The 72,089-nt window shown below is 33.7% G+C and overlaps 3 protein-coding genes across 5 annotated transcripts; 1 reads left to right on the top strand and 2 right to left on the bottom strand.

The window, feature by feature from the left end:
• Positions 1-10,030: 10,030 nt before the first annotated feature.
• Positions 10,031-12,844, bottom strand: LOC115991850 (protein indeterminate-domain 7). Its single transcript, XM_031115796.1, has 3 exons — positions 12,253-12,844; positions 11,759-12,155; positions 10,031-11,228 (listed from the first exon to the last, which is right to left on the bottom strand). The coding sequence occupies exons 1-3, from the start codon at positions 12,476-12,478 to the stop codon at positions 10,181-10,183; spliced, it is 1,671 nt and encodes a 556-aa protein (XP_030971656.1). The 5' UTR covers positions 12,479-12,844; the 3' UTR covers positions 10,031-10,180.
• An 11,206-nt stretch (positions 12,845-24,050) lies between these two features.
• On the bottom strand, positions 24,051-30,645 carry LOC115992923 (putative hydrolase C777.06c). Its single transcript, XM_031117173.1, has 12 exons — positions 30,322-30,645; positions 28,386-28,513; positions 28,140-28,252; positions 27,369-27,410; positions 26,277-26,332; positions 26,046-26,122; positions 25,820-25,939; positions 25,162-25,238; positions 25,024-25,087; positions 24,809-24,859; positions 24,688-24,736; positions 24,051-24,422 (listed from the first exon to the last, which is right to left on the bottom strand). The coding sequence occupies exons 1-12, from the start codon at positions 30,473-30,475 to the stop codon at positions 24,304-24,306; spliced, it is 1,050 nt and encodes a 349-aa protein (XP_030973033.1). The 5' UTR covers positions 30,476-30,645; the 3' UTR covers positions 24,051-24,303.
• Positions 30,646-47,334: 16,689 nt separating this feature from the next.
• On the top strand, positions 47,335-53,811 carry LOC115992660 (beta-fructofuranosidase, insoluble isoenzyme CWINV1-like). 3 transcript variants are annotated; one of them, XM_031116886.1, is made up of 7 exons: positions 47,335-47,579; positions 47,732-47,740; positions 49,550-50,415; positions 50,927-51,085; positions 51,223-51,446; positions 51,527-51,617; positions 53,627-53,811. In XM_031116886.1, the coding sequence occupies exons 1-7, from the start codon at positions 47,441-47,443 to the stop codon at positions 53,804-53,806; spliced, it is 1,668 nt and encodes a 555-aa protein (XP_030972746.1). In that variant the 5' UTR covers positions 47,335-47,440; the 3' UTR covers positions 53,807-53,811. The 3 variants fall into 3 exon arrangements, with proteins under 3 accessions (XP_030972746.1, XP_030972748.1, XP_030972747.1); XM_031116888.1 differs by lacking the exon at positions 47,732-47,740; XM_031116887.1 differs by lacking the exon at positions 47,732-47,740 and having other exon boundaries at positions 47,335-47,588.
• The last annotated feature ends 18,278 nt before the right edge of the window (positions 53,812-72,089 follow it).

Here is a 72,089-nt window from a genome sequence, read left to right as displayed (position 1 = left end):
ATCATTTCCCTTGACATTATTCTTGGAAGTGGGATTCTTCCTTTTTGTGCTTTTGGAAGTACCTTCAGCCTTGTTTGTTTCAGTTTCTTTGGTAGTGGTTTTAGGAATAGGGTTATGGCTATGGCTTTCGCACAAGCACCAGTTGCAAAGAGAGCAATGAGGGGCAGAGCATGAAGATTCGCAAAGTACGATAGTGACATAACGCTGGCAAGAGGGGCAATAAAGGCTCTTATTTTCAGCTGAAGACATTTTTGCTAGCTTCAAAGAGAGATGTAACTTGTAAGAGAGAGAGAGAGAGAGAGAGAGAGAGAGAGGGAATTAAATTTGTGTGACAAGTTGTTTTGGTTTTGTGTGTGTATCTTTCTTGGTGCCTATGCCCATATATATACACACACCAAGTAGAGAGGGATTAAGGCATTTTTCAATATTGTAATGATTAAACTAGCCATACACCTGCAAAGAAAATGTGAGTATTGTAGTTAATGTGGGTATTGTGTGTGAGAGACGAGTGAGTACAAGATAGAGTTAATGATCTCTAAAAATGGTATGCCTTCCATGTTAAGGAAAATGAATGCACATGGACAATGTTATTGATTTTTTTTTTTTAATAAATATGGATTGTATTATTTACATTTTTTTTAGAAGGAATTGTATTATTTACATAGTCATGGATTTTGAATGAATCATATGCGTAAAGTTAGGACAATTTTTTAAAAGTATTTTTACTACAACAATTCCATACCACCATTACTCAACTGATAGAACTTACAGTACGCCCTACTATATAAATGAGAGTAGAGTGAAAGTAACCTTATATGACAAGTACTATATATATATATATATATATATATGATCTTTTGAAAAACTTCCTGTGGAATTATGATTTTTGACATGAACGTCTTGCCCTTTTTTTTTTTTGGTGAAAATTACAGTTCTAGAGTGTGCCAAAGGCTTTGCTTTATGTGTAATTAGTGTTTTTCCTTTTGCTGTGGCAATCACATAACAGTAAATTCGTCCAATGAGGTCTAGCAGTGAGTACATGTTCATTTTTAGATGGTAAGTTTCCCCCAAGTCCTAAATTAATTTGTATATATCTTTTCTTTGAATGGGGCAATGGATATTTGTTTAGAAAATAAAGAACTATTTTTATAAATTGTACTGTTTATTCAATTTATTGCTTGGAGATAAAGTTTCATTCACAGAAGCATGTTGTAAATATGAGTCCAAAACAAATTGAAATGCAAGAATACTATAAATCAATCCATCACTCTCTCTCTCTCTCTCTCACAAAAAGAATCCTACACTTAGTTGACCACGTTTCTTTTATTTTTTGATCCTAAGAGAGAAAAGAGAAGGGAAGAAATGCATTGCAATTGCAAATCTAAATGGTGGGGGAAGAAGGGATGCTTACATTACAATTTTTTTTAGGTGTTACACCCTATGTTCTTCTCAATTAAATTTGAACATATAGTTGCATTGAGCAATATAATATAAACACAATTTTTTATAGAAAAATTTAATTCAATTCAGTCATATATATAAAGTTAATTGGAAACTTATACAATATATAAGTAACTTTAAGTAAGTTTTATCCATATAAATAATGTTACAAATATACCCTGTACGTGTACGTACCATTAATGCATTTAAACAATTCATGCATGCCAAGAAGCTAATCAATCATTATATTCTCAACTTCACATGCACCATTTTAATTTAATAGTACTTTTGTTATGGAGCTTGTTAAATATATATATATTTTTTTTGTGTAATTGTATTTTTAACTTAATAAATACTTCCCTAAATATAATTTCAACAATACTACATACAACAAATTTTACAATTTTTTTAGAACTTATTAAGATAATAAATTGTAATTAGTGCAAATAACCTTCATTTTGGAACACCACTAAAATCACCTTTTTTTTTTTTCTTTCTAAAGACTACTAACATCACTTTCTTGTACAACAAGAACACATTATTATGTCAATAATTAAATATAATATAAAAAACAGTACTACTACAAATACAAAATATTTCTAAACAATTTTACAATTACAAAAGTGATCGACACAACTAACACTAATAGATCTATCACTATTTCTCCACCATGCCTTATGAGGTTGTGAAAATTTGAGGGTGGCTTGGGGTACTAACTTTGATGAGTTGCGTAATTGACAAATCTTTTTTTCTCCTCTGTTGATCTTTTCAGGTTGGCGATGCAGAATCCACGAGGAGCTGATGTGTTTACCACGATTTGTTGGTTCATATGGAATCAACGCAACAAAATTAGAGTAAAGGATATAGTGGCACCTCTGGAGAAGACCTCAGACCTAGCTCAGCAGTATCTTATGGAGTTTCAACAGCTACGTAGCAAACCTGTCACCAAGAAGTTGCCAAAAAAAGTCATTTGGAAGCCACCTGATGCAGGCCTTTTAAAAACTAATTTTGATGGTGCTGCATTTGAAGACTTGGGAGCAGCGGGTATCGGTGTTGTGGATCGTAATTCCTCCAGTAAAGTTCTAGCGGCCCTATTCGAGATCATTCCTCTGCCCTCATCTATAGTTGCCTTGGAAACTATCGCAGCTCGAAGGGCAATCCTTTTTCTTCATGAACTTGATCTCCACGGCTCAATTTTGGAAGGAGATTCAGAATCATCAATGTTGGCAATTAAAAATTAGTGCTTTCATCATCCTTTGGTGGGTCATTTAATTAAAGACATCATGTCTTCGGTTAATTTTTTTTAGTATTTCTCTTTTTCTCATACACGCCGGCAAGACAATACTCTAGCACACTCTATAGCCTGAAGAGCGAGGCTTCTTTTTCCTATTTTAGTTTGGATGAAGTCTGTTCCTCCTAATATTCATAAGCTCATGTTTCGGACTTTTCACCAATAAAATAATTTGGCCTGTTTCATCTGTTTCTCAAAAAAAAAAAAAAAAACTGTTTTCCCACCTCTCACAGTTGACCAGTCCAACAATAGTAAAATTTCTTATAAAAAATTAAAAAAAAAAAAAGAAGAAGAAATAGTATAATTTTGTTGTTTCATTAAACTTATTCGAGACCATTTTGTTCCAATAGCCCCATTCCTGGCCATAAATATCAAGACCAGCCATTCATACGGATTCCCAACTACACAATCTCACATTTGAACGGGCCTGTACTAACTCACTCCAGAATATTATTGGGCTATAAAGCCCACTGAAATTCAGGCACCATTTCTTTCATAATTATTGGGCTTTCTCTCTTTAAGTTTAATATTTGCTACTAGTTTTTAACAAATATGGACTATATTTTCAGCTATGCCCTGTCCTAGTTACAAACAAGCCCAAAATTATCTACGGTCCATATAACTTGGGAGCAAGTCTACTTGTCACTACTGGGGTACTACTCTTTTAGAGGCCCACATATTGGGCCGTAAATTATTTCAAGTGTTTTATATTATTTTAACATAGAAGTCTCTTTCTCAAAAAGATAATAGGCTTTTTATTATTATCATAGAAATGATGAAATTTCAACTTATATCGTCTTCTTCATAATGATTTTTCTTTATCACATGCCAAGACATCAATCTATTTTAATGAGACAGAATTTAAACCTCAAATTTCTAATTTAATAATAAGAAATTTTACCAATTAATTTAATTGAAACTCACAAAAATAAGGAGTTTTAATTCCATGTTAATAATTTATTGGGCCATAATATATGAGAGGAAATCCCCATCTTATCTCACTCCTCAATTGCTAGGTAAGAGGCCCATTGCAAATAAAAGGTCCCATCATCCCATGCATGCAATATAGCAATGTGATCTGCAGTCCACGTCACGTATGATGGGCCTAAGCAATACATGCAAATTCATTCCTACTTGGATCAAGGTGCACGGAAGTGGGGATAGCCAATTTTTTTAGAAGAGGGATAGTCAATTAATTAATTCCAAGTTTCTGCTAGTAAAATCGTTTGTTGTTATAATTATGGTTTAAAAGCCAACCATTGGAAAAAAAAATAATAATAATAAGGAAGGATGTTCAAGGTTTTAAGGTCAACCTGAAGTTCATCTAGAAGTTTAACTTTGATGGCATAATAAATAATAGGGTATAATTTATTAAAAAATGTACAAGTCTCACAATGAAGAAGGTTAGACATTTCCTTCAACTCATTATGTGACGATTCATAAAAGGACAGTTTTCATACAAAGCCAATCGAAGAAATTTCCTCCAACTCATTAGGTGATGGTTCATAAAACAATAAACAATTATTAAATCACATCCCATTAAATTATTTAAACAAGCGCATGCCTTATTAAATAAGTCATATGATTAAAAATATAGGTGAATAATTTATTAATCACCATGTTGTGAGTTAAAGGAATTTTCTTCCAAACCAATTCGGAAGTAAACTCTTTCATTCATAAAGCTATCCATGTGTGCAAAATTACATGACTCATTAAATTATGTTTTTTAAAATAAGTAAGGGTCCGGTTAATGTGTGCCCTAAGGGCACACATTAAGCCACCTATATTTGGAACTATTTTATGGGGAATTGAAAAAATATTGACAACTTTTTCAATTCTCGAGAAAATATTTCCAAAATTGGATGACTTAATGTGTGCCCTTAGGGCACACATTAGTAAAATCCAATAAGTAATGCAAGTACCACGTAGTAGATTGAAAGAAGATGCTATTATTCTTGCTCTATATGAGTACTCACAGCAGTAGAGCTAAATAGCTATATAAATATTTTAACTCCACCAAAACACAAAAAACCACCATCCAGTAGTAGAGCTATAACTATTTTTTTTAGCTTCATTGCTACAGTGCACATCTATAGATAGATGTGCATTGTAGCTGAGAGCTAAAAAAAAAAAAAATTATTAAATTTCTCTCCTCTTTCATTTAAAAAATATTTTCTCTTTCTTTCTTTTTTTCTCTCCGGCTTCTCTTCTTTCTTCCTTTTTCCTTCTCATTTTTTTTTCTCTCCCTCATCTACTCTCTGCATCCCCAATCTTCATCTTCATCGCCGTCCCACGCCGCCGACCCATCTCGCCCAGTCCTCCATCTCACCATCGATCCAAGCTCCACCGACACCGCCTTCATCGAACTCAAGAGCGTTGCAGATTTCATGGTTGGATTTCATGGTGGCTGTGGGTGGTTGTTCTTGGTTGGCCGTGGTGGTGGATCGGTTTGTGGTGTTTTTATTGTAGTGAGATGAATTATTTTATTGTAGTAGATATATTATTTTATTGTAATGTTTGTATTTTTTTTTTTTTTGTGTTGAAAACTAAAATAGATCCACTACTGCAGCATGTGTGTAGGTAAAATAGATAAAGTAACTTTTGGTGGAGCTAAATATAGTTAAATTTTTAGCTCCACTGTTGTGGATGCTCTAAATAAGGGAGAGGTTTTTGCAAGAAGTATCACAGGTTCCTCTGTAAATAGCATATTCCTTGAACTATTGAATGCACTGGCTAACTTTTATTGGGTGTAATATTCTTAACTTAAATTTCAGTCAAAAAAATATTCTTAACTTAAATGAATAATTTACTCCGTTTGCTAAGTTTTTTTTTTATTATAGAAATAGTAAAAAAAAAATATTAATAAAATGACTGGTCAAAGTTGGTTATGGTTTACCAATCTGACCTATTTCACTGGTTTTGATTGATTCTTTACAAAAGTTTAATTTCCTTGTTTTTGTTCTTGGATTGGATCAGTCTAGGCATCGGTTCTCAGATAACTGGTTGGTTTGGTTTGGATTTGAAGCTATTGTTATAATAGGGTTTTGGAATAGAACCCATTTTAAAAGGGTTTGGATGACCAATGTGTGGAAGGTCTTGTTTAGATATGACCATAATAGTACCTACTCTTTGAAGAACAATCTACTTATGATTTTGTTGCTAATAGCCCTACTGGTGCATCCAGGAAAAAAAGAAAAGAAAAAAAAGGTAGTAGCTAGGGGTGTATCTAACCCCAAAATAGTAAGTTAATTCTTCCTTAAGAGGGAGTAATTTCATTCGGGTAGGTCCTTCAATATATATTTCTGAATCTCTGAATAACAACAAACAAAAGATTGACACATTTACAAATGAAAATCATTATCCAAAAATATTTTTCATAATAAATTTATCAAAAAAATATTTAATCATTTAATTTAACATTGATCTTCATGGGTCTAAACTACCTTTTTTAAGCAGAGCTTAAACACATGAAAATTTTATTAAATGGAAAGTGAGGTAGAGGTAGGGTTTGAATTTAGAACTTTCTGCTTTGATACCATGATAAGTTAATGATTTTTCTTAAAATTTAAACTATTAGGAAATAGTGAATTTGATCCATTAATCTCAAACTTAGTAACAACATACAAATAAAAGAGTATAAACTTATGTCACCAATTTATTAGTCAGGAAAGTAGAATCCACACAAAAGACGACATGCTCAAAGGACCTTAGTTTTAATTCAAATGACATGGATAAGCAATGGTGCTCTCATGCTTTATTTTTCTTTAAGTGGACCTTTTTTATGCCTTAAACCTCATAAACCCATTACCTTGGTCATTATTGTCATAAAGTTAATTATATAAAAAACACCACTGTCAAATCCATTTAAACTATAAGACATGCATATGGATTGTGACTTTCATGAGCACTGTTATTTTACCTTTGAAACCATATGTGATAGATGCAACCCTCATGAAAACCTAAAAACATAGGGGATGGGTTGGAAAGCTAAGTCAAATACAAAAGGTGGCATTATTAACACAAAGGAGGGGAGCATCTTTAGCATGACAAGTCAACTCGTCTTTAGCCATGCCTTGCATAGAAATTCACAAAGAACAAACAAACCCATTCATTCATTCTGTGAACATATTCAGCTTTGATCACCAGCTTTTGGGGGATACCACCACAAAAAAAATATATATATATATATATATATGTGTGTGTGTATATTTGCCAGACAAAAAGAACCCTACAAAGGCTTCAAATATCAAAAAACTTACATGGCTTTAGGCAGTGTGCTAAAGCCTACATAGCCCACCACCTTACACTTTTCTGTAATCACCTTCCTGTCTAGACAGTGAAAGAGAGAAAGTGAGTTGTGTGTGTGTGTTTGTTAGCTTTTATTAAGCAATGGCAAACTTCAATGTTTATATATTCTTCCCAGATCATGAGAAAGCGTGAGAGTACATGAATATAATGACAAACATGGCATTCTTTCCAAGGTCATAGAGAGAAAAATTTGACCATATTAAATATCAAACATCCTCCCTTAAATTGTTTGAGAAAGAGAGAGAGAGAGGATCAATAATGATATTATGATAAACATATATTCTCTCAAATCCCATGAATTAATGAATATGCTTTCTCTCTCTTTTTGATTCTCTATCTCTCTCTTTATATAACTAAAAGCTTTTCTTTTTGGTCGGGAACTAAAAAACTTAAAAGCATGAGATCAAGAGAAGTGGAAATTCAGAGGAATCTCTCTAATTTTTATTTTACTAATCTTTTTGCCTTTTAAAGGCAGTGATTGACAGGTGCCCTCACTACTTTCAAAGCTATTCCACAAATCTAACCCCATTGACCTAACAGTAGTGTGCAATCTTAGGGATAATAAGCATATCTTTATTGCACATCTGATTTTATAAAGTTCTCACTGAACCCACTTTCCCTGATGATAGGCTAATCATACATATATGATACCTTACGTGATAACACTCACATTTGGTTACTTAATCTCTCTTTCTCTCTCTCTCTCTCTCTCTTCCACACATATGCACGAGCACATGCACTTCCATAGACACATTCTTCACATTGACCAAAACATGAAGAAAGAAAAATGTAAACCTATTAATAATCTAACAATTTGACTCCAACTATGATGTAAAATTAATCTTCATATCCTTATAGAAATCATGAAAAAAAATTAATTTGTATATTTCTATTTACTAGAATAATTCCATAAGAATTATAACACCATAATAAAGGTTTAAAGCTTACATTCTAAGTAAAGTTCAAAAGAGGCATTTTGGTGAAAAATCTGTTGAGAAGTCACTTCCATACATGTGAACTTTTTCACCTTACCTTTTCTATAAAAATAGTATTCTACACAGGCTATTAGAAACAATCTAAATCCCTGCCATTATTTTGACTCTAACTTGCAGCTTCCATATGTTGTCTTTGTCAGTTTTTACTTTATTTTTTAAGCTCAAGATATTCAATTTATTTATTTATTCAATAAGTCTAGCTATAGTGTAAAAATTTTCATTTTTTTTCTTATTTTTTATATTAAATTTTATAACAAGTAGAGGTAGCGCAACATCTTGTATTTTAGTGTGTACAATAAAAATAGTATTATTATGAAATCAAATGACAGTGATATTGTACCAATTATAACTGCTCACTTTAATAAATTGTGAACAAATTGTAAATATTTTTTACGGGTAGCATTTTTTCCACCATATATGAGCTCTAAAAAAAAGATACAACTTTAAAAGAAAAGTGAAAAGGAAATATAAAGATCCATCACATATCTTACAGTAAATTTTGTAATAATAGTCTAAATGTATAGAGGCCAATGAGGTTGAGTGATCCTCCCTCGGGATTGAATCCCACTTGCACCCACATAAGGGGTCAAACAGCATCTCTTTTTGTTTTGTGAATAAACAGCCATATCTAAAACAAGCTAACTTGCATATCTAGGCACATTTCACGAATCTTTCCAATAGAGAATCCAATGCTTTTTGGTACCCATCATTCGTATATCCCTTAAACTTTATGCAAATTACAAACATGTACATGTATTGGCCTATTCCAAAAACCTAGAGAGAGAGAGAGAGAGAGAGAGAGAGGTGATGGGGTGTTTTGGTTCATGAATTTGGCTACTTGTAATATTTTGTTTTCCTCATTTCTTTTTTGGTACCAAAATAAAAGGTTGAAAGATATAGGATGCCATCTCCTACGACGCTTTGTTGGCATCACTACACACGGGTTAAACACAAGGGAATTTTAAACTCGGGTTTAAGCCTGCCCACCCCATCCTATCCATTGGTGAGACTTGAACCAAAGCATTTATGGCGAAGAATCTGAGCTCATACCACTCCACTAATGAGATTCGGTGGTAATATTTTATTCATGTCATGCATTTTGTAATTCTAATGTTGGATCCAATAATTGTGTAGATAGATCTGAAATTTCCATTGTTAAGAGTGGCCCGCCAATAGGACCTCCGTGATCAGCTAGTAATAGTGGGAGCATTGAGCACAGCACTATTTCCTATAATGGAAAATTCGCCTTTGCAATAGAAGACATTTTATTCAACGTTTTATATCGTAGAAGGAAGACAATGAAGGAAAAGGATATCCATTACCACCACTCAATCACAAATATTATGAATTTGGAAATAACATTGGCAATGAAAATTCTTGTAATAAGAAGATAACGACTGCCAACATTTTTGTATTATACAACCCTTTGTGGTAGAGTGTTTTTTTTTCATATATGTTTTTTTTAACATTTTTTAGCGAAGCATGTATTTGTTAAATTGGAACCTTCATTACATCAATTACAACTTGCGTAATTGCATGAACCATTTCGATGTTGAAATATCTTTTTTTTTTTTTTTTTTTTTTTTTTTTTTTTTTTTTTAATTTTAAAGAAGAAAAAAACATTCTTTGGCATTGTAGATCACAAACGTATATCCAACTCTTGGTTTCACTTGTGTCAAAAAGTAATCAATCTTGTGTTTCACATTGGATCACATGATGCACAAAATATGGGTCCACATAAGAAAACATCAATCTGAAATAGAGTTTCAGAAGTACAAGGAACCCATTTCATATTTTATATAAGAAAAACAATGTAGTTTCTTTCTTGAAGTGTCTTCCATTAAAAAGTCATTTCTCCTTCAAGTTGCTTAGCATCACTGTTTTTAATATAAAACACATAAACTAGGGATTCTCTTCCAGAATTTGTTTATTATATTAAAAGCATACATGAAGAATTACAAACTTTAGAGTTTAAAAACAAAAGGACCAAAAATCGTAAAATAGCTAACATATGGCATTGTAATATTAAGATTTTTGATATGTCTTTCCCTTTGGGAAGATTGATAGCTCAAAAAAAGTGGGGACATAAGAAATTCAAAATTATAGAAGAAAAAAAAAGGTTTTTTATCTAGCCAGAACATAGGAGCTAACCTTGCCATGGTTTTTGGGGTTGATTTTGAGGCTCATTAGAAGTGTTCATACAATGACCAAGACCAGCAATACTGAGAATGTCACCATGAGAGAGAGCTCTAAGACCCAAAAAGTCTCTAGTCAAACCTTCACCACCACCTGTACCACTTTCATCATTCCTAGTAAAATGGCTAGTGTTGTTGTTGGTGGTGGTGGTTGTTTTCTTTGAATTCAGAATCCCACCAAATGCATCCTCAAAAGAAGTTCCTTCAAACCCAGTTGCAGAAGAGAGAGAACTCACCATGTCATGAAGAAAAGAAGGAGTATGAACAACACCTGAGGCCACACCAGTAGTACTACTTGCTCCAGCAGAGGCAGCAGAAGAGCATGCAGCTTTATTCCCAAAGGGAACTGCCAAGCTATGGGTAAAGCCAGTACCAGTAGTGCCCATCTCTTCATGTGAAGACAAATTCAATCCAAACTTATTACCAGTTGTGTTGTTGCTAGAATCAGAAGCTGCAGACATGTGAGACTGGTGTGTGGGCCTCAACAGCATGCCTTGTGATGAGCTGCCAGTCTTGTTGCTCATAGTTGCACCCATCTGAGCTGCCTTCTGAAGCAATGCAGTGGCTGACATGTGTGGGGATGGTACAGACTGATAAGGAGGGAGAGTGGGTCCAAGACTAGGGTTAGGGTTTGGTGTTTCATGGAGGGAAAAGTCTTGGTGGGACTGTGTGAATTCTTGATGATGATTATGATGGTCTAATCTTGTGGAGAAGATTGATGAGGAGGAGGATGAAAGGTCAAGAGGTTGAGGTGGCGGTGGGCCAGGAAAAGAAAGCCATGGTGGTATCTCTGGCCTTAAATTGAAACTTTGCTGCTCTTTTTTCAAAGTAAATGCATGGAGGTCTTGGGGATTATATTGGTGTTGTGGGAGGTTCAAAATGTGAGGCGTTGAAGAGCCAGGTTGAGAAGAGAGAAGTGGGTTATTTGTTGTGATAGCTCTTGCACTCTCTTCAGCTAATGCATCACAGAATGCTCGGTGGGTTATGAAACTGTCCCTCCTGAAAATTAACAAAAGTAACAAACACACACACAAGAAAACAAAAGCAAAATGTCAATATGAGCTAAGACAATGCAGAAGTATGTATGAATATGACTTTCTCACTAGCTCTTTTACAGCTCTCTCTCTCTCTCTCTCTCTCTCTCTCTTTCTTGCTGCTGCTGCTCTTCTTTTTTGGTTTCTGGTAGCTAAGGACAGATAGTCCACATTAGCTGGTGCATTAAATATTTTCTAAACTAAGTACCCTCTTCTGTCTCTATCTCCGTCCCTCTCTCTCTCTCTCTCTCTAGGGTGTAAAAGTAGGACTCTGCTAGATGCATAGTAATGAATTCTTCAGTGTATCAGATAAAAGAATGTAAATTTATTATCTAGGAACCAAAAAAATAATGTATATTTATTATTTACAATCTGGGATATTGAAATCCCATCCTCCATTAATGAGGAGAGATCTCATCTGACCGTTGTTGCTTTTAAATGGAACTCTTGCAATTCATATATTCTTCCTAAAATGATTTGGGAATTAGTTATTACCTTGAGAAAAGGGTTCCACAGTCACATCTGTACTCCCTAGTGCCACAAGTTTTGGAGTGAGCTTTCCAATCTGATTGAACTGCATACCTCTTTGAGCACTTGTCACATTTCCACTTCTTCTCACCATGCTTTCTGCAAAAGTGCTTTTTGATTCCAGTCAAGTCTCCAAGAGCCCTTGATGGGTCATGGTGCACACAACTAGGTTCTGGGCATACATACACCTTCTTCCTTATCTCTTTGCTTGTTCTCTGCTTTAGCTTCCAAGGCAAATTATGCCCTCTTCTATGAAGTTGAAGATTCTGATCTCTTTGAAACCCTTTGTTACAGATCTCACAGATAAATCTATTTGTTGCCATAAGAGTCTTTGGAGACAAAGCTATCACTTCTGCTTCTGGGTCTAATTCCACACCAAGAAAAATCAAACCCCAGATAATAAAAATGAAAATTAACCAAAGAACAATGATCAAAATAACATGTGTGGATTTGGACTAAACCTGGGTTGCCTGGGAGGTTTCTCTTCTTTTTCACTACTGGTTGAGTTTGGGTTGGTGGAGGAGCAAAATACTGTTGAGAATAGTTGGTACCTATTTCAGTTCTGTTGCCTGAAGAAACACTTGCTTCACCAGAAGCAGACGTCAAATTAGACATGTTCTCCTCCACAACTTGCTGCTGTAGTTGCTGTTGTTGTTGTTGGACTTGGAACATCAAACCCTTCATCATCTTCTCACTTAGGCATTAAATTTTTGATATTTTAAGGTTCCATCATGGGCCATAGATCTTGGTTTTTCATGTGTGACAAAAGCTTTTAAAGATTTTAAAGACAAAAACTAAACAACAAGAAGCTAAACTAAGTGAAAACTGAAAACTGGTGAGAGAGAGACACACAGAGAAAAAGAAAGAATCCAATAAAGAGGCAAAAAAAATTGATTTCTTAAGTGCAGTGTTTGAACCCCATAATTCCCACTATACTACTTGACAGTTTCTGCCTTGTTTGGCACCAACCCAAGAGACAATTTTTGTTTTTTTTTTTTTTAATATAAAAAAGAAGAAGCTATAACTAAACAGACTATATGTGTGTCTGAAGAGAGAGAGAGAGAAGTAGTAGAGCTGAACCAGATCCTCTAGCCACTTTTTTCTTTCATGGTTCAAAATCCAAGCTTGATAACACCAAGAAAAATCCAACAATAGTCACACAAATATGAACAAAAACTAAAGACCCCTACTTCTTAAAACTTTTAGAGAGAGAGAGAGAGAGAGAGAGAGAAGAGAGATGTGGATGAGAAGGGATTTCCCTCTGTATATCCTGAGTGCTGTACAAACAAAAAATAACACACACACACACACCCCCCCAGAACCACAACCCAAGGGAACCCTACGGCTAACTCTGACGTTGCACTTTCTGTCTTTTCCTCTGTTCTCTTTCCCAGTACCCCCAGAAAGAAAAAAAAAAATAATCTGTCTTTTTCTTTATTGTATATTTGCCTTTAACAAAGTTTTTAATTTTCTGCTAAAACCTTTTGTTTAAGCGCTCTCTCTCTCCCACCTTTCCCATCATCTCTCACAAAAGCAAGCAGTAAACTCAAAAAAAAATGAAAGAAAAATAAAAGCAACCACGTAAAAAGAAAGTGCCATTGTATATATATATATATATATATATAGAGAGAGAGAGAGAGAGAGAGAGAGATTGATTTGTATAATTTACACCATGGGTAGTAGACCCTTCCCAGCTTTCTACATTTACAGTGACATGATTGATTCATTGATTAATATCTAACCAGCATGGCTAAAAGCTTTTTTATCCTTTTTTTTTTTTTTTTTTTCATATGTATGTATAATTTATCACTTGCTGCAACTCATATGGAAAGCTGAAAATTCTGACACTTTTGCATGGCTCATCAAATTAAAAACCTAGTAAAAAGAACATTAATTGATTTGATTATGAATCCCCAAGGCGACAAGGCTCTTTCTTAACTTCCTCATAATCAACGTATCTTCAGCAAACAATGAAGTTTAAACAAAATAAATTTACTTTTTACTTTGTTGTCCTTATTATTTTTTGTTGTCTTTATTATTGTCAGAGGATCGGAACTAAAAATTAAGTTATTTGACATCACAAAAAGTTAATTTATCTATTTTACCTACACACAGTAAATTTATTTTAGCTTTCAACACAATAAAATAATATAAATATCACAATAAAATAATATATTCACTATAATAAAATAATATATCCACTACATACAACTATCACAACCACAACCACAACCACCACCACCACAGCTCACAACAAAGAAAAAAAAATCAATCAAGCCCACACCCACTCGAGCCACCACTACAGCACACCAACGCCAATGAACCCAACCGACGCCGACTATTCAACTACATCACAGCACACCGGCGGTGTGGGTCTAAGGCGGATGGTGGCGTGGGTTTAAGGCTGATCGGTGGCTTGGGACGGTTTGTGGGGGTCGGTGACGTCGAGCTTCGGTGGCGGCGACGTTGACGATGAGTCAGGCTAGCGGCGATAAACAGAAAGGTGAGAGTTTGAGAGAGTGAGCTTGATGAGAGAGTTTTGAGAGATGAGAGCTTGAGCTTGAGCTTTAGATGAGATGAGATTGACACACAAAGAGAGCACGGTGAGAATAAAAGAAAGTAAAAAAAATGAACCAAGCTATATTATTTTAATCCGGGCTGGAATAAAAAAATTATTATTATTATTTTTTAGCTCTCAGCTATAGTGCACATCCATAGATAGATGTGCATTGTAGCAATGAAGCTAAAAAAAATATATTTAACTCTACTGCTGTATAGTCATTTTTGTGTTTTGGTGGAGCTAAAATAGCTATATAGCTTTTTAGCTCCACTGCTACAAGTGCTCTTACTATAGTAGAATAAGACTAAAATTTATATATAAAAAAAATAATAATAATAATAGTAATAATTAGGGTCCAAGACTAAAATTCCAGCACAGACTTGAAAGAGTCATCACGTTAAGAGAAGAAGATAAACATATTCGACTCCAATGTCAAGCAAGCTAACTACAGATTGTATTAATTGACTCTTTATTTTATTTTATTTTTTTTCTGTTGATTGACTCAGCTGATTGACTCAGCTATTGTAATATATTGTTTCCTTGTTAGCATTGAAAATGAAACGTATTAAAAATAATAAGTCTTGAAATATAAAAGTTTTCACAATGATATGTTATAATTGGTGTTAATAAAAGTAATGTTACTCTTAAACCCATATGATAGTGATCCAATCAAGTAATTATTAAGTACTATTGGAATATAGTGATATAATTCTCATTTATCTTATATTCATAGCAGATCTCACTAATTAAATTCATAATAGGATTTTATTATGAATATGAAAGAAAAGAGCATCATGTCATTGTACTTCGGGAGTATTTAATAATTTTTTGCTCTAATCACTTGTTATGCTAATTGTTTGTGAAAAAAATTTGTATAACATACGATACTATGTTGAAAAATAGATATCAAAGATGCGAATTGCATGTGAGCAGGAGCTAAACTATTACATATAGTTACTGCGCTGTTTGATTAAAAAACATACAAAGAAAATATTGTTAAAATATTAGTGTGGCACAATGCACTTATTTTTAGTGTAGCACTTGGAATTTTTTTTTGTTTATACACAAACATAGAACTGATAGAAGTATATATATGTCTAATAGGAGATTGCGGATAGTTTATTACATGAATGAACTTGTGCATGATATAAATAATGTGGATACAATGGAGCTACACTGCCTTTCTGTTTGTTCATGTTTTCGAGAAGTTTGTGTTCCCACACAAAAGAGAAGGTTTAAAAAATGGGAATATGAAAAATAAATCCTTTCTCTCTTGTCATTTTCTTGTTTTATTCTTCAATGATTTAGTTTTTGAAATGGGATCTTGCTCGACAGTAGTCTCAATGTGCTCTCCCAGCTCATCTTTGCCTTAAAATAATATTAAAATAATTAAGTTTCAACAAAATAATAATTAAAAAAATTAAATTTTAAACTAATGAGAAACAGTATGCGTGAGAGGAAAATAAATTAATATATCATATCTTTGTGATATATGTGACATTTTCATTGTTATGCCATTAGGCAACATTTGGCATAAATTTAGAACCATTGATTTATCTATGTGATTGAACCAACATATATCAACATTACATTAATTAGTGTGATCAACAAATGAATTTTATCCTGGTGAGCTTTGTAATAAGGCCTGCATGGTAAACCCAGAACAAAAGCTCATCTCAATTATTGGAAGAGAAAAATTTACTGAAAGGATGCTATCATATATTATTCTCTCTCTCTCTCTCTCTCTCTCTCTCTCTCTCTCTCTCTCTCTATATATATATATATATATATGTGTGTGTGTGGCACTGATAAATAGGTAAAACTTTTGAAGTTTAGCCAGGTGGGTTTACAGAATGCATAGGAGTTCTTGTGATTGTGAAAAAACAATCCATTTTATTTAGTACATTTGATGATACCACACGTGACATGCCTCTTCATTCTGTACTCCAATGTCGATGTTCTAATTATATCCTTGAATAAGACATGGGCGCTAAAAGATTCATTGGTCAATGTAGAGTGGTGAAAAATCAACCGAATATAATAACTTTGATTATACAATATGTTATATTCTATTAGGTAACAGTTACATTAAAATATAAACATACATTAATATCAAATACAGGTCGGCCGATCTAGACTCATAATTTTACTTGGTGGTAGGTATGCAAAAAAAAGCTTTCTTAATAAGCCCTCAGGGTTTGTTATTCTTAAATTACAGTCATGAAGAAATGTTTCAATAAGATTGATGGAGCTGAAAGCACCTATCTTTTCTGTTATATTGCTATTATTATCTTTAGCTTCCATACCCATGCATCCATTTTTGTTTTCTTCCTTCAGTTTCACTCCTATACTTTTCATTACTTTTATTTTTAAAATTTTTTTTTTTAACTTTTTTCTTTTTGTCCTCATCTACCACCTGGCCCCATTTCCATGCCATTAACTAATGGACTTGTTTATTCAATGCACATACTTTAGGTTACAAGGCATGTTGAGTCTTCTAGTTCTAGCAATGTGCAGATATGCAAGCTTTTCTAGCTAGTTATGTGATATAAGATTTAAACCTTTTATATGATAAGGATACAATGTATAGCAAGCTTAGTTAATCATAAAAATTCTTTTACTTTTCCTACAAGAACCCGTGGATCAATTATATATGCTTTTTGGGTTTGCACATATATGCAAAAAAATTTCAGGGAAGGACTTGGAGTTTTTGAAGATGTGTTCTTCACAGGAGAGGCAAGATGCATGGAAGTTTGTTTGCTTCTGTGTGTGTGGGAATCTGTCGGTGTGAGGACCCCTACAATTTTGCCGACCTATTTATATTCAAACAACAAAGCATCTCAAAATGATTGTCATTGTTAAATCTCTTTCATTTCTTAGCATACTATCACTAATATGTATATGTTGCTCTTCATGCGAAATATCAAAATCTTACAAACTATATATTCTGAGTTTTTTTCATCTAAAACCATCCTAGCTGCAATATAAATTTCTTAGAACTTAATTGCTTTGAAAGGTAACAGCAGTCATATAAGCACCAGTTCATCAAATCCAAGACCTTTAATCATGCAACTCTTTCTTTTGTTATAATTAGAAACTTTACTTGCAATTTGCCACAGTTTATTTCCTGTTTCTTGTAATCAGTCAGCCAATAGGAAAATCTCTTTCACAGTGGTTTTGCTGTTTATTCTTAAAGCTTTTTATATTTAATATTACCAATCTATTGAATAAGCTTAAGCCAATAATTTTATCATGGTACAACTTTTGCTTTTAGCACCATCATAAAAATCAACACCTATAAATAATTGATGTTGGCCATTTTTATTTTTATTTTTTTTATGTTAAATGATCAACAAGTAATTGAATTGATCTTGACCATGGATGGATATTAGTCATGGTTGCAACTCTTTAAAGGTCTTGAGTTAGGCCATGGCTGACTCTTGACCAAGCCCCAGGCGGCTAAGTCCAATAAGTGAGTCTGCCTTGAGTTTTAAGTACACAAGTCCTCCTTTTGGTCAATGTATAAGGCCAAAAAAAATTTGACACCATGCATGTAGCTAGTCAAATTTGGAATTCAATCTATGAGATACAAAAACGAAGGCAATTCCTATGAAACCCTAGTTACGTGATTTTCTACAAGCGTAACAACAGTCGTTTTATGTGGCTTATCTAAGAGAAGCATTAATTGTATGGTTATCAAATTAACAATTCAATAAGAATATACCGTAGCTTTACTTAATTTTATGTGGCTTATCAACTTCCACATCACTAGAACCCATGGTTGAGGCCAGGTTGGTTTAGGCTGCTTAATTGGTTGAGAGGTCTAGTTTTGTATTCAGTACCTTTCTTGTCATCATGCATGCCACAAAATTTAAAGTAGGATTTGCTAAATCACTTTTTTCTTATCAAACTTATTTGTGTGATACAACTCAGGGCACTGGAGGGGCAACCCCCCCCCCCCCCCCCCCCAAGAAAATTGATCCCAAGTTTTTTTTTTTTCAAATATTAATAAGAAATCAAAATTTATGTATTGAAAATATTTTCTAATTCCCTGATATATTCAAGAACACTAAATCTCCAATGTATATAGCCTTAAAATTATAAAATAGTATATTATCAGAACACCCCATTATGATGTGTCAAATAATTGTATTTGCTGTTTTTTTTTTTTTTTTTAAAAATTCTTCCATGATGCTATGTACTTCCTTTTTTATTTTATTTTGCATTAAATCCACCTTTTGAATAATTGGAAATGAAAGCTAGGGCACAAAGAATAAACATCATTTTGGTAAGTTCATTTAAAAAATAAAACCTCATACAATCTTTTTAAAAATCAAGCTATACATAGAAATTTTTAAAATTTTTTATATATTTTATACTTTTAATAATTATAAAATAGTTTATTTTTCAATTTAGTTTTGACTAATCAAATGAGTTTTTTTTTTTTAAATATTTTATATTAAGATTAATATCTTAACTTTATCTATTAGTGACTATATTTTGATTAATTTTATTTATATCTTTTATTTTTTTGAAATATATGTTTATAGTTACCTTAGATTATGGATTTCCTTAAGTATAAAAATTATTATATTAAATATCAACCCTAATATCAGGCCCAAAAAAATAAATTACATTATTTTATATTTCAATTAATTTTTTTGTTTAACTAATGAGATTAGGTTGCATCTAGTACTCGAATACAGTAGACGTGACAAGGACACAACATGAATCACACAATAAAAACATGTTGGTCTCGTATCCCATTTAATTTATGGAAGCACTAGATAGCAACCTTATTCTTAATTAAGTACTTTTTAAGTATTCTAATTAGCATTTTTATTTTAAATCTTATCCTTAATAAAAATCCCAACTCCATTATAATTTTGAAATGGATCTAAACTCCCATCTTAACTTTAACTATCTTGAACTTTCAGCCTCAAACTTTGAGAACACTTCCAATAAGATTGCAAACAATGAACTTGGCCCACTTGTGGTTAGAAACCATAATGACATTTGATTATTTTCACACAAGAATCGAATTAATTTGTTTTCTTTATAAAAAAAACGAATAAAAACTACTCAAGTGACACTCATTTTTTCATGTTTGAATTTATGCATTCTTTACAATGCATTACATGTTTAGATTCTTTAGAAGGTAAACTACAAAATGATGACCTAGTTGTCCCAGCTCAACTTACCCAATAAAGACAAAATGTTTTGATTTTGAGATCCTTATAATTTTTTTTTTCCTTTTTATCAATTTCAAAGTGTCTCTCAAGGTTACTTTGTGGATACTATTATTGCCTGTGACTGTACTTGATTCTTAGGTGCTTCAATCTTACATTCTCACGTGAGGGGTATAATTCCTCAGACCCCAATTACTATGAAATTTGGTGAAATTTTAAAAGAACAATAGAATAATCTCGTATCGCTATCATATGCGAGAACATTATGTTGTGAGAGAGAGTTCACGAGTGTGCATATACCCAAAGAGCTGGATCCCACATTCATGATTTGAGATATTAAAGGGACCCACAAAAAAAAAAAAAATGTTAAATAACACAGCCCATCAATGGTGCATATCAGCTCTATCATTCTTCATGCAGCCGAATTCTGAAGAAGAAGAAGAAAAAAAATGAGAGTTGTATAAAAGTCATGGATGGCTATTGCATTGTATAATACCTCCAAATTTCTCACAAAAATTTTCAAACTTTTTATTTTCTGTTTACACCTATTTAAATTGCCTACTTAAATTTGTATCCAATAGTTTTTTTTTTTTAAAGAGTTTCAACTTATGGCATCTCCAAATTTCTTATTTAATCATTAAAAATTTTACCAGTTAAACTAACTGAAACTCACTTGTATCCAATAGTTGAGATTAAAAATTAACTCTTTACGTTTTACTCTCGACTAGGGTCTTTCAAAATCTAGGTCTAAGGACTTCATTTGTCTCAAAAATTTATTAAGGGATTTTAGGTCCCCAAAATTTGTACCAAAAAAAAAAATCTCAAAATTGTAACATGACCATTGATTTTTTAAAGAAAAACATATATGTTAGTTTTGCATTTTTTACTCAACTCCCAAATTATTAAGTCAATAGAATTCCAATAAATTAAAACCCTAAATAGTTCTAAAGAAAAGAAAAAATCGTTCTGAGTGTATCAAATAATCATTAACATTTAATTTCTCTGACAACCTGTAAACAAGTATTAAAAAAATTAAATGCAAAATCCAAATTAACAATTCTATATATTAAAAAAAAAAAAAATGAGATAAGTATAGAATGGATAATATTTAAATATTAAAATTTAGTGTTTTATCATTTATGTTTCAAAATGTATCAAGTCGGCCGGCTCTGAACCATTGAATCTAAATCGCAAGAGTCCTATGATCTGATGTTTAATTGTGTAGAGACGGTTTTGGACTGAGAGTGTACGATAATGGACCTGAGGAGCATGGTAGAATAATCTCCTCATGCTACTGTTACTGCCTTTCACCGTCTGCAATTCCACACCCGTGAAAACGACCACTCGAGGACCCGTCCTTGACCCGACAAGCCCACGTGGCCACTCATGATTGGATCTGATTGGACAGACTCATGCAAAGTGCGTGACTTGACCTCTTTCTCACTCTCTCTCTCTAGAGTTCTATTTTCTCTGTGAGGCTGACATGGAGTTAGTTTTCAGAAGAGGCGGCAAAATTCCTTTTAACACCTGTCAATACCTACTTTTTCCTCCTTTTTTTTTATTATTTTATTTTTATTATTACATTAACCCCAAGTGTGGTATCTAGGATCTACTAGACAATAACACTTGCCAATAAAAATAAATAAATAAATAAACTTGTGAGATTGAACGAGATTTGCGTATAAAATTGACTTTTTAGCTTTACTGATTAATATATTTTTTTTCTTTTTGATTTTCAGGTGAAAATTTTTATCAATGACTTCATCCTTTGTCACGCTATCTTCACTTTTCTTTTTCTTTTTTAAATAGTTAATTATAATTATAAGTGATGGGTTTATATGAAAGTAACATAGAGTCAGAATCTATTTGATTTCAACTTATATGCTTAATTTTTAATTTTTAGTTTTTAGTTCTTATGTACAGTTTTTTTTTTTAATTCTTTTTTTTCTCACTTTTTCCAATATATTTCAAGATATAAGTATACTTTAACATACTTTCAATAAAAATGTTTTTAGCAAAAAATTAAATAACTTGTTCCCAAATGGAATCTCAATCTATGAGGCAAAAGTTATGGTTATAAAATAACTCAATTTTTATATAAAAACTTAGGAAATGTTCTAAATATTAATGTTTCCCCTACCTTTTCTTTTTGTAATTTGGAAAAATAGCTATTAAAACCTAATGGTATATTTGGTAACTGTCTTTTTGCCTTATTTTCTATTTCCAAAAATAATTTTCTATTTTTTAGACTAAAAAATTTGTTCAGCAACCCAAAATGAACAGAAAACAAAAACTGTTCACAAAACTCAATTTGTGAAGGAAATTGAAAATATGCAAAAAACTGTTTTCAGTTTCTAATTTTTAGAAGTCAATGAAAACACGCATTTAATTTAATAAATCTGTCTTATTTAATGAGTTAACATTAGAGTTTAAATCCTAATAACAACATATTTTAGTATTTTCTATTTTTTCTTCAAAAAAACTATCTTTTTAATTTTAATTTACCAAACATGTTTTTTTTTTTTTTTTTCAAAAATACAAGAAAATTGTTTTTTCTTTATATTTCCAAAAACAAGTTTTTGAAAATAAAAAACAAAAACTGTTACCAAACATAACCTAAAATTCCTTTTTCTTCTTTTTTTTTTAAGTAAAAATTTTTTAGAAAAAGAAAAATAAACCAGATACTGACTAAAGCCCTAGAGTCCAATGAAATAACTTCAGCAAAATTGGGAGGACCAAGAGCCAAACCAGAAAAACAATATACAAAATCCCTAAAAGACCACCTTGCTAATTTATGGGCACCCATATTTGCTGCTCTATTAACCTAAATACAACAGAATCAAAGGACCAATAGATTGAAGAGCTTTAGAGACAAAATTAATCAATCTCCAAGAGATCCTATTTTTTGGAGCCTTCAAGCCATCAATATGTACATAAGTGAGAGTCACTTTCAACAATCACATTCCTTACACGAGCTTTGCTCGCCAAAGTGATTTGCCGACGATATATCTTCAACTTCTGCTTGGACAAGTACATTGGTGTTCACCTTTTTAGCATGAGCAAACACCAAATTTTCCTCTCCAACCTCTAGCATCACAATTCAGCCTCAAAGATCCCATCAAATTCCTTCTAGTTTTTCTCCTCAGAAAAGAGAAAAAAAAAAAAAAAAAATTCCTTCTAGCATGAAAAACGTTAAAAAGGAATTTTAGATTGTGGGCCACATAACTTGTTACGATTATAAATTGTAATTAATTGATACAAAATCACATTTAGATTAGAATCTATTATTAACACTGTTTTTATTATACACCAATCACATATCATCTCAATGATTACGAAAAAAAATTATAAAATTTGTTGAGCCAGTTGACTCATTGATGTGAATTCGTCATGTTGAGTTTTCAACTATAGCGGGGCTCATGCTTACTATGACCTCAAAATTTTGCTATGTCAAAGTTACATAATCTTGCACAATGCAAAGTGTGTCAGATCGAAATCATTGTATCCTGCAGAAAGAGAAATTTGACATGAAAATCAGGGAAAATCCAAGTCTTTCGGTATTTGATTTCAATTTAATCATTACATTCCAATCATCCATTCAACTCTCCTCTTCCATCTTTCCCACCTAATTATACCTACAACACTTATCGCATCCTGCTTCAATATACTAATCACGACTAAGCGTGGCATCTAACAAAAACGTTTGAAGTTGAAAGCACATGGAAATCCTGCAATCTCCACTTAGAAAATGCTATCATCGTTTTAAAGCTAGAATTATTGCCTCAAGAAAATTTGATGGTACCCAGATGAGTTTAGTCAGTGTCATAGACTACAACTACTCAATCCACAATCTGTGTCTTTCAAAACATTTTGCAAAGCTTTCTTTAGGGCAGTTGGGCCAAATTGGCAAAATGATTGGGATAACACTTTTGCTATGTAATGTTATGTCTTCGAGTATGCATTAAAGTAGAGGGAGAAATTGACAGGGATCACCATCAAAGCATTCCCACCAGTTGTATTTCAGCTTTGTCACGTACAAGCAGGGTAGGCAAACATCCATATAGAAATTAGAATGAGTTTGTCTACTAATATAAAATAGCACGAATGGACCATGGTACTGGAATCCAATCTATAATGAAATAGATGAAGCTGAAACCAAAATGATTGGCTCACCACATTTCTTTTCCTTTTCTATTTTATAAGTTGTAGATTTTAATTAAAAATAAAGGATAATCTAACTCACAAGAAGTGTACAAGAGAGTCTACTATACCTTTTATTATTATTATTATTATTATAAAATCAGAGCCCATCTTCCACATAATGCAAGTAGCAGCAAATATTTTGCCACTCAACATGTCTCCAAAATAAAATTTTGTAAACATTTTTGGCTGTGGCTACATGATATAATGAAAGAGTGATGGTTAGTTAAAATTATTGGAAAAAGAAAAAAGTGATGGGGACCAGAAACAAGAAAATTTGGTTTTATTACAAGTCTTTTAGCCACAAAACTTTTGGGGAAGCAATAATGGTTTTATTATGATTCAAATAATTATCATCTTAACAAATTACAATTCACAGCACAAGTAAACTGCGTAAGAACTATGAGGTGCAGAAATCAATTCCAGAACAAAATTCATATAAACTGATCTCTTGAGACACCGATTGACATTTGAAGTTCATATCTATGATCTAATTGCTTTTATTAAGAAAGAATGGTCACATAAAAGTACAGGATATCAAAAGGTTAGACACAGGCTAGAAGCTAGAGCATTACTGGTACACGAAGTCCATCATAGCTTAGTTGCATATCAAGACCCTCTGTCTCCTTCAGTTTCATAAGATAATCATTCACTTTTTCATGATCCATCAGATGCATCATACCTTCACAAGTGCCAAGTGCAGAAAAGAAGCAGATCACTATCTATAATTTCAAATGTTAATTCTATAACTGAGAACGATTATAGGATGGGCTTAAAAGAATATATGATATAATTAATTTGAACCCTTTTGACATTAATCCCAGATGTTCAACCTTTCCGGTTTGACTGATGCATCAAGATGAAGGTGGTCTATAAACTAACTAGAAAGGAGATTGGAATTCCTAGGGCAGTTAAAGCATTATGCTAGAAGAGGAGGCTAAACATACCAGTGAAAAGTGTTCTCTTTGGTTGGATTTTCCGTACCTCCTCCAAAGCCTGAAGAAAGAGTACATACAATCTTGAGAATTGCTAATACAATTTTGTAGCAAAAGAGATAAAAGAGTTTACCCTTGGAAGACCAAAATGAGTCGAAGAAGACCGATCTGGCCTTAAAGCATCCTGAAGAAGTCGTTTGAAAAATAAACCAAATGAGAATTTTCATTATGGATTTCTAAAATTAACTATTCATGAGTATAAAACAATTGTTTTTGTGCTTCTTGTCTGTATGCATGTGTGCTGCATGTGTGTGCGTGTGTGTGTGAGAGAGAGAGAGAGAGAGAGACCAGAATCAGGATTTCACAGTCCTTTAGAAGTGGATAAGTTTCTTCAGGTATCTCGCTAACATCACTGCAAACGTGAATAAAAGATTAGCTCCAAACTAGAGTCAAAATAAAACCGTATCTGTGACTTAGAAGCATTACCTAATGTAACAAATATTACCGAAACGAAAACCTAGGGAACGATAACCATGACCATGCCATACTGGTAAAGGGGTAATCTGAAATACAACATTAAGAAAGATAAAACAAATAGGTATCAGTGTAATAATGTTGGATCCATTTTCATCTCAAAGTAAATATATCACATCCTTCAGTCAGGAATATTGTTAAAAATAAGTACTTTCAGCTGTAAGCTAGTTAGGATGAGGACAAACTTTGATACATTTCATTTTATGTTTGGAGTAATGTTTAGAAGTGACAGAAATACAAGACAAACTATTTCTCTTGGAATGCTATGGAAAGAATTTTTACTTCAACAAATTCAACCCTATATACACCTAACTCAGCTCACACAATTAGCCACACACATCCACTTTTTAAGTTACCATTTAATCCTTCACTGATTCTATAGGACTAGCATTGCATGAGACAAAAATTTTAATGAACACATAATTTTTTTTCCCTACATTTTTATAAGGGCAGGTAAGACAAAAAAAGCAATCTCTTGACTCTGTCTGCCAGGACATAATATTAAACAAGGATTAGAAATTTCAATTGTCAAACATGTCCCTAAACATGAATTTGGGACTCAAAAGAAAATCTTCATTCAGTAATAAGCAAACCACTAATATATTCTGACCTTTAAATCACGTACAACAAATGGCTCCTCCAGCATGATGTTGAATTGCAACTCTGAAACTGCAGCACCAGGTAAAATGACACTTGTATCCACTATGTAATAATGTGTCTTTTTCATCACCTGTAATTATTTTTCATCACCTGAGGAATTAACTTTGATAAATAGAACTATTAAAATTAATGTAATTTTGAGACTAATGAAAGAAAGACAAAGCTGGAGGTTGAACCTCAAAATCACGTTGGGCTACATAAATTGGAATGCTGGGCTGGACATTGTTCGTCCAGTCACGAAGATCGTCAAGACCTGGAGGAAGAGGGCATTCAGTGATGGATTGATATGATTTTCTAATTTAAAGAAAATGGAGATAAAAAAAGGAAAGGAGAAAAAAAGAACTTGATGCATTATCACGATATTGGTAATTTTTCATTAAATAACATTAGAAAGAGCTGTCAGAGACCTCCAACTGCATCAGCATGAGAATGGGTAATAATAACTGCGTCAATTGTTCTTATCCTGACAGAAATGCAGCTAGTTACGAAGAGGCAAACACCTGACAATAGACATATGTAATATAAGAGAATATGCAAGAGCACTTCCAGTTTAACAATCTATGGAATAACATTCACTACGACACTCAAAGGACATGCAACTGTGCAAGTCAAAAAAAAAATATCATTGCTTTTCAGATAGTACAAGGCAGGACTATTAACAAATGTCAAAGTTGGTAGTCAATTCTGGTCATAATTAGAGTCAACAACCTGTCACATCCTACAAAACATATTATGCATAATTATTTGCAAAATTCACATCATTCTTATTTTCTAAAGTATGGTTTATTTTCAATCATGATCCAATGCCAGTTTAGTAATTGATCCATGTTTTCATGACCAATTAGGCCAGACTGATTATATTCATGAATCTCTAATCACAATTTCTATTTTGTCTAAATTGTCAAAGGTTGTCTAATGAGTAACAATAAGAGCTCTCAACAATATCTAATTCCTCAACGTATGCAATTACAAAAGTTTAAGTGTTTAAATGTGCTCTAAACGTAAGAATGCAAAATTATCATGTACACATGGGAATACCTAAATTACAATACAAGAAACCCATGTACTTGAATACTTCACCAATTAATTATTACACCCAAGTCTGAAGCAGATGTAAAGACAAGATAGGTCACCAATGTAACATGTAGAAGTCAAATTTTAAAAGAAAAATATAAAACAAGTCTTAAGAAAACCTAAATAAACAAAATGATATAGAAAAGAACAAAACTCTGTTGAATACTACAAATCTTAAGGGACATTCGATTGTCCCTTGAGTAGAAGTTACGATGTCAATATATGTGTGCTATTAGTATATAAACTTTACAGTCTATTTTTTTTTGGTTAAATTTCCTAAAATGAACGCAGTATCTAGATCATCTTCCTGATGAAGTCATCCAGCCTTGAGTAAACTAAGCCATTAAGCATGATGGATGATTTTGCCATCTTTACGGTCTAAATAAAATGTAGCTGAAAGAATTTAGGCAGAGAGGATGACTAACCCAAAGGCAGGAAACCATCGGAGAGCACTGTGATAGAAAAACCTGCACATCAGAGTTGAAAAAAGAAATCTCACTAAAAAGGTATCTGGTAGGTTAAAAGTGTAACTAGCAAACAGTGCTCATCAAATATAGTAGAAATTCTCTTTTCTCACCCTCCACCTTGAACTTATAATAAGGGGAGGAGGTGCTAGTTGATTTAGAGCTCAGTGGACTTTCTCAGCATGAAATTCAGCAATGAGGAAAAAGACATTCCCCACCCCATCCCATTTTGAAAGTTAGCAAAGACTTTAATAAGACAACCTGATATAGGTGAAACTCCCAAAAAACCAATTTTATTAGACTGCTAATGAGAATCTAGAATGATAGCTGGACCTTTGCCTAATACAGGCATCCAGTACCACTGGGCAAGGCCTGTGGTGTTGAAGTAACCTGGACAGCAAGGGAAGGGACCCATACATTTCAACACCAAGCTAGCAAACACTAAAAATAAAGATGATAAAAATATGGAACTTTGAAATGGAGTGCAGCACTGACATTCTCCACCAACCACAACATAAGATTAAAGCAAAGGTAAATGAAAAGAAAATTATATCTTGTAGTAACATCAAGTTTTTTTTCTTAGTTGGAAATTTACACATGCACCCGGTAGGTCTTAAATCCATAATCTCATCCTCCACCTTACTCCAATAAGAGGACGGGGTGCTGTTTGAGTTAGAACTCATTAGCCTTGTAGTGATATAAACATAGTTACAATAAGAATCTTTCACTTACTTTCCAGCATCTATGAGAATGTTACTACTTCCAGAGGCCCCAGCATAACGAATAAGGATGCTTGTGTTAAGTCTTCTATTTTTATTACCCAGTTCCACAGCTTTTGAGCATACCTGCCAAAATAAAAAAGCATTCCAGTTATCCAAACAATCATATATGTATTTGGTAAGAACTTTTGGCAATCAAAGCAAGCTTCAGGTGATAGTATTGCAGATTGTCCTAAGCAAAACAGTTCTGCAGCCATACCGGACATGTCTTTAAAGGATTTGTCAGGCAGCTCACACGTGGAATCCCTTCACTGGTTCCTGTCCCCATAAATATGATTTCAGATTGGTCAGCAGGTAATTGCAATCCAGCATCCCCATTTGTAGAATCTGTAATACAATACAAAGTCACTGTTTAACTCATCTAAAGCCACAAACAATTGAAGTTATTATCATAAAGCCTCCAAGTGGGGCCTATTGATATTTTTCCCAAAAAGTGAAATGTAGCACATATCCTCAATCAAAAATATTTCCAGCCAATTATCCACATTTATATAATTGAGAGTATGACAGTTACTTAAAGAGTTGTTGCAATGAAATCCAGTCATCTTCAAATTGGTTGATCAAAAATGTGAAGAAAAATTAATCTCAACCTCATATTATCAATTTTGTGGCCCTGTATGTTAAACAAAATATAGAATTAAGGGAAACCTTAGAAACTCTATCAATTTGTGAGCTTGTAAGAAAATGTGCAACTTCAAATATATTTCTCCTTTTTAATATATTTCTCCTGTATACTCAGGTGACACCCCTCTTCTTTTTAATATATTCTTATTACTTATCAAAAAAAAAAAAAAAAAAAAAAATTTCTCCTTTTATTTTGATTTCTTGGCAACTTGATAGAGCAAGGATTTGCTAGTGCACAAAACACAACCCAAATCTAATGTAAGGTATATAAATGACTCAACAGATAAGACACAAATCAAAACAGCATCTGGAAACAAAATGATCAAGCATGTCAGCAACATAATTCAAAAGCCCTTCAACATAAGATTTGCAAAAACACTAATTGAAAGTAGATAATCTCCAAAACCCTGTAAGGTTCTGGTGTTGTAGCTACCTAATTTCCTAAAAGAAACATTAGAATAGATGCAACTATTGCACATAGTTTTATTTTTATAGGTAATTACAATTTTATTGATAAAAGAATTACAATGATTACATATCAGAAAAATTACAATGATAACATAGGGAAGGGAACAACCCATCAAGGTGCAACCTGGTGGTTGGAGGCTTGGGATGACCTGTAAACCAAGACATCCTAGGTTCGATCCCCACTAGGAGTTCTCCTGAATTACCTGATACATGGTTCTGGTAGGCGGGGTCGTGTATCCATGGTTTACTCCCTAGGAGTGGGTCCAAAGGGCCCTACCTTGTGAGGATCCACGTCATCAATAAAAAGGGGGGACAAATGGTTTATCTAGCTATATACCTCATTGGACATAAATCATTTACAACCAGAAAAGATAACACCCATTTAAGCTAATTTGAACCATAATCCAAAGCAAAAGAAATACAAGTGATCATTGGTTTTTAATTGATAGCTAGAATAGGTGAAAATAAAACTCAGCTGCATAAAGATCAAAGCTAGTGCACACCTAAAAGCCAACAACATCTAAAAAATGGAACTCATTGATCACAATCAAGCCATAGCAAATGCATAGAAAAGCTCTTTCCAAGCAGCCATCTCAACCAAGTTAACACTGAAACATGTACCAATCAAAAAAGTTTCATTCATATCCTAAAAGATAACACAACTGCACAAAATTCCCAATGCCCATAAAACAATAGTTTATTTAGACACACTTCAATGCATAAAAAATCAAACATCAACAACAACCAAGCTTTAATACTAAAATTTCGGGTCGGCTATGAATCCTCAATAAACTAATCAGGTCAGCCATATGTATACTTTTCTGTTATTCTATTCTATCAAAAGTCATTCTCTCTATACCTCCTCATTTGACATATCATTTTCTACTACTACTAATGTTATTTTAAGCCTTCCTCTCTACCTCTAGTCCTTTCAATGCATAAAAGTCAAACATACCCAGTAAATATAATAGACATTTGATAGTATATAACAGCTAGAAAAAGCTATATAAGAAGAAGAAGAAAAATACGAGGGTGGAACTTACTAGATTGGAGAGAAGCCTGAAAAATTCGTCTAAAGGGAGAGAACCCATTTCTGGGAACTGAAAGTTGAGAGCTTTTGAGTGAGATTTGGTGCCTGTAATGAGCAAAACATGACAGAGTCGGAGAAGGGCGAAATGTGCCCAGAAAGTGAACCATTTGAATAAAAAAAATCAAAGCTCCCAATTTGTTGCTAATGTATGAAACAGTGAAATTTGCTTTTAGAATTGAAAAGGGTCTTTTGGGTTCAAGTAGAGTAAAGGGTGTTCAGGTAAACTGGTTGTGAAAAAAAGGCTACCAACCATTTCTTGTCTGCCATTGTTCGTATAAAAACGCCAAAAGAGAATACGCCTTCATATTCGAATATGCTGAAACCGCTGCTGCAACCAGCGCCTTTCGACTATCAATAGTGAAAGCCTGAAATGGTTACTTAACTATGCAAAACTTATGCATGGTTACCTCAATCATGTTATAAATACACATTATTTTGTAAATTTTTTTTACAAATGGTTAATGTGGTAAGTGATTATTGATAAATAAAAAGGTAATATTAATGATGGGTTTAGGTGAAAACCATTAAGAGATTGACCACATCAACATTTTGTAAAAATATTGTAAAATAATTTATGATTGTAGCATTACTCTTCTCCCTTTTTATTTGTTTATTTTTGTTTTTTTTTTTTTTTTTTTTTTTTTTTTTTTTTTTTTTTTTTTTTTTTTTTGTGTGTGTTTTTCATAGCTTAAAAAAAGGTAAAAGTTAACTATGGTATAAAAGCGTTAGTTTAGAGAATATTTTTTTTTAATTTTATTATTGACAATTATTTTAAGGATATTCGTTAATATGATTCTTTAAATAAATGGATTAAAAAAAAAACTATCATTAATTGGTATTTTCTATTTCAGTAATGTTATAGTCATAAAAAATTTCAAAACAAATTTTTATTAATTCTCATTTGACTTCACCCTTAATATCATTTTTTTTTATTATTATTACTTTCCAGCTTGTAATGTTTTTGGACACGTCACACAAACTCCCCAAAAAAAATGCTGTAGTGAATCTCTTTATTCTCTTGGCTCTTGGAGGCTTGGAGCAAAGGCTAAAATGTGTGAGCTAAGAAATAAAAAATCCAAGGGATAAAAATTGGAATTAACCCAATTACAAATGGGCCCCATATCCGTCTTATGTTATTGGGTTTTAAAACCGAATTCATCATAGAAGGTTTAAGTCAAACAAAATAACTGCAAAACTAATAAATCGATTACAAGCCTCGTAAATAAGCCGGAGTTCATGATCCATAAAATTAAGTCAAGCTCCATGATCCACAACTTGCACTTATCTCGGGCTAAATTACCCACAAAACTAAATGGGCTAAAATACCCATGGACAAGCTGGATTGATCTATCTAAGCCAGCCCAAACTACTGAATAACTCAGGTCCTCTTATTGGGTTAAATACCATATTTTACTACCTCATGGAAAAACCCAAGCCCATTACAACTTTGGAAACTCAAAAAAAAAAAAAAAAAAAAAAAACCGATAGGTATGTTAGGCTAATTTTCATAACATTTTTCACCATAGTTAAATTGAAAAAAGTCTTACTAAAACCACATAAAAAATAATAATAATTCTTATTAAACCCACAATTGATATTACTTTTTTAACTACCAATAATCTCAACAATTTGTGATTGTATATATACTTATTGATTTTAGCCTGATGGGCTTGGTAGCTCACTAGCTCCCAAAAAACCTACAATGAATCTCTTGCCTCCCGGAGCTAGGCTAAAATGGGTGAGCTCAAAATATGAATAGAAGAAAAGGCTCAAAAGCCCAAAAGGTAAAATGTGAAATAAACCCAATTATAAATGGGCCACAAGTCCACATTATGTTATTGGGTTTTAAAACCGAGTTAATCATAAAAGGCTTAAGCCAAGCTAAAGAACATGCAAAATTAAATGGGCTGAAAGACCCACAAGCAGGCTAGATTTTTTGATTTGTTAAAAATCAAGTTGGACTTTATGATCCACGAACATGGACTCTTAACTCTCTCTTTTTTTTTTTTTTTTTTTTTAGAAACAAGGACTCTGACTAAATGGTCCTTATTTACAAAAAATGAGCTAATAAGGAAAAAAGTCAAGCCCATTACAACTTTGGAAACCCAAATAAACCAATAGGTATGACCAAGTTCAAAGAAATATTAAAACTCATTCACTTCACAAAAAAGCTCAATGAACTGCTGGACACTTAATAAGGCCCAATCCGATAGACCATATCCATATGAGACATAATTTTGGGTTGGGCAAAGATGAAAGAACTATCAAAATGCAATTGTCCAGGCAAAAACCAAAGTGTCTTCTAAAGGTTGCTAGGGACAAAGTTTAACTATAAAATTGGTTGTAATCTTATTTAATATATTTTTATTATAGGTAAATTTTGATAAATTTATCATTGGATTACGTTATCTTCTTATATCCTCCTCCATGCTTGTAAAATTTCTAGAAAATTAAAAATCCATAGCTATGTCATCAATAAATTATTTAAATTGTAAGTTTTTGTAGTTTAAAATTATGCATAAAATATAAGTTTATAGATCATATAGTAAATAATATCCAACTGACACAAAATTTGACATGTATATTAAATGTGTAAAGAACATGCAATTCAATGATTAGATTTTCAAAATATGTAGTAATGTTTAATTTATTGATAAAGATTATAATCTTAGGCTATAATTAATTTTGTAACCTTAGGCTACAATTAATTTTGTAGCTAAACTTTGTCTTTATATAAGTACCTACCAAGTTATGAAACCTTTTATTGGTGGAAAATTTTTAATTTAGCAAGGCTACATGACAAACATTGTAATTTTAATATAAGTGGTGGGGCTTGATTAGATTAATTTCACAATTTCAAGAGTCTTGCAAGTTGCAACTCAACCAGCACTTTCTCATGTTTCTAACCGAAAAAAAAAGTCGGAGATGTCTAAGAAAAATAATAATTAGATTGATTTCTTTCCTTGGCCTCTAAATAGATAGACAATATTCCTATATTTAAATAATTTTTAGGGTGCAAAGATAATTTTATTGGTGGAATCTTTTTAAGTTACCAAGGTGCATGGCATAACATGGTAACTTTAATAAGTGGTGGGGTTTAATTAGATTAATCTATTTTCTTGTTTTATGAGTAGATTAACATATTCTCTATATTATTATTTAAGCGGGTTTCAACCTGTGGATTCTAAAACTTGAATGTCCAAAAATATTCTCAAATTGACTTCTTTAGAAATTTTAAATAATAGAGTTAAATAAGTAAAATTATTATTATTATTATTATTTTTTATTTTATTTTTATTTATAGAAAGAAAACTACATTCAGAGATCTGTTGGCCACTTTTTGCTCATTTTTAAGCTTTCAGGGATTTTATAGCTGTAGACTAACATAATTCAGGGGTCATATCAAGATCCAAATCCAATTTTCACCCATTTAAGTTGATTTGAAACCAAGCAATGAAAAAATAATTCAAATATGGTTTTTAATGCACCAGCAACTCAACTTCTTACATCTAATCAAACTAAATTTGACATCCTAGCGCAAAAGAACATTTCAGAATCATACTAAGCGGGGTGTTATTGATACTTTGGTAGAAAAATGAGCAAAACATTATTGGAGCGCATTCCTATCTCTTTAGATTGTGTAAAAATTAAGCTCCACTTTTTTCTAGCATATTTTTTAAGCCAATTAACAGTCCTAAACGAGAACTTGGTTGATTTGGGAAAATATTACACTATATGTATTGAATTTTTTTATTTTTTTTTTAGAAACTTATGTATGGAAATATTGGGTGCTAATGTCTCTTTGTTTTGTATCTAATTTGCTGAATAATAATTTACAATTTGATTTCCTCTTGGTGCAGTAATGTCAGCAGCAGGGGAATTAAGGAAGCCACTAGTATTAGTGTATTACTATATTTAAATAATTTTTACATGTTCTCAGTAGTATATAATAAATAATTCAAAAACATAACTCAATGTACTACATTGGAGAATATAATACTTTATATATTAAGTTAGCATGACACAACATGGTACTTTTAAATTTTTAATTAGTGTTGGGGCTTAATTAGATTGATTTTACAGTGTTAAAAAGCTTTGTAATTCAACTATCACTTGGAGTTTCCAACCAAAATATTTAAAATTCAAATCTCCAGTCCTGATTGTAACTATCAAATTATAAATTTTTTTTTTTTAATATTGATTTGTTTCTTGTTCTATGAGTAGATAACCAAAATTACTATATTTAATAAATTTTACAGTGCAAGGATAATTTTTATTGGTGGGATATTTTTTAGTTAGCAAGGACACATCACACGGCTCAATTAGATTGATTTCTTTCCTTATCCTCTAAGTAGATTAACAATATTACTTATTTAAATAATTTTCACAATGCAAAAATAATTTTAAATGTTTTTTTTTAGAAAAAATAATTTTAAATGTAATAGTTATACATAACATCATTACTTTTCTATTTAAATTTTTAGAGACAAACACTATTATTACTATTATTAAAAAAAAAAAAAATTGCTTTAGAGTAAGCATATTATACTTTATAATTACTGTGGAATTGGAATATACAATGCCCCTCAATAATAATTATTTTTTTTATCAATAGGTAAAAATAGTAATTGGCTTTTAGTGTAGGCAAGACTCAAACTCAAATCCCTTATTCAAAGATAAACAATTATATCTATTGATTTAACTAAAACCCACGTCTCACTAAATTTATATTTAACTAGTAAAATAAAATATATCAAATTGACTTCAAATATAGACAATTTAATACAAACCCTAAGCTAGAGCCTAACAAATTAATATGTTGATAATTTAATACAAACCCTAAGCCCAACAACATCATATGGTACAAAGGAAATATAGACTATTTCGGAGTAACCCAAGGAGATTGAGATCTTGCCAAGGCCCGGCTGAGGTTTTTCATGATAATTGATATTTCTTAATTTGATATATTTTTATATGTTATGCAAAGTTTTCCATTATAAGAGCATTAGCATTGGGGGTGTAAAAACACCCCCAGTTGCTATTTTAGCCACCAATAAGCCCAAAGTATGCTTCATCCGGGTAGGTATACCTAAAATATTTTACCAACTATGAACAGTCAGATGGTGTATATGCAACCTACTGTAGCTGGAGGGTAAAACTAAAATATTATATTTAATTGTCTCTCTCATCCAACTATCTATTTTTTATTATTTCTTTCTTTCTCTTCACGCACTCTCCCTCACAAATCTGCTCCTCACTTTTTATGCCTCCCTCCTTTCTGCTCCTCACCTTTTCTCCTCTCAATCCTTTCCACCTCCATCACATTCTCTATTGTCCACCTCCATTCGCCTCCCTTACCCTCATTCTCTCTCGCCTCCCTCTTTTTTCTCCGCCTCCCCTTCTCTTTTCTCTGCCTCCCTCACCCTTTATTCTCTCTCACCTTCTTCCGCCTCCCTCACCTACTTTTCTCACCAGATCAGACCACCACCATATCACCCTAAGAAATCAACAAATATGGATTTACTGGTGGTTCATGGTGTTTCTCTGCTCACCAGTGGGTTTTTTTTTTTTGGTGGTTCATGGTGGATTTATGGATTTAGTGGTGGGTTTACCGGTGGTGTTGATGGTGGATTTGTAGGTTTTTATGGGTTGGAGTTGGTGGTGGTGGTGTGTGTATGGTATAGCGTGGTAAGGACTGTGGGTTGCTAGTTTTTTTTTGGTGGGTTTACTGGTGGTGTTGATGGTGGATTTGTGGGTTTTTGTAGGTTGGATGTGGTGGTGGTGGCAACTATGGGGTTGCTGCCATGGTAGATCGGCAGCTGCTTTGGTTTTGGGTTTTTTTTTTTTTTTTTTTTGTTGGTGGTTGCTAGGGTGTGTGGTGGTGGTGGTGGTGGTGGGGTGGTGGTTGTTTGGGTGGGTCTTAGTGATGGTTGGGTTAGGATTGGTGGTTGGGTTTTAGTGGTGAGTTTTTTTGCTATGGGGTTTGATTTAGGGATGGGGATTGACTGTGGTGGTGTGGTGGTGGGTGGTGGCAATTTCATTTTTTGGGTAATTTTGGTGGTGGAGAATTAGTGTTTGTGGCTATGTTTTGGTGGAAACTGGAAAGTGGTTGGGTGGGTTTACTGGAGAGAGAGACAGAAGGGAAGAAAAGAGAGAATGAATTGTTTATAATATTTAATGTTGTAGGTGATATTATTTTAATAAATTGTATGGAAAAATAGAAACTGGAATGTTAGGTGAGTTGTAAAATGGGATTGTAAAATAGATAAAGTAAGTTTTGAGGATGCAAATAGAACTTTGTTGTATCCCCGGAAGCTAATGCTCTAATAAGTGATATCTTTAAAAATTTCCCCCTTTTCATATATATTTTTAATAATATCTATATAATCATTTGTGTTAAACCTATATTTAAAATTTTTTATTAAAATATTTTTTTTGTAATAACTAGGCTAATATATCTTGATATTTGAACAAATGAAAAATATTTTAAGATTGTGAGATCTTGTGAGATTTAAAACCATGTCTCTAACTTAGCTCTTATTCCTTGATTTGGGTTAAGCAAGGATAGGTTCCATCTACCCAAGTTTTATTCAACCTAAAGTGAACCATATTATTGATGGTCTAAGTTTCGGATTGTAAATGAATCGAGTTGTCCAAATTAATAGCTTGGGCTTGCCTTGGGGGTGAGAAAAAAAAAATTGTTTACATTCGTTTATTTAGCAAATAACACAAACTCAAGTTTAAGTTTAGGCTCAACTATTGAACAAGCTAAATTCAAACTTAATTATGCAATCATTAACAAGTTTGTGAGTATGAAACTCAATTAAAGTATATATATAATATTATATGTTTATATATTTAAATGTTTAAATATATTTATATGGGCTCGAGGTTTGATTTTGTGAGTTTGTAAATAAATTTATAAGATATCAAATTGTTATTCATAATTTTTTGATAATATAAATAAACAATTTTGTAGTAAAATTAAATACAATTTTTTAACAATACCAAGTTGATGAATCTAATTTTTAGAATTTCATAAAATAAGATCATTCTATCTAATTAACTCAAAAAATATCATTTTAACTATAATTTAATTATTGATTATTCTCATAGATTTGTAAATGGGTTAACAAAAATTTAGTCGCACTACTTATTATATAGGAAAGAATAAGTTAATTAAGTAACTTGTGAACATCTTATCAAATTTGGTAATGAGCTTGAACTCAAATAGCTTAGGCTTACTTTAATTCAACTTGGCTTAGATCATTTAGGCTATATAACTTAGTTTTCAAGATTCAGAAGGTAGGAAAAAAAAGATTTACTTGAATATAACTATTGTATTTTTGTATAGGGTAAAATCTGGGTGCACTACATTTGGTTACCCAATACAATTAAGATACATAACTATAACGTATTAATTATTATTGAAAAAAATAGCATTTTTTGTACCTCATTAGTCAATACAACCATGCATTTTAATTGGGAAATTTATTGTACTGCATTTAAAGTGTTGTACTTAAGTTTTATTATTTTGTACAATATCTTCTTCCTCGACATTAAAAATATTTGAATTAATAAAAAAAAAAAATACAATTTGGTGCCAATCACTTTGTAATGTATGTTGTGAGTATTGTACCATACCCAAAATGTTTTTGGTAGTTTTATTTATATTAAAGACATTCTATAAGTTTACAAAACCAGTATGTGCCTATTTGAAGATCATCCCCAAGACCCTAAGAGCATTTACATCAATCAATACAAAATTGAAAAAAAATAAAAGAAGATATCAATTTTACACATTTAACCTCCAAATCACTCATATCAATCAAGCTAAAAAATGTGTAAATTTGCAAAGTTGCTACAATAACTATATTTACTTTGCATACAGTTTTTTTATTCTTCCTTTACATATCTAGGGACTAAAGAAAGAGAGTGCATGATGGTTATTGTGTGTGCAAAAAGACAATAAAAAAATTAATAAAAATTGATATTTTAATGTAATGTAATGTAAAATAGATAATTTCATGGTTTTAATAACCAGACTAGATTGACCGGTCTTACTAGTTGAATTGGAAATCGGCCACCAATCCAGTCCCAAAAAAACCCCAATAACCGGTCAAAATCAGTCATAAACCAAGTTAAACCAAGAACCGGAGGTAAATCCAGTTTTACCTCGGTCTGGTTTTTAAAACCATGGATAATCTAATATGGAGTTTTTTTAAAAATAAGTTTTTAAAATAGAAAAAATAAATTCTTATGCTAACATAGTTTTCATATACAAAAACTATAAGGTGAATACTTTTAACATAGTTGATGATGTGAAAAATTAGCAGTTGAGATCCTTGTCTCAGTGGATGGATGATCTCGTGGTCGGTCATGTCTCCGATGTAAACCTGCAAAAAAGCTTTGGAAAGGAATGGAATGCACCGGTGTGATGTTTGCAAAAAACACTTCGATACTTAAGTCAAAAAGTTGTTTAGAGAGAAATTGACTTGAAGTGATTTTTGGATGAGTATTTGTATGTAGCTTTGGATTTTGTTGTTCCTTTCTTTTATAGTTCTTTCTAGCCTTAATGAACAATGAATGTCGGTATTTATATCCAATGGCTAGTATGTTATCAATGAGAGCTTTGAAGTGCACAGCTCACTTGTTACCATTGTTCCATCTGTTACGTTTCCTCATCGATATGCTCAATAAATATGTAACACTTGTTTTGATTGTCATTAATGGGAATGACAATCCCATATTATTTTTTGACTCATCAATTGTTTTCATATACAAAAACATGGGCATGACTTATGAGACACACAAAAATTCTATCTTGTTGCAAGCTTCTAATTTTTTTGCCAACCCATCTTCCATCTCATTGGCTTCATGGTAGGTGTGAAGCAGAAGGACGATCGATAAAGCACCTGAAATCGTCAAGTAATAAAGAAACAAGATTCTACCGTACCCAATAATTAATAATGAGAGACATCGGGGAAGAAAGTAAGCAAACGTGAATGAAGACTTCGAATCTAACTACAGCACATGACTCATCAATATCATCATATGTGATGATGTCGTAAAATCACCAGTGAGCTACACGATCCTCGCAGACTCGAAATAGCGACCTACAAGAAGAAAGAAGTGATCTCACAGAGGGCACCGGTGTGGTGCCAGCCAAATACCCTCCAAAGGTCAAGTTAGAAGCATTCTCAACTCTAGAGTGCTAGAGAAGGGGAAATTATGCGTACCTTGATTTGTGAGGGTATTAGGACTTTTATAGTAGTAGAAGGTTGGCCTTTCTTCCTTGATGTAGAAGTCTTTTCCTTATAGGACTCTACTTGAATAATCCCAAACGTGATGGGCAAAACATTTCCTTGTAGAGTGGGTCTTTCATTAAGCGCGTATCTTCTAGAATTATCCTTGCACTAGGATTCTGATTTCCTTTAGGATTCTCTCGAATTTCAAACGTGTGTAACAATTATTTTAAGTCATGCTAGGCCCTGGGCTCCCTCCTATTGTCGGCCCATGGGCTAGGATTCGTCAGGCCCAATGTAGCGAAGGTTCGTCATGCTATTTTTTACCCCTTCAATATGCATTAAAGTTAACCAAGTTTTCCAAATCAGTGGGGATCAGAACCTTGCACGTGCAAAAACGACTGGGGCAACACTACCTAGAGTTGATTATAGCCCATGGTTTTTATTTCGTAGACTCAAAATTGAAAAAAAAAAAAAAAAATTCCTCATTGCTTTTGTCTTTAAGTTTATAAACTTTAAAATATTATCGGTTGTTAATATTTTTTTAAAAGAGTTTTAACCTATGACATCCACTCTTGATGATAGTTCTTTATCATCAAATTAAGACACCAATCAATTTTTAGCATAAGCGGAGATTAAACTTTAAATCTCTTATTCAACCATAAAAACCTTTATCAGTTGAGTAAACTAAAACCAAATACTAGTTGTTAATACTTAATTAATATGTACGGTTTTTCAGTTTAAACCAATCTTAAAATACTATTGGCCGGTCCATACCATATGTGCACCTAAAGGCTAGATGTTTATGGAGAATTATTTATATTTAAATATTTATTAAGGAATAAAAAGCTATTCATATCTATATAAAAAAAAAAAAAAAAATCCAAATCAACGAATTGGCCTAAAATAAATATAGGAGTATAACATAATTAAATTAGAATTTATTTAGAAATATATTAATACTACCTAATTTAATTAGGATTTGTTTAGTTCTTGGTTGCTTTATTTTAATAAAACATTTATTTTTAATTAACTTTAATTAATAGTAAATTAACAAAAATTAAAAACATGTATTATAATGACAGTAAGGAAATATATGGACCTTCAACAACTGAAATGACAGCATAAAATCAACCAAAAAAATCAAAGACATTTATTTTATTATAATAATAGCAATATTTATTCTCAAAAAAAAAAAAAAAAGCAATATTATTATGAGGCATTAATTTGTGAGAAATATGAGCTACGTACCCTCTTTTGTTTTGTTTTTGTTTTTTTTTTTTGTTTTGAGAAATCTCTTTTGTTTTTTTAGGTAAGAGTTTAACTAATTAAACAATAACATGATAACGCTTTTTAAGGTTGAACCGTTGAACGAATTACGTGGTCCGGTCAATTCTCAATTTTATTCAATATTAAATTAAAAGTAGTATTTATTATATATACCTCATTACACACGTATTGTTACCCACCCATTTTTTGAAATTGTGTCAAAATATAAGTGTGTAACTGGGTAGGTGTGTGTAACCATTTTTTAAATATAAAGATAAGCTAAAGTATGAGGGAAATGATAGAGAACATGCATGCAAAGACAATTACAGAGAGGTTGAGAAAGTTAAATACTTTTAATACAGGTTAGTTGTATATTAATTATAAGAGAAGTCACTCAAACTTCACGGAAATTGCCAATTTTCATGATAGATCAATGAAGAAGACAGCTAGATTCTCCAAGGTTAAGTTGACTGTTGACCAACTTGCAATAAAATTAGATTATTTATAGTGGTGAAAATCAAGTTGTTAAGGCGATTGTTTCACTGTAAGGAATTTATTTTTTTTTTTTTTTTTTGGGTAACGACTTTTGAAAAGAGATTGCGTTCCAAAAACAATTCCTTTTATGACGACTTTGCCTGACGTAAGGTTGACAATTATTGCTTTGATAAGTCTTATTATTACTATATAACTTTTGACTCCTAAATTTTGTTACCTTGGGCTTGGAGTCAAAACATACACACAAAAAAGAAAAACTTTCAAATCTCGGAAAGGAAAGAAAATATTTATAATTTTTCCCTTGTTAAAAGATTAGTACTTCTTTTGTTTTGAAGTAAAATATTTTTTGAAAAATATTTTTCTATTTTAAGTGTTTATTTTTAGGTAAAATATAATTAAACTTATTAAATATTTTTTGTTGATTATAAAATCCTTTATAAAAAGTTGTAAAATATTTTACTTTTGAAAGTTTGGTAAAACAAAAGATACAACAAATTTTACATTGTCAATAACACGTTATTAAAATGGTAAGAAAAAAGTTGTGTTAGTTGTGAATCTAATAGAAGACAAACTTCTTTTAGGAAAAAGGGAGAAGAAAGAAAATGTTAGTAATTTGAAGCAAGGTTTTCAGACCCGGACCGTTCCTTGAACCGTAAAAGGAAGAGGTTCAAGGTTTTTGAGGTCGAACCGAGATCGAACTGGGGTCGAACCGTGATGATGTCATAATTAATTTAATAATTAATTAAAGCCTAAATATAGATATTAAATTTATAAAACTAGCAAAATTGACAATATATTTATATATGTGAGAGAAATTTAATGATTTTCAAGCATATATTTAATAATTAAATAAGAAATTTAATAAAATAAAATAATAACCATGAAAATATTAAAATTTATAATTAATTTTTGAAGTAAAGTTGAATATCTTTGAAGTATTTTAATTATAATTTTTTTTTTAATTCCTTGTAAGAGATGGATAATTTAATTAAATAAAATAAAATTGTGTTAAGTTTTTTTTTTTTTTTTTAAATTGCTAAGGGGTTGGACCGCACGGTTCTCATCGGTTCGTGCGGTCCAACCCCGGTTTTAACGGTTTACGGAATTAACAAAAAATCCGGTTCTTTATGCTTAAAAAATCAATTTTCATCCCGGTTTCCGGTTTTCACGGTCCGACCTCCCGGTCCGGTCCGGTTCTGAAAACTATGATTTGAAGTGCACAAAAGGTGTAAAACTCAAATGTGGTTGAATGGGATCTTTTGGCTCTTCTTTATACTCTATTGACATAATATGCTTGTATAAAATATCAAATGTCTTATAATTTAATGGTACAATCTATCTCTTTTATTAAGAGGAAAAGAAAAAAGAAAAGAAAAAAGCCATCTCTTTTATTAGAAGAATCACATAAAAAATTAAATAAATAAAAATAAGACTTTTGATAATTCAGGGTCATCGATGCTACAAGCCTATGAATACAAACTCACCCATAACATTGACTAATGACCATGGGTCAATGAAGGAGGCATACCATTTTTTTTTTAATTTTATTATTTTAACCGTACCTTTCTCCACCTAATTAGAGCATCAATTTTCAAAGAGTTGTAAAACTCCGAATATGCTAAATTTTAGCATCAAATCGATAAAAACATGCATTACTGAGTTGCAATTGTAAAAAAATTTACAATTGAGCTACATTATCATCTTAAATTTACTATGATACTGTAGCAACCTTAAACTTATAACTGAGTTGCAATGGCATGGTTGTTGCTAAGCTGTGGTGTGGTCTTGAGGTGCGGTGGTGTAGTCTTATTTGGATACCATTGTCGTTCCTATAATTAGATCTTTTTGTGTGTGCATTGTCTCATATTTGTCCGGGTTCTAGATAGGGGTGGCAATTCGTATTCACATGTCGGGTTTGGGACGTGTCGACTAATGTGTATTCAACTATATGGGTGTAAGGGCCTTTTTTGCGTATTGTGCGTTGGGCTGGGTTGCCTCCTGTGGTAATGGGCCCGAATGTTTCTAAGTAAGGGAGTTGGGACCGGTCCAATTGTAACTCAACTTGGGCTGGTTTGTGCACAAACTATGCCTCGTCTACCAGGAGTAGCCTTACGGCAAACAGAACTGTTTCAGATGAGTTACGGCAGGTAGATATAATAATAATAACAAAACAGAGTACTCTGACTATTTAATAAAAAATGGCCAAGTAATCCCTACTTATAAAACATGATTACAGTCGTGATAATGTCATTTACAGATAAAGTAAAGGAGAAAAAAAATAATATGAACTAATCAAGAACGAGCATAAAGTCAAGTTTTAAGTTTGGTCCGCAGAAGCAAAACCAAAGAGGGGAGAACGCCTCCTCTCAATGCAAATAATCTCCCAGGAAAAGATCCTGTCGTGGGGATTAATGGTTTTGAGGGAGTCGGACCTGAATGGTTAATGCCCAAAAGGAATCCTTGTTATGTTTTGGAAGAGAGCAGGATTTGAAGGGGGAGAGAGGGAAATCGACCTACTGGTGCATGCCCATTGTGTTATCTCTCTTTTTTCCTCAATTTCCTCTCTTCTTTTATCTATTTTCTCTTTTATCTTTTTTTTTTTTTTTTTTTTTTTTCTTTCTCTTGTTTTCTTTTACTCTGTTTTCTTTTTACTCCATGAATGCCCTCTATTTTTCGGTCCTGTTTTCAAGGCACGACAAGGGTCCTTTTATAGTGCCTGCTGTGACCAGTTTTTTACCACTTTGCCCTTTAACCGCCTTTGTCTGGTCTGGGCGTACTTGCCGACCACCAAAGGGTTCGTCTGTGTGCCACTCACCCTTGCCAGACAAAGGCAGGTTTGTTTCATTCGTCAGTCCACCGTAGCACTCTTACCTGCCACGGCATAAATGCTTTCTCTCTCTTTCCCTCAAGGCATGCACCTAACGGTTCTCCCCTCAACCTTGCCTCTTTTGGGTGGTTTGTCATCCCAGCAGGACGTACCTCCCAAAAGAGCTTGGGCAGGAGCTGCAAAATAGGTCTTTTCCCCTCTCCCCACCACCAAACCATACCCCCTTTACCCCTTACCTCTGGCCCATGACCCCACCACGTCCCATATTGGCTGGGTACAGGCTGGTGGTGCCTAAGCCTTGCGCGTGCTTTCCTTTCAGATATGTCCAAAAAATCTGCCTCCTGCTCATACGTTTGTCGTGATCTGGAGGCTCGCCGTCCGTGTTTTTTGACCTCTTATGTGGGTTTTTTTTTTTTTTTTTTTTTTTTTTTTTTTTTTTCCGCTCCATTTAAGAGCTGGACTTTGTCTGATGATGGGCCTTACATTTCTTTGGCCCACTCTTGGTTTTCTTTATTTCTTGCAATGTTGTACTGTTATTCCTGCCGTAATAACTTAATTCTGCTGGACCTCTTTTGGGCCAGCTGTTTATTCCTTCTCTTAGTGACTTGTCATGGTCACTGTTTTGCTTTTACTTATGGGCTCCTATGTCCCTTTGGGCTTTCCTTTGGGCATCCACGGCCTGTTTGCTTTCTTTGGGCTTCCTCGGCCCATTTGCTAATTCCACACTCCCATGGGCTTTTTACTAGCTTCATTGGGCTTCCCTGGCCCAATAACCTTATTCTTATCATTGGGGTTCATGAGCCTGCCATAAACCCCTTACTCTCTTAGTTTGCATTGTCTTGAGCTTGCGGCGGCCCTTCCTCGCTTTTCTACCTCATACACTGCTCATGGGATGCTACTTCTTTTTTTCCGGGCTTCTTTGAGCCCACTTGCCTCTTCAAGACCCATTTGTTTATTTCTTGGGCCTATGATCCATTATTCCTGTCGCTTGGGCTTAATAGTTTTTTGCTATCTATTTTGTCAATTCCTTGTTGCCCTTATTATTGGGCTTTCTTTCTTTCTGCCTGGGCTCTCACAAATGACCCTCAACAATGGGTCAACCCTAACCCGACACGTTTATTAAAAGGGTCAAGATTCCTTAACCCTAACACAACCTGTTTATTAAACGAGCTAGTCTTGTCAACCCATTTATCATATTTTCTCAAAGTGAAAAAAACATACAAATTTTAGTATTAACCAATTTTATCTAAATTATGAAAAAAAAAAATTTAATATAAAATTGGGAACTAACAAGTAAATACATCACAAATAATCATTTAAAATTAGAACATATCTCAAATCACAAATAATTAATCACAATATGTTAAAGAAAATAAACCACAACAACTAATAAGTTTATATACCTAGGATTTGAAGAGTATATTGGTAAAATATCATTTAATTAAACGGGTCAAACGAATTCCATAGATTGGACACTAATCCGACCCATTTATTAAACGGGTTAGTCGTGTGAACCCAAATATAACACAAACATATTAAGCTTCAACCCATAACCTGTTTATTTCATGTTAAGTCGTGTCGTGTTCGCAGGTCGTGTCAAATTTTGCCACTTCTAGTTCTAGAGAAGTAATATTGTCTGAGTTCGCAGTTGGGTGGTTGTCGTTGTGTTTTCTATACAAGTATAAACATCAATGTAAATATGGTTATGGTCTTTTGGGATCACTACATCTCCATTGGCAACGACATTTGAGACCTTGTTCTTAACAATCTGATTTTAACTATTCTTTCAGTTTCCTTTTTTTGTTTGTTGGTTTTTCCCTGATTTTGGGCCCTCAAAAGTACCTTAGCATATTGAAAAGCATATCAATTGTCTCTATTTGCTGGTTGACATTACTGATCAGAAAGGACTTTTCATCAACTTTCTATTAACCTTTTTATTTGAAATTTTTCTATGCAGAGATTTTGAAGAAGTTTGTCATTTTTGTCTGCCTTGATTTAATAGAAAATTAAATTTGTTGAATGTGGTTTGGGTTTTGAGTTTTATTTGAGATTTGGGATTTATTTGGGCATTCGCTTTGAGTTTCTGTTTGGGTAATAGGTTTTGCTTGAGTATTATGTTTGGGTTTGAATCGACAACTGTGCCGGTGGGTGGTACGAGATGGTTGAGAGAAAGAAAGAGAGAGACAGAGGAAGGGAGACAAAAATTAGAGAGAGGAGAGAAATGGGAGAGAATAGAGATGGTTTTGGAATATATTATTTTATTGTATAAATATATTATTTTAATGTGTTATTGATAAAATAAAAGTTGAGATGTTGGGTGTATTGTAAAATGGTATAGGGTCTGTTTGAGATCCGCTTATTTTGTTGAAACTAAAAACTTTTTGTTGAAAATACTGTAGATAAAAGTAAAAGTTAGTTGAAATAATACAGTAGGGCTCATGAATAGTAAAATAAGCTAATTTTTTAATGTTTGGATATCGTTTATTGCTAAAAGCTAAAAACTAAAAATACTGTAGTAAAATAATTTTTAAATATATGAATAGTGCCGTGGGACCTAGTTTTAATAAAAATTTTGCTGAAAAAGTACTTGTGGGCCCGTGGGACCCACTAATTTTGACGCAAAAGCAACTGAAAGTAAGTTTCAGCTCTATCCAAACTCACGCATAGTATAATAGATAAAGTAACTTTTGAGACGGTAAAATGTGATATTTTTTAGAAACTGGATGCTAATGCTTTAACAACTGTGTGTGTGTATATATATATATAGCTAACTTAAAATAAATAAATAAAATAAAATAAAACTGCATATAGCTTCCAATTAACAATTAATAATATATGTTGCATTTTTAACCTCGAGATGCTTCTTGTCCTCATTTTATTTTTTATTGAAGCAACATTAATCAATTTAGAAAACTAGTGTTGACTTTTTGGCTCTCTCGATGCAAAGTCTATAAACGTATTTTCCTTGATATACCCTCTCTCCCAAGAATATTATGCTTTCTCTTTGAACCTTTCACGTCTTAGTTACTTTGTCCGACCCCGATAAATGATTATACAGTATGTTGAATCTCATCAGAAGTTGACTACGATATTTAGGGGTCAAGTTTTGCAGTGCCAATCATATTATGCTTTGAATCTCATCAAAACTCTTGCTTATACGCCATCATGTATAGTTAGTTTCCTCTTACATAAGTAGTCAGCTTTCTATCTATATCCTCATTCCCAAGAAATCCACCATGGCTGTATCGTCTAAATGTCTGTTGCTCTTCATCTCCCTCCTCCTTGGCTATGGTGTTCTTCAGCTTGAGGCTACTGCAGATAAACAACCTTACAGAACTTCTTATCACTTTCAACCTCCCAAAAATTGGATGAATGGTATGATTTGTTGATTTTCTTTCTTGAATTTTGTCATTATTTGTTATTTTATATAGCTCTAACGGTGTATTTTTTGTTTTTGCATCTTTGATTTTATCAATGTGACCTGTTGTGATTGTGAATTGGACAAATGGGTATCTTTGGATGCACAGATCCTAATGGTATGTTCTTTCGAGTCATGTTCTCATTTCACAATTACAATGTTTCCGGCTTCATTAGTTTCTTTCATTTCTTTTTATTTTTTATTTTTAGTATCTGTTTAGATACTGCTTAGTGCTGAAAACTGAAAACTTATTATTGAAAACACTGTAACAAAATAATTTTTAAACGTGTGAATAGTACCGTGAGACCCAGTTTTAAAATAAAATTTCTATTTTTCCGTACTTGCGGATCCCGTGAACAGTGCATGGGACCCAGGGAAATGAAACGCAAACGCACAAAACGCCACTCCTACCGCTATCCAAACTCACACTTAATATTCAACTTTAAAAGTAGTGATGTCCAGAGTTATAGCTTTTGACACTTTCTAGTTTTTTCAAATAGAAATATCAATGGTTCAAATCTCTCTACCACCCGTTGTCAAATTATCCCAAAAATAACTTTAAAAGTAGTGATAGATCAGGTATAACTTTTCATTAAATGTTACAAAACTTGTAACTTTTTATGTAATTCATGTTTTATGGATTTTATGTTTACTTTACTTGTATGCATGTTAAATTTCATATTAATTAGACTTTATTTATTATTGGAATGAATCAATTATTGATTTTTGATTATCTTGAAATTTTGCAAGCATTGAGAGTATAATGATAAAATATAAATAACAATTGATTTATCAAAATTCACATTTAATAAAAACATACTAAATGATGCAAAATTAACAAAGACAAAGTTTGACAATAAACTCAATTTATTTTTAGAAGATTAAAGATCAATAACTATGTCATTAATCAAATATTTAAATTTTAAGTTTTTGTAATCTAAAATTACTTATGAAAAATAAGTTTATACACCTAATAGTAAATAATATCTAATTGACACGAAATTTGACATGCATGATTGACATGCATGATAAAAATATAAAAAACATGTAATTTAACGGTTAAATTTTCAAAATATGTAGCAATATTAATTTTTTTAGTAGGACTTGTAGCCATAAGCTATAGCCAAATTTATAGCTAAACTTTTTTTAATTAACAAAAACGACAACAAATGAATCTTGAATCCATCTCTAAAAAGTGGTAGATATTTTTTTTTAGTAAGAAAACTTAGAAAATAATACAGGCGAATTAAACATGGGGCAAAATCCAATAGTAAATAATATTTGATTGACATGAAATTTGACATGCATGATAAGAATCTAGAAAACATGTAATTTAACGGTTAAATTTACAAAATATGTAGCAATATTAATTTTTTTAGTAGGACTTATGGCCATAAGCTATAGCCAAGTTTATAGCTAAACTTTTTTTAATTATCAAAAATGACACCAAATGAATCTTGAATCCATCTCTAAAAAGTGGTAGATATTTTTTTTAGTAAGAAAACTAGAAAATAATACTGGAGAATTAAACATGGGGTAGAATCCAATCTAAAGGGTTAAAGTTTAATTATATTTCAACAATGTTAATAGGATTAAAAAAAAAGTGTACAACATCACAGAAATGGATGTATTGGACACAATTTCTTTTCTTCTTCTTCTTCTTGTTTGTGTGTGGGATAAGTAGAGTCTAAATGTTTCAAGGGCTGCCTGCAATTCATCCTTTTAGATTATAATCAACTAAATCAAGGAAAATTTTTTTTTTTTCCAAAAGGGTGAGTCAGGTCTCAATCTCAAGGAAATGTAATTTATAAATGTCAGTCATACAAACACAGGGATTAATTGATAGTTTAGGTCATTATGGTTACCGATTATGTAATCTACCTAGTATGGTAGTGCGTTAATGTGTTATATGTGGATCTTCTTGCAGGGCCAATGTTATATAAGGGAATTTACCATCTATTCTTTCAATATAATCCTAAAGGCGCAGTTCGGGGCAACAAAGTTTGGGGCCACTCTACATCAATGGATCTTGTGAATTGGACCCCACATGAAGCCGCCATCTATCCATCACAACAATCTGATATCAGCGGCTGCTGGTCGGGTTCCGCCACGATCCTCCCTAAGGGTCAACCTGTCATTCTATACACCGGAATAGACCCTAACAACCACCAAGTCCAGAACTTGGCCATGCCCAAAAACCTTTCTGATCCATTCCTTAGGGAATGGGTTAAGTCCCAAGATAACCCACTAATGGCCCCTAATTCCTATAACAAAATCAATTCATCCTCATTCAGAGACCCAACCACTGGTTGGCTAGGCCGTGATGGGTATTGGAGAGTAATCATTGGGAGCAAAATTAACCAAAAAGGATTAGCAATTCTTTATAAGAGCAAAGATTTTGTTCATTGGGAAGAAGCTAAAAAACCACTTTACTCGTCCAAAAAATCAGGTATGTGGGAGTGTCCAGATTTTTATCCAGTTTTGATCAAAAGCCCACTTGGTATTGACACATCAATTGATGGTCCCAATACTAAACATGTGCTCAAGGTGAGCTTAGATGATACAAAACATGATTACTACAAGATTGGAAGTTATAACCAGGATAAGGATATCTTTATTCCGGATAATGGTCCGTTCCATAAAAACTCTAGATTGAGATATGATTACGGAAAATTTTATGCCTCAAAGACTTTCTTCGAAGGAAACTCAAAGCACAGAAGGATCTTATGGGGCTGGGTTAATGAATCTTCAGGTGTAGAGGATGATATCAAGAAGGGATGGTCTGGAGTTCAAGTAATTTTAGCTCTACATAATTGCTTTATTAAATTTCAAGTTCCATTAGAAAATTAATTGGTTTGGACTAAGCCTACCAAATTAGCAGATTAACTTATTTGTTAATGTACAACTTTCTAAAGTTTTATATTTTTTTATAAGTGTGATTATACTTTTTTTCAATTTTAAACAAATAAGTTTTTTCAGCAAAAAGCACGCCTAGTTTAAAGAAATGTTTGAATTTAATTTGCTAGTTTTGAAACAACACTAAAAATAATTCAATGGAGTGTCTTATTATATAATAAATTTTTCTCTATTTACGTGTATAGGTCCATTGGACTTTCGGCTCACTTTAGGTTTTTTTTACCACACACTGTGTCTCTTATATAAAGGCGTTTTGTGTATAATTTATTCTCAAGAACTATAATATACTCATTATAAATTATTATTCAGTATTTGAATTTCGAACATTCTTAAATTAAAAAAAAAAAAAAAAAAGTTATACAAATGATCTCTGTGACACATTTTGCAGGCAATTCCAAGGAGTATTTGGCTCGATAATTCTGGAAAACAATTGGTGCAATGGCCAATAAAAGAAATCGAAAAGCTGCGTTTAACAGAGATCAACTTGCCTAAGCAAGTGCTTAAGGGAGGATCAGTCCTTGAAGTTTCTGGTTTCACTGCAGCACAGGTGATTCTCTTTTAAAAATAATTCAGCAGTGCGATTTTGCCACATTTCATAGTACAAAGCAAAAATAAATTGTTAAACTAGCTTATATATTCTAAAACAAGTACTATTTTTTTCATATCTTTCATAATCTTTTACAGGCAGATGTGATTATTACATTTGAGATAACTGAGCTCAGTAAAGCTGAAGTGCTGGATCCAAGTTGGACCGACCCACAATTGCTTTGTAGCCGAAAGGGTGGTATTGGGCCATTTGGTCTACTAGTATTGGCTTCAAAGGGCCTGCAAGAATATACAGCAGTGTTTTATAGAATTTTTAAAAGCCACAGCAAATATGTGGTGCTTATGTGCAGTGACCAAAGCAGGTCTCTCTCTCTCTTGCCAAACTTCAAACTTTTTTTTAAACTCATTTTTTGGGTTCTTATGGGGTGTTAATTGTCGACAGATCTTCCTTGAATAATGAAAATGATGAGACCACATATGGGGCTTTTGTGGATGTGGACCCTGTTCATGAGAAGCTGTCACTCAGAAGCTTGGTGAGTTGCTATATATAAAACCAAAGAAAACGTTTAAAAAACATAAAGTTACATAATCATGTTGTCTTTTTTTTTTTTAGTTGGCGGCGAAAATAATCATGTTGCCTACACATTGCACATTTGCATTCATGGGAAACTTAAGAACCGCAGCATGTTTCAGTGTCTAGCCTATCACAATTTACATCAAACACTGCAGAATCTTTCCTTTTTTTGGATGTCTTACCTACTCCATAGTCCATACCTGCCTAGGGATGGAAAGTAAATCAGATTACATTGCATTCATGGTTTACTTAAGAAGTGCAAGATGTTTCTATAGCTCATCATAATTTCCATCAAAATACTTTAACGATCTTTCTTTTGAGGGTGAGACTTCTGTCTAGTGCTCCAATATATTGTACTAGAAATGAAACTAACATATAATCATTAATGTATCCGTGTGACATCCAATGCATTAAATGTAAGTCAAGACACTTCTTTTTTTTAATATTGTACCTATTCAAGCCTTGTCTATGGATGATAATGAATATGATTTGGTAGGTTTTTCAATTCTACTAAACTATAATAAGATGAGTTTGGGGGTTCTTTTAATGGGTATGAAATAGGTTTGGGTTTTAAAATTTTAAAATTGACTGGATTTGGACTTTAAATCTTGGGTTCTTGAATCCAATACAATTATATATGCATTTAAATTATTAAAATGTGCCTATCATTTATTTTATTTGTAACAAAAGTATCTAGTAATTTACTAATGCTTGAATTTAATTCAATAACATTTGATATTTATATATATATATATATATTTGGGTAATTTACTAATTTGGTCCTCCAATTATAGGTTAAAGTTCAATTTGATATCTCAATTATTAATTGTGTCAATTCAGTCATTCAACTATTGATTATGCGAATTTAGTCTCATAACTTTCAAAATTAATCCAATGTCATCTCTGAATCATCGCTATATTAATTTAAATTTTAACAAAATTAATTAATGTAGAAAATGAAGCACAAGTTAAAAGGTTAGTATAGAAAGTGTAAAGTTTTCAAAATCAATTCAATTTTAACGATTAATTCCATTATATTTAAATGGAAATGAGACCTAAGGATGAAATTGATTTGATTTTGAAAGTTGAGGGACTAAATTGACATAATTAATAGTTGAAGGGCCAATTTGAACTTAACCTAATAGTTGAAGGACTAAATAATTCATTTAACCTTTTTATTTAAGGTTAAATTGACCCACCTGTTTAACACAATTCATGGTTTGATGAGTTTGATATGGAATTTCTAACATTTAATAAAGATTTAGCATATAAAATATTTAACAGATTTGGTTTAAAAGGGGGTTTCCCCCCTTAAAACCGATCCGTTGTTCCTGTCTTACTTTGGATTTATACATTTAATTGATATATTGTATTTTATTAAAAATAAAAACTCATTTGGACCCATATTTATTTATTTATTTCGGATGGATAATCAAGGCCGAGGATAATTTTATCTATTCTTCTACCAAATCAAAACTAAATAGAAGCACCACTAAGTACAAAAGCTTTAACATTCTTTTTTAAGGTTTGAGTAGATGCCCTTTAGGTATTTAATGATTATTATACATTATCATGTGTATTAAATCTTTAATAATGTATGAATTTGAAACACACACACATTGGTTTTGATAGTTTATGTTCTTTTCAAGTTCAATATTTTACTTGGTTTTATGTTTTCTAATGGAAGATATCTATTTAAAAAGAATATCAATTACATACAACCAAATAAAATGAAGGCCACCAGTCTAATATTGTTTAATTAGATGATTCTTTAATCTTCATTCATACAATGATTATACCTACATAAATTTACACAACGACAACAAGCCTGAGTATAGAATTTGACCACCTTTTTGCTGAATTTGTGTTTGCATGCTTAAGACTATGATTTTTTTTTTTTTTCTTTCATTTACCCATTGATTTAGCCATTTTGTCCTAATGAATTCGAGGTTTTATTTCTTTTTACAGATTGATCACTCTATAGTGGAGAGCTTTGGTGGAGAAGGAAAAGCTTGCATCACAGCTAGAGTATATCCCACATTGGCTACTGATGCTGAGGCCCACTTATATGCTTTCAATAATGGAACTGGGAACGTTGGGATCACAACATTGAGTGCTTGGAGTATGAAGAAAGCTCAAATCAATTGAAAATATACTTAGAATTTATGGTGTTCTTATATTTTTATTTGACTATGCAGTATGCACCAATTGAAAAAAATAATAATGATAATGTACCCATTTGAGCATAGTCAATGAGTTGGTGCTTATTGGGTAATCCTGATATTAATCATCAATCAGTTGAAACTATCATATGCTTTCAATAATGTACCAATTTTTTCAATTGTGCACAGTTCGATAAATTCAATTAGTGCATAGAAAATTGATTGTCAATGATGATTTAGCATATGCACAAGGTTTTTTTATTTTTATTTTTTGTCCCCGTTAAAACAATTTAAGATTTCAATTGGGTTAGGGGAGGAAACAGTGCATATCCAACCCTTTTGTTTTTTACAATAAAACCAAACATCAAAGCATGATTTAGACCTTTTTCTGAATAGAACCCTAGACAATAGCCTAAGTGGGCTACTAGGCATGCATGCGTGATTGTCCTTCAAATGTAGACAAGATTTTCCTGCTTATATTCAAGCTCAAACATCATTCACAAAAATTCATCAAGTAGACTGTGCTATGTACTTGTTCTGTTCCTTCATTTTCGTCATGTTTAACATCATTCTCTAAACTAATTACATCTTAATAAAAAGCTAGTCTAGTGCTAGTTTTTAAGTAATTTCTGTATCAAAACAAGTGTTACTGATAGTTGTATTTAAATAGTTTGGTCCTTACTAAGTTGAGTCTATCAGTCAAGAAGCAAGCCTAGAAGACTGGCTCAAGTGAACTCATGACAGAAATTTTGTGCGACCCTTGCTCAACTAAAACTCAAACAACACATTTGCTTGACCAAGAATGCAACAAACAATAAACTAACTTTGCTAGCCTTTGTTGGGCTTTGTGGAGCCTAGTTATGTTTGATCTCGATTATGATCCGACCCGATATGATGTAGAACAGACAACACATGCCTTCCTGGAGCAGCAAGAACGTCAGAAGTCACAATGCAAGATCAAGGGGGTGCCAATAGAGGCCATTAGAGCGACAGTGTCAGAATTGCATAAAATTTGGCAGGTTGTAGGTTAACGGCATTTTGATCCAGGCTAAAGTTACCTTGAGTGTTACCTAAATTTAGGAAAATTCCTTCGTTAAGGCCCCGAAAATAATGTTTTTGTTATTTATAGTAATATTTGTTTTTCTTTAATAACTTTTAGTTTAAAAGTCAAAATAAAATCTCGTTTGTTTTGAAACAACCCTTAAGGTCAGTAGTTTATGATTTTGCATTTAACTCAATTTTACTATTTTTGGTAAAATTCGGTATTTTGCCACCTAATCTCGTAATAAGTGCAAATTAGGATTTCAAACGTTTCCTAATCGTCTTAGGGTTTTACTTTCTCAATATTTATATGTTTTGTAACTGTCAAAGGCAAAACAAATTATTATCAATAAAAATACAGACTTTTGTCAAATTCTTTTTCTGGTGGATTCCAGTTTATCTCTTTGTGGATGTAAAGAGGGAAAATTCCCGACCTATCACAAACCGACATGTCATACTACCAAGTCCACAAAATGTAGCCAATTACAAAGCGTCACGTATTGCTATTAGGTTTTGCTATTACTACTCAGAAACCAACAGAAATTTGCAAGTGTCATGCAAAAATCAATCACACATCAGCGCGTGTAAGCGATGACAAAAGTGGACCAATCAGGCTGTGACATGTGTCACCAATCAGACTCCGCCACGTGTCGCTTACCCACCCCCAAACTTTTATAAATAGAAGCCTTCCTAAGGCATTTAAAGGAGAACCAAGCCATCTAGAGCACAAGCAGTATTAGAGAATATTCAGAAGCACTCAGAAGTATAGAAGCTCTGCAGGAATCAAGCCTTAAAGCCTTCAAGAACTTCAAACTCAAAATCGAAGAACATTCGAAGCAGAATCATTCAAACTATCTGTCTATATCCTAAAATTTGCTGGAATCAAGCTCAAAAGCCTCTAGAAACCTTAACAAACCATAAATCAATGAGGCTTTATGGATTCAAGCCGCTAAAGCACTGAAGAACTTCCACCACAAACCTTCAAAGAAGAACGCACGAAGAACATGAAGAACAAAGAATTTCTAACAAGGTCATAGCGAGATTCATTGTAATTCCTTTCAAAGATCTTCGATCCATTCCTCAACCAAATTGAAGGATATTTTGTGTTCAAGTCAAAATCACATTACCATAATTCCAATTAATAAGTCTTGCAAGGAGATCGAATCAGAAGATCACTCTTTTGTAATTTTAGAGAATTGTACCACACAATCATCAATACAAATTCACATTTGTGAAACTATTTTTACTTGTTTGATTTATTTCAAACTAGAAATTTAGTTGTCTACAGTGGATTTAAGGTTTTCTAGCAGAAGCTAATAGTTTAGTTTTTGTTTCATCAAAAGAGCATCATGTGTACTTTTTTTAGGCTTCCGCGACATCATGATATAAAAGTGTTATGCTTTTTAATGGGTTTCTAAGGCTTAATCCATGGAGGCCCAAGCTAGATAGAAAAATTGTTGTTTGGAGATTACAGTTTGGTGTGCTGTTTTGAGAGAAAAAATTGTACTGCCATATCTTGTATTTTTTTCCTTATGAATAGTAAAATCATTGCAATTCCGTGGACATTGGCAAACTGCCGAACCACGTAAATATTGTCTTGTATGATTGTTTTCTTTAGCACATGTTTTTTTCTCTATTTTTGCATTTTAGAGATTTGAGAATTTCGTATATATTCCCAACCTAATGTTTCAAACTAAAATTATCCCATATAAGCACAGTCCTAGTGACACAATTTGGGAGAGAGAGGCTGCCATATCAAAATACTCTAAAAGCCAAACCATTTTAAGTCCAAACAGTCAGTTTCTCCCAAAGTTACTCCTAGTGAGTTGTTTGTTCAAACCAAAGAACAACCAAAAGTTAATTGTTGTTTCCCACAAAAGAGTTCTTAATTTGGACAACGAAAGCTCTGATTGTTACAGACAAATTCGTTCCTTTAATCCTATGGCCTTGAATTTAGGTGCACCTTAAGCATTAATTAATTGTACATTCATCACATGACAATAATTCCCAAGTTATATCGATTACCACATTATTCCATTTTGAATTATGAAGATTTTTTCCGACTTTGATTTCTATGTAAGTGCGCCACAGTGATACTTCTCTTTTATCCTAACCTTTAACGGTTTAGTGTGTGCCGCATATTAGAATAGACCTATATAATTTTTTGTATTTTCTAAAATCCTCAATATTTTTTCTATTGGAATTTTCTTATTGTATCGGGTTACTTGGACACCCTTAGAGTGATTTTTCTTTTAAAGAGTTCTTCAAGAAATTTTCAGTTTGCCACTAAAATCCGTGTATACTTTTATTATAACTTCGATACTATTTTTCGATTGTGGTGAATTATTTATAAGGTATATTAATTGGTGAATTGTTGACTCCTGACTTAAAAATTAGAAATTAATGAATGACAGTTAATCCATTGCTTAGATTATTGGGGTATAAATAAATTTTTTTCATTCGAAGATTGAAACAAGTTTCACAATTACAGATTGAGGCATCCATCAAATCCTGGTTTATCAGGGGGTACTTTTCCTTTTTTACTTGTACTTTTCTGTTGGTGAAGGGATAAAGTTTGCATTTCTGAGTCGTGTTACAGTTCGAGTATGTAGTTTCTAACTTTCTAATATATTATAGTTTAAGGCATCGATCATGGTCCAATTAGTGTGCACTTTTTCTTTTTACTTCTGTAGGTGAAAGGAAGGAATTTTAAAGGTATTTCTAGTCTGAATCATGTTACAGTTCTAGTGGTTCAAGCTATAAATTGCAAGTTCAAGTTTAAAAAGCTAAAGTAGGTTAAGCAATTATTATAGGTAATTAGAATGGCAAAAGAGAGTTTAAACTTTAAACTTACTTTCTTATTAAAAAACCACCAGTTGATTAATTGTTATTGAATAGAATTTCATTTCCAAATGCACCATGTTCTACAAACATATTTGATAAAAAGATATAACTTAGGCACAGTTGTGTAGATAATGTACCTTAGGTTTTCTAATTGAATTGAATCATCTTTCTTTCACCCAAGGAGATTCAGATCTCACCAAGGCCCAGCTGAGATTTTTCATGATATAATTGATATTTTCTTATTTGATATGCAAGATTTTCCATGATAAGTTCTATCTTTAAAAATTTCCCCCTTTTCATATATATATATATATATATATATTAATAATATCGATATAATCACTTGTGTTAAACATATATTTCAGAAATTTTTAATATATTTTATTTTAATTTTGTTTTCAAAAAAAATATAATTTTTTTATATAACTAGGCTGATATATCTCAATATCTAGATGGAGAATTTTTTGACCAATATTTTAAGATAGTGAAATCTTGTGAGATTTAAAACCATGCCTATAACAAATTCAAATATGCTGAAAATGCCAAAAGAGCATATGTTTTCATATACGAATATGCTAAAAACGTTACTGCAACATTTGCATTTGAAGTATTAATAGTGAAAGAGTAACTTTACTCTTATCGAAAAAGAAAAGACGAAGGGTAACTTTAACATACAAAATTACAAACCCTTTCTATATTTAGATTAGAGATTAATTACCATTTATTGTCTGTTTGCAAAAAATATATATATATATATATATATATATAATAGGCTAATTTTCCTAATATTTTTCACCATATTTAAATTGACCAAAGTCTTACCGATTCTTATTAAAACTATGTAAAAGAAAATAATAATTCTTATTAGAACCAACTGTGGGGTATAGAAATTTGATGAAGTGGTGTTGCCACGTGTCATACCTAAAGCCAAGGAGGCCAATGCCATTCCAAGGAGATCACACCCTCGGACAGTAAGGCCCCGTCAGTAGCACGTTGTCAGAGGAGGTCCTATTGTTGAGAAAGAGCTACGGAAAGGGGGTTAGCCTTAATATGACTGAAGGGATGGTGGCTGCCTTCACATTTAATGCATCCTACCAAACCTCTTGACTACATTTATGTGGAGAAGATTCCTAAACAGTGCTGCCTTGGTTGCCGCAACTCACAAGAGGTTTGGAAAGGTGTTTGATGGGACAAGCACTCAAGTAGTGACCTAGATGATCAACAAATGAAGGGCCCAGATCATCCAGAGGGGGGCTATATAATGTGAGAGACCCTCCAGGGAAAATGGACCGAAAAATCTATAGAGAAAATACTGTAGCAAGAAAAACTAAAATTGTATCCAAGTTTAAGAATGATATACATAAGGACCACTCTCCTTGGATTTAGCCGAGGAAAGTTTTCTTAGCACAAAACTTGTTTTCCTTTACTTTCTTACTATCTTTGATTCACTATGTGTATTGTTTGATCCATTAAAGCCTAACTTTTAAGCCCACTCTTTACAAATTCATTGTACTGGGCTCTTTGAGCCTTAATTCATTCATCTTTTGGGCTTAAGAACCAAAGCTAGTCCTCACATCCACAATTGATATAACTTTTTTAACTACTAATAGTAACCTACTATCTCTACTTATTGATTTTAGCCGGATGGGCATGGTAGCTCACTAGCTCCCAAAAAACCTACCGTGAATCTCTTGCCTCTCGGAGCAAGGCTAAAATGGGTGAGCTCAATATATAAAGAGAAATATTTTATCCATGATATTTTCATAATATTTTTACAATAGATAATAGGTAAAAGGTTAAAAGCCCAAAATGATGGAGAAAAAACCCAAAAGGTAAAATGTGAAATTAACCCAATTAGAAATGGGCCACATGTCCACATTATGTTATTGGGTTTTAAAACCGAATTAATCATAAAAGGCTTAAGCCGAGCTAAAGAACCTGCAAAATTAAATGGGCTGAATGACCCTCAAGCAAGCTAGATTTTGTGATTTGTTAAAAATCAAGTTGGACTTTATGATCCACGAACATGGACTTTTAACTCTCTCTCTCTTTTTGGAAACAAGGACGCTGACTAAATGGTCCTTCTATACACAAAATGAGCTAATAAGGAAAAAAGTCAAGCCCATTACAACTTTGGAAACCCAAATAAACCAATAGGTATGACCAAGTTCAAAGAAATATTAAAACTCATTCACTTTAGTGCTTCACAAAAGCTCAATGAACTGCTGGACACTTAATAAGGCCCAATCCGATAGACCATATCCATATAAGACTTAATTTTGGGTTGAGCAAAGATGAAAGAACTATCAAAATGAAATTGTCCAAGCAAAAACCAAAGTGTTTTCTAAAGATTGGTTAGCTAGTGACAAAATTTAACTACAAAATTGATTATAATCTTATTTAATATCTTTTTATTGGAGGTGAATTTTGACAAATTCATCATTGGATTATATCTTCTTCTTATACCCTCCATGCTTGTAAAATTTTTAGAAAATTAAAGATTAATAGCTATGTTATCAATAAATTGTTTAAATTGCAAGTTTTTGTAATTTAAAATTATGCATGGAATATAAGTTTATAGATCATATAGTAAATAATATCAGAGTGACACAAAATTTGACATGTATATTAAGAGCATAAAGAACATGCAATTCAACGATTAGATTTTCAAAATATGTAGTAATGTTTATTTTATTTAGTAAAGTTGTAGCCTAACGTTACAACCAATTTTGCAGCTAAACTTTGTCCTTATCTAAGTACTTATCAAGTTATGAAACATCTTATTGGTGGGAAATATTTAATTTAGCAAGGCTACATGACAAACATTGTCATTAGTGGTGGGGCTTAATTAGATTAATTTCACAATGTCAAAAGTCTTGCAAGTTGCAATTCAACCAGCACTTCCTCGTCTTTCTAACAAAAAAAAAAAAAAAAAAAAATTCAGAGAGGTCTAAGAAAAATAATAATTTGATTGCTTTCATTCCTTGTCATCTATATAGATAGACAATATTACTATATTTAAATAATTTTTACGGCGCAAAGATAATTTTATTGGTGGAATCTTTTTAAGTTAGCAAGGTGCATGACACAACATGGTAATTTTAATAAGTGGTGACTGGTGGGGGTTAATTAGATTAATTTATTTTTCGTTTTATGAGTAGATTAACATATTATTTATACTATTATTTAAGCAGCTTTTAAGCTACGGACTCTAAGCCTTGGATATCTCAAAATATTCTTAAGTTGACTTCTTTAGAAATTTTAAATAATGGAGTTAAATAAGTAAAATTATTAATATTTTTTAAAAACTAGAAAGAAAACCGCATACAGAGATTTGTTGGCTACTTTTTGCTCATTTTTAAGCTTTCAGGGATTTTATAACTGTAGACTAACACAATTCAGGGGTCATATCAAGATCCAAATCCAATTTTCACCCATTTAAGTTGATTTGAAACCAAGCAATGAAAAAATTATTCAAATATGGTTTTTAATGCACCAGCACCTCAACTTCTTAGTTCTTACATCTAATCAAACTAAATTTGACATCCTAGCGCAAAAGAACATTTCAGAATCATACTAAGCAGGGTGTTATTGATACTTTGGTAGAAAAATGAGCAAAACATTATTGGAGTGAATTCCTATCTCTTTAGATTGTGTAAAAATTAAGCTCCACTTTTGTCTAGCCTATTTTTTAAGCCAATAAACAATTAGCAGTCCTAAATGAGAACTTGGTTGATTTGGGAAAATATTACACTACATGTATGGAGTTTTTTTTTTTTTTTTTTGAGAAACTTATGTATGGAAATATTGGGTGTTCATAGTCTCTTTGTTTTGTATCTAATATGCTGAATAATAATTTACAATTTGATTTCCTCTTGGTGCAGTATGTCAGCAGCAGGGGAATTAAGGAAGCTACTAGTATTAATGTATTACTATATTTAAATAATTTTTACATGTTCTCAATAGTATATGATATAAAATAATTCAAAAACATAACTCAATGTAGTACATTGGAAAATATAATACTTTATATATTAACTTAGCAAGGCCGCATGACACAATATGGTACTTTTAATTAGTGTTGGGGCTTAATTAGATTGATTTTACAGTCTTAAAAAGCTTTGTAATTCAACTGTCATGTGTTGGAATTTCCAACCAAAACATTTAAAATTCAATTCCTCTATTCTAATTATAACTATCAAATTATAATTTTTTTAAAATATTGATTTATTTCTTGTTCTCTGATTTTTATTTTTTATTTTTTTGAGTAGATAACCAATATTACTATATTAAATAAATTTCACAGTGCAAAGATAATTTTTATTGGTGGGATATTTTTAAGTTAGCAAGGACACATCACACGGCTTAATTAGATTGATTTCTTTCCTTATCCTCTAAGTAGATTAACAATATTACTCATTTAAATAATTTTCACAGCGCAAAAATTATTTTAAATGTTTTTTTTTTTTTGAGAAAAAATAATTTTAGATGTAATAGTTATACATAACATCATTACTCTTCTTTTTTTAATTTTTTAGAGACAAACACCGTTATTAATATAATATAAAGAATTGCTTTAGAGTAAGTATTATACTTTATAATTACTGTGGAATTGGAATATACAATGCCCCTCAATATTAATTATTTTTTTATCAATAGGTAAAAACAGTAATTGACTCTTGAGCATTCCCATCAAAACTTTTAAAAATTTTAGCATTTAGCATATCAACCTAGCTAGACATGCATGTCATGTCATTGGTTTTTCAGTGTGGATGGATGATGTCCTATCTCACACACTTGCTGCTTATCAGGTAGATTTGCCTATTGCTAAATAAAATAACTAATTTCTTTCTCAAAAAAAAAAAAAAAAAGTCACTTTATCAATTTTAACAACTCATTTTACAATACACCCAACATCGAATGTTCTATTTTCTTACTATTTCGTTTAAAATAATATAAACTACTCATTAAAATAATAAAAAACAACTACACAAACCACCTTTTCCACCACAAGCATTAAAATAATAATTTTTTTTTTTTTTATAAGATTAGAGCTACAGTGAGCTTTCAAAGATGAAAGCTCACTATAGCTTAATTGCTATTTTTTTTTTTTTTTTTTTTTTTAAGTTTAGCATGTTTGTTGTAACTTGCTTTTTAGTGCTTTTTACAAACTTGATGTTAAAATTTAGCATTTATAGCATTTAGCATTCTTAATGAGAATGCTCTTAGTGTAGGCAAGACTCAAACTCAAATCTCTTATTCCAAGATAAACAAATTTATCTATTGATTTAAGTGAAACCCACGTCTCACCAAATTTATAATTAACTAATAAAATAAAATATATCAAATTGAATTCAAATATAGATAATTTAATACAAACCCTGAGGCTAGAGCTCAACAAATTAATATGTTGATAATTTAATACAAACCCTAAGCCCAACAACATCAAATGGTACAAAGGAAATATAGACTATTTCGGAGTAACCCAAGGAGATTGAGGGTGAGCTTGGTTCAGCTTTTTGAAGTTGGGCTTTTTGAAAAAGTTGAGTTTTCAAAAAGTGCATAATGAAAAAGTATTTTTTCAAAAAGCTGAGTGTTTGGTAAAAGCTGTTAGAAAGTGCTTTTTGAAAAAGTTGAGTATTTGGCTAGCACTTATAAAAGTACCAATTTGAGGGGTAAATTACCAAAAAAGACAATGTATATATAAGGGAGTTTATTTCATACTTAAATCAATATTGTGAAATTATTTTTTTCTCACCAATATTAGCTAATAATAACCTATCACTTAAGATTTATTGTGAAAGTATTGTGATAATTTATACTGATTTTAATTTGAACGTACTATTACAATCATTTTTTTCTCTTTCTAAACAAATTATTTTTTCTCACCAATATTAACTAATAATAACCTACCACTTAAGATTTATTGTAAAAGTATTGTAAAATATTGTGACAGTATTTCTCAATTTTAATTTCTTATTCTTTATTTTATATTTCCCTTATTTTATTTTATTTTTTATCCATATTTCCTTCTTTTTTTTCTTTCTTTTTTTTCCCTCTTTTTTTCTCCTCCACACATGTACCCTTAATTTTTTTTCTTTATTTCCTTCTTTCATCTTTTTCCCTACCACTTCCTCCACACACGTGCCCTTACTTTTTTTCTTTATTTCCTTCTTTTGTCTTTTTCCTTACCACTTCACACTCCAGAACGTTCCACTTCTCTGCAATTTTTTTTTATTATTATTTTTTTTACAGTTCAATAGCTACAAGGATCAAGGAAGAGAGAAGATGATGATGAAGTGTAGGGGCCTTTTTTGTGTATGGTGTGTTGGGCTGGGTTGCCTCCTGTGGTAATGGGCCCTAATGTTTCTGAGTAAGGGAGTTGGGGCCGGTCCAATTGTGATCCAACTTGGGCCGGTTTGTACAGAAACTTATGCCTCGTCTGCCAGGAGTAAGCTTACGGTGAGCAGAACTGTTTCAGACGAGTTATGGCAGGCAGATATAATAATAATAACCAAAACAGAATATTCTGACTATTTAAATAAATGGCTATGTAATTCCTACTTATAAAGCACGATTACAATTATGATAATGTAATTGCACAGAGGAAAAGTAAAGGGGAAAGAAAATAACATAAACTAATCCAGAAGGGGCATAAATCAAGTTTTTTAATTTAGTCTGCCGAAGCAAGGCCAAAGAGGGGAGAACGCCTCTTCTCAATGCAAATAATCTCCCAGGAAAAAGATCCTGCTGTGGGGATTAATGGTTTTGAGGGAGTCGAACCTAAATGGTTATTGCCAAAAAAAAGGAGTCATTGTTTACATTTTGCAAGAGAGCAAGATTTGAAGAGGAAGAGAGGGAAACCGATTTACCGGTGCATGTCTACTGTATTACCTCTACTTCTTCCTTAATTTTCTCTCTTTTCTTCTCTGTTTTCTTTCTTCTCTTTTTTTCTCTTCTTTTTACTCTGTTTTTCTTTCTACTCCGTAAATGCTCTGTTTTCGATCCCTTTTTCAGGGCACGGCAAGGGCCCTTTTATAGTGCCTGTCGTGACCAATGTTTTACCGTTTTACCCCTTAATCGCCTTTGTCTGGTCTGGGCGTACTTGCCGACCAACAAGTCGTGTGACATTCACCCTTGCCAGACAAAGGCAGGTTTGTTTCGTTCCTCAGTCTACCGTAACACTTCTTTCCTGCCACGGTATAAATGCTCTCTCTTTCTACTCTCAAGGCATGCACCTAACGGTTCCTCCTCAAACTTGCCTCTTTTGGGTGGTCTATCATCCTAGCAGGACGTACCTCTCAAAAGGGCTTGAGCAGGAGCCGTAAAATAGATCTTTTCCCCTCTCTCCACCACCAAACCATACCCCCTTTACCTCTTACCTTTGGCCCATGGCCCCACCACGCCTATATTGGCTGGGTACAGGCTGGTGGTGCCTGGGCCTTACGCGTGCTTCCCTTTCAGATATGTCCAAGAGTCTGCCTGTTGCTCATGCGTCTGCCGTGATCTTGAGGCTCTCCGTCTGTGTTTTCTGACCTTTCATGTGGGCTTTTTTTTGGTTTCCTGCTCCATTCAGGAGCTGGGCTTTGTATGATGATGGGCCTTACATTTCTTTGGCCCACTCTTGATTTTCCTGCAATGTTGAACTGTTATTCCTGCCGTAATAACTTAATCCTGCTGTACCTCTTTTTGGGCTAGCCGTTTATCCCTTTTCCCAGTGGCCTGTCATGGGCACTGTTTTGCTTTTACTCATGGACTCCTATGTCCCTTTGGGCTTTCCTTTGGGCATCCACGGCCCGGTTGCTTTCTTTGGGCTTCCTCAGCCCGTCTGCTAATTCCACACTCCCATGGGCTTTTTACTAACTTCATTGGGCTTCCCCGGCCCAATAACCTTATTCTTATCTTTGGGGTTCATAGGCCTGCCATAAACCCCTTACTTTCTTAGTTTGCATTGCCTTGAGCCTGCGGTGATCCTTTCTCACTTTTCTACCTCATACACTGCCCATGGGATGCTATTTCTTTCTTTCCTGGCTTCTTTGAGTCCACTTGCCTCTTCAAGATCCATGTATTTATTTGTTGGGCCTGTGATCCATTATTCCTGCCACTTGGGCCTAATGAGTTTTTGCTATCTATTTTGTCAATTCTTTATTGCCCTCATTATTGCGCTTTTTTTCTATCTACCTGGGCTTCCACAAATGGCCCTCAACATTTAGGCCCTTGAACATATGAAACGTTCTTGCGATTCATATGTGAATGAAAAGGCATTTCTGCCCTTCTCTCATCTTTTTTCTTCTTCTCTTTTTCGCGGGTCCTTTTTTTTTAAGCTGTGGACCCCTTCTTATACATATATATATTTTCTTTCATACCGCGAACAGGGTTGTCTCTTCGAATTTTCCAGTTTGGCAGTTATTTTCGAAACAGAGCCGCCGCTTCATTAATTTCATCCCATTCTGATGGCTGATCCGTCACCTTCTTTCGTGCTGTTATTAATGACCTGGGTATTTAAGGAAGAATCTTTCTGCACTTTAATCATAAACTCTTTCTTTTCCCAGAACACACACTCTCCGTCTCTTACTCTCCTTCTTCTTTTCAAACACCCATACCCATTTTCTCCAACTAAGCCTCCTCACCATATCGCCGGTGAAAAGCCAAGGCTCTTCCCGCCATAAAGGGAAGGCGATTGCTTCCAATTCTCCCACTGTTCCTGATGTGGGCGAGGAGATGGAACGTTCCGATTCAGAGCGGTCCGCTGAGGAAGAGACGCAACGCGACCCCGACAACAAATGCGCTCCTTTAATCGACCCGTGGTACGAAGTCAATCCTCACTTCCCAAAAATCCCTGGTGACTATGTACCACCACCGCTAGGTCGTGTATTGATTGCCCTTGTCCAGCGAAACCCCGACGTCTCTTGGGCTCCTTTAGCATCTTCAATCCCCGATCTGTCCATTCGCTAAGGTACCTCGCTTCTCGTACCCCTTCATTTTGAATTTGGGTCCGGCACAGCCTCGGGTTGGAAGGAATGGGTTGACAGTGAGCTTTCGGACACGGGCTTTATGGGTTTGTTGCAACGAGCCAGCGTCTTGAAGGCTATAGTCTCATCTCGCTGCTTGTCGAATTTTTGAGACCTCTATAACCTCCGTCATTTGGTCCGGTGATGGTGCACCACCACCCACACCTTCTTTTTTTCGTGTGGCGAACTCACCGTGACCCTTGAAGATGTGGCTAACCAGTTGCTCTTGCCCATTATTGGCGATGTCGATCCTGCCACCCTAAAGCTTTCTCTGGAGGAAGAGGCCATTAAGGCTGAACTGAGAAAAAGGATGGCCGAAAATGCCAAGTTGTCCTACTAGGTGAGTTCTTCCTCTAAGTTTTCTGTTACTGCCCGCTGTGCTGCTTTTATTGCATTTTGGCTTTGCAAATTTTTTTTTGGGTCCCACCCCCACTACGCCATAAAACCTTTATACTTTCGTTTGGCTATCAAAATATCTGCTGGGGTGAGTCTGCCGCTGGCCCCTATGTTCCTGGGGCACTTGTATGTTCAATTGGATATTCTCCGTAGTGATGAGAGTTAGGCTAGGTCGTGCCACATTGTTACCTCTTCCGTCCACTGTACCATACTTCAGCAGCTGTTGTTTGAGCGTTGTGCTTAGTACTTGACAAAGTGTAGACCCGCTCGGTTTGCCAGAGAGAAGTACCAAACATGTCCGAGAGTGATTACCGATTTTTGTGGCAGGTTTGAATCAGATTTTCTGCTTGCTTTTTGTTGGTTTGGTTTGAAGCCGATTGGCTATTTTGTGGTTGAATCTTTTGATGAGGGCGTCGGTTTCTCTTGGAAAGCCTATAGAAATTTAGGTGCAGATTACACTTGTGTGGATTCTGCCATGGGTTCGTTTGTTGACACCATTGGGACCACTTCCCCATTGGTTAGCTTTGATGAAACTGGGATTACCTATCTTGTTGCTACCAATGCCGGATGGCTGCCTTACCTAGCCGATGAAGGCATTAGGTTTGTTCACTATCCTGCCAACCGGGTGATAAGGTAGTTTGGGTTGGATCAAGACATCCCCGATGACATTTCTTTCCTCATGGAATCTCCTACGTCAGTCCGTCCTTTCCTGCGGCACACTGCCTTTGAGTTTTAGAGGAAGCGTTTCAATGTCGTTACAGTTCCCGGTTCACTAAGGGAGGGTGTCTGTACTTTTCCCATGCACGGTTACTGGCACGCAGTGATGGCTACATTTGTGGCTGAGTTAGCAGGGAGTCGTGGCTTCTCCCTTATTCTTCCTGAAGGGCTAGGTATGGTTGTCTCAGTTAACCCTCACCTGCTGCTTCCTTCTAAGTTTGTTTTGGCGTATGCTAGAAAATAAAGCCGGTCAGCCATCTTTGAATGGGACGCAGAGAAGAAATGATGGTTCTGGCACACTGGTGACTATCCCCCTGGTTGGGAGAAAAAAGTTAAAGTAATCAACATCTCTGTACCGAGCAAGAAAGCGCCTGCCAAACCCAAGTCCGCTGGCAAAACCAAGCCTGCCACACCACTACCTCCTGCAGGTGCTCCTTTGGCTAGCAGGACTCGTGGTAGCAAAAGGAAAACTACTCCTCACCCTGTATCTGCTGCTGAACGGAGGGTAAGTTATTTCTCCCCTTTTTCTTCTTTGACAAAACTTCTTAATTTTCTTGCGGCTAACTCGCTAACTTCTTCTGCCTCTTTCCTTTTAGTCCAAATATAAGGAAGACTCATCAGTTACCCGCCCCATTTTGCTTGATGAGCCTGAATCTGAGGTGAGTCCCTTTTCTTCACTTCTCTCCTCTCTTTTTTTTCGCACGCCTCTGCCACGGGTCTTTTGTTTTTTTTACTTAACAATTTTTTTTTTTTTTAGGAGGAGCCTGAGCCTTTATCCATATATCGCCCCACTATCAAGGAGATTTCCGCCTCCATGGGTGTACCCATGTAAGGGTTTTTTGATGGGGTTGATGCAGTATTCGCAATGCCTGCTCCTTTTACTACTGCTCACAAGGCTCCTACCAAAACTCCCACCCTTCTGCTGAGCCGGTACCTAGAGAGGGTACTCATGTCGAAGGGGTTGGTGAGACTACACCTTTACCTGTCGAGAGACCCACTCCTTTAGAGGGAGTCATTCCTCCTGCCGCTGTTCAAACTAAGGTCACTTCTCCCGTTCTGCTGCTTATGATTTCGACTAGTGACCATTTTGCAGCTATCTCCCAGGCTGCAAAGGGAGGTGTCTCACTTGTTGTTACTCCTTCCTCCATTCTCGGTTCCGCTATCCGTGGTCCTGATACGGACTTATCCTCAAAGGGATCTGATGACATTCTCGAGGATCCTGATGATGCGCCCGTCCTGAAAAAGAGAATTTTTGATTCCGATGAAGAGGGGAGTGCTTCGCCCGAGCCTGACTTCATGGGTATGTGTCTTCCTTCCCTTTTTTTTTTTGGTTGTATTTGCGTTTCATTTGCATACTTATCTCCCCGCTTGCAGAGACTTCTGAGGGGCTAGAAATTACAATAGGTGTGGGAATGACTGCTCCTACCGCACCCGTAGCGCCTATTCCTGCCGCACCTTCAGTACCCGTTTCAGCCGTACCTACTACTCCTGCTTCTGTTGTGCCTACAGTACTTGTTCTGCTACACCCGCAGCCCCCATTCCTGGTAACTTTGGCAAATTTCCTTTTCTTCCTATCTCATCTTCTTTTTCTGCAAGTCTTCTCTTTCTGTGCCATGGTTTTTTCATTTTGCCTTGCGTTTCCTTTTTTGATAGGTCCACTTCCTACTATTCCTTCTCAGTTTGAGGCGGGTAGTAGTTCTGCCGCCGTCCCGGATGATGTTGTGGCCTTCCTTGGCCGCTTTGACTAGCCGGAGGTTAACGACCTTGGTCTGGTAGACTTCTGGGCTTCCGGTCCTCCTTATGTAGACTTTTATGGCTTCCAAGTCCTTGAGGACTGCGTCTTTCACTTAGTGATGATCTACAACCGTCACGGTAATTTTATGCAGGAGTTTCGCCTTGGTCGTTCTGCTAAGGAGCATTTCTTGCAAATGCTGGGTGTGTGCTGAACGACATTGAGCATAACTTTATTAACTCTGTTTCCGTCGAGAGGATCCTGTAGTGGAGGGCCGTGATTTAAGAGCTCATCAGTATGGGTTTCACCGTGGAGTTTATTCTTCATCATCTACGTGAGGTTGCCCGAGCCTTTTTCATGAGGAGAGTTCAGCTAGCCGTTGATGCCATAGACGCTCGTATCGAGCTTTTGAAGAAAGAGGTGGCGGATTTGGAGGGTCGCCGTGAGCGTCTTCTTTCCAGCGTTAGTGGGCCTAGTCGCTTTGGAGATCAGAGTCTTATTTTCGGACTTCATTGATGATGGCGCGGTTTCCTTTCCTTTTCTCTGTTTCTCTGTTTCTCTGTTTTTGTTATGTCACACAGAACACTTATATGTTTCCTGCCGTAGTTACTTGGCTTGTGTTTGCCACAGTTTGGGTTTGTAATAATGCTACATTTTGCTACTTTTTCTTTACTATTGCTATGACATGATGCTAATACTTCGTACTTTTTCATTGCATACTCATGAAAGCACGTTACAATTTCTTCTGTGACATAGTCACTTGGAGGAATAAAAAAAAAGAAGAAGTGAAGGAAACATAAACAAAAAAACTAAAGAAAGGAACAACCACATAACTTTCTTCTCTAAGCAAAATAACGCTTCAGCCATTTTCCATTGATGGGATCCATCAAGTCCCTGCCATCCATTTGGGTTAGGTGATAATACCCACTTTGATGCGTTTCCCTTATCACAAGGGGTCCCTTCCATTTTGGTGCGAACTTGGATGGTCCTGCCAGACCTCGCCCGACATAGTCTACCACTTTTAATACTAGTTGTCATTCCGTAAACACTCTTTCCTTGGTCATCCTGCCGTAGGCTTCAGTCATCTTTTGCCTGTATCTTCGACTTCGTTCTTGGGCTTCTTCCCTCCTTTCATCCAGCTCTTCCAGGTCCTCAAACCTTTCTACCGCGAAGACTTCTCCCTCTTTTTCTTTTTCTTGCATCTACATGACCCTTAGGGACGGTGTCATTATTTCTGCTGGACTCACTACTTCAGTTCCATAGACTAAGGAAAAGGATGAAAAGCCTGTGGCTGACTTTGGTAATTTTCTGTAAGCCCAGAGAGCATCTGGCAGGTGCATCGCCCATCCTCTCGTATACTCTTGGCTCATTTTGCTGATGATTTTTATGAGAGTTTTGTTTGTTGCTTCTGCCTGCCCATTCCCTTGAGGGTAATAAGGTGATGACCTGTGGTGCTTGACTTGGTAGAACTCTAGCATTCTCCTTACATCACTATTGACAAATGGTGTGCCGTTATCACTGGTGATCCTGTGGGGCACCCCAAACCTCACAATTATATTTTCTTTGATGAAGTTTGCCACTGCTTCCCCTGTGGCCTTGTGGAGTGGCACTGCTTCTATCCACTTAGTAAAATATTTTGTAGCCACTAATATCCATATGTATCCACGTGATGGTGGGTTGACTGGCCCTACCAAATCTAGCCCCCAAGTGTGAAAGGGCCATGGGGTGACCATGCTGTGCAAGCCTTGTGGATGGGTATGAATCAAGTTGGCTTGTACCTGACAACTGTGGCACTTTTTTACAAATTCTGCCGCATCTTTCTTCATGGTTGGCCAGTAGTAACCCATCTGCAGCAGGCATCTGTAAAGTTTTTTCTTCCCCTGATGTTCACCACATTCCCCTGAATGTACTTCTTTTATCATTTCTTTAGCCTCTTCAGGGCCCAAACACCTCAAAGGGTTTCCATCATATCCTTTTTTGAAAATGACTGTGTTATGCAAGAAGTAACGTGTTGCCAACCTCTTAAGCTTGTACCTTTCACTGTGTCTTTGTGGCAGGACGCCTTCTGTTAGGTACTGCATGAAAGGGCTTCTCCAATCCTCGCTGATGAACACAGCGTAACTTTCCTCCCTGTCTGCCGCAAGCTGGCAGGTCCCACACTGGGTTTGGACTTGATCTGTGTCTTTACCCATACTTGGCCAATAGAAGCCTTCCCTCTGGAGTCTGTGGTAAAGACTGACTTCCCCGCAAGACCCGCAAGTCTTGTCATGTATTTCTTTCAATTTTCTATGGGCTTCCTCCTGCCCCACGCATCTGGATAAAATCCCACCTAGCATCCTGCGGTACAACTCTTCTTTTACCAAGGCATAGTCTTTTAATATCTTCAATTTTGCTGCATCATCTCCCTTCACCAAGGTTTCCTTTATGGAGATTCGCCAATCCGTTTCGCATTGTTCCTCCCGGAACTTTTCCTTCAACACCTCAATGATGGATTCTTCCCTCTTGCTGACTTCTATATTAGTGCTATT

The sequence above is a fragment of the Quercus lobata genome, chromosome 5, assembly GCF_001633185.2.
Source record: "Quercus lobata isolate SW786 chromosome 5, ValleyOak3.0 Primary Assembly, whole genome shotgun sequence".
Taxonomy (NCBI): Eukaryota; Viridiplantae; Streptophyta; class Magnoliopsida; order Fagales; family Fagaceae; genus Quercus; species Quercus lobata.
The sequence above is the reverse complement of the archived record's forward strand: the minus strand, read 5'-3'. Positions and strand labels throughout refer to the sequence as shown.

What these genes read in the sequence shown, in the direction of transcription:
- LOC115991850 (XM_031115796.1), bottom strand. Translation starts at nt 12,478, where the DNA reads ATGATGAAGGGTTTGATGTTCCAAGTCCAACAACAACAACAGCAACTA. An exon ending in AAACCTCCCAGGCAACCCAG is followed by an intron (nt 12,156 to 12,252) that starts GTTTAGTCCAAA and finishes GTGTGGAATTAG; the next exon opens with ACCCAGAAGCAGAAGTGATA. An exon ending in TGTGGAACCCTTTTCTCAAG is followed by an intron (nt 11,229 to 11,758) that starts GTAATAACTAAT and finishes GTTAATTTTCAG; the next exon opens with GAGGGACAGTTTCATAACCC.
- LOC115992923 (XM_031117173.1), bottom strand. Translation starts at nt 30,475, where the DNA reads ATGGTTCACTTTCTGGGCACATTTCGCCCTTCTCCGACTCTGTCATGT. An exon ending in CTCATTTTGGTCTTCCAAGG is followed by an intron (nt 24,737 to 24,808) that starts GTAAACTCTTTT and finishes CTCTTTCTTCAG; the next exon opens with GCTTTGGAGGAGGTACGGAA. An exon ending in AAAGAGAACACTTTTCACTG is followed by an intron (nt 24,423 to 24,687) that starts GTATGTTTAGCC and finishes GCACTTGTGAAG; the next exon opens with GTATGATGCATCTGATGGAT.
- LOC115992660 (XM_031116886.1), top strand. Translation starts at nt 47,441, where the DNA reads ATGGCTGTATCGTCTAAATGTCTGTTGCTCTTCATCTCCCTCCTCCTT. An exon ending in AGGGATGGTCTGGAGTTCAA is followed by an intron (nt 50,416 to 50,926) that starts GTAATTTTAGCT and finishes CACATTTTGCAG; the next exon opens with GCAATTCCAAGGAGTATTTG. An exon ending in ATGTGCAGTGACCAAAGCAG is followed by an intron (nt 51,447 to 51,526) that starts GTCTCTCTCTCT and finishes AATTGTCGACAG; the next exon opens with ATCTTCCTTGAATAATGAAA.